At 35.9% G+C, this 72089-nt stretch overlaps 3 protein-coding genes across 5 annotated transcripts in view; 1 reads left to right on the top strand and 2 right to left on the bottom strand.

Moving 5' to 3' along the window:
• The window catches only part of LOC109184182 (synaptotagmin-5-like), an 8621-nt gene extending 5964 nt beyond the window's left edge, over positions 1 to 2657 (bottom strand). For 2 of the 3 annotated variants that reach the window (XR_002054732.1, XM_019334231.1), the window contains exons 1-6: positions 1985 to 2656; positions 1102 to 1176; positions 895 to 1002; positions 516 to 548; positions 326 to 415; positions 86 to 211 (exon numbers count right to left, since the gene is read on the bottom strand). Coding sequence is in view for 2 of the 3 variants with exons in the window: in XM_019334231.1 (XP_019189776.1) it covers positions 86 to 211; positions 326 to 415; positions 516 to 548; positions 895 to 1002; positions 1102 to 1176; positions 1985 to 2170 (618 nt within the window). In the remaining variant the exon portion in view is untranslated. Of the gene's footprint in view, positions 1 to 85; positions 212 to 325; positions 416 to 515; positions 549 to 894; positions 1003 to 1101; positions 1177 to 1984 lie in introns of all 3 variants that reach the window. The other variant, XM_019334232.1, reaches the window with a different exon arrangement.
• A 25754-nt stretch (positions 2658 to 28411) lies between these two features.
• Positions 28412 to 29556, bottom strand: LOC109184139 (VQ motif-containing protein 20-like). The gene has a single exon (XM_019334181.1). The coding sequence runs from the start codon at positions 29306 to 29308 to the stop codon at positions 28520 to 28522; it is 789 nt and encodes a 262-aa protein (XP_019189726.1). The 5' UTR covers positions 29309 to 29556; the 3' UTR covers positions 28412 to 28519.
• A 6294-nt stretch (positions 29557 to 35850) lies between these two features.
• Positions 35851 to 38046, top strand: LOC109184146 (replication protein A 70 kDa DNA-binding subunit B-like). Its single transcript, XM_019334190.1, has 9 exons — positions 35851 to 36000; positions 36095 to 36362; positions 36449 to 36545; positions 36657 to 36784; positions 36889 to 36982; positions 37080 to 37197; positions 37283 to 37567; positions 37665 to 37865; positions 37948 to 38046. The coding sequence occupies exons 1-9, from the start codon at positions 35851 to 35853 to the stop codon at positions 38044 to 38046; spliced, it is 1440 nt and encodes a 479-aa protein (XP_019189735.1).
• Positions 38047 to 72089: the final 34043 nt, after the last annotated feature.

The raw sequence follows: 72089 nt of genomic DNA, 5'->3' as shown, positions 1-72089 counted from the left end.
GTTTTCAAATATTTTTTTTATCTCAGGAACTTTAGTTTCGAAGTTAATTTCTTGTAAAAGGGTAGAAAGCGAGAATGTCACATACATCACCCTTGATGTGTAGGCTGTTAATCACTATCCGTGCAGTTCCCATCAATGGCTTTCCCAGCTTAGCCAGCAACAATACACTAATATCATCAGTGTCCCAATCAAAGCCCATATGCAAGATTCGCTGTTGAAAGAGGGAAGTGTCAGTATTCTTATCTATTCCCTATTTCCGAAATATAAAGATAAACGAAAGAAAAGTATAAAATATAATTTCCAAGGAAATAATGAAAAATCAAACCTGATCACCTGATGTTGACCACCTGATTCCGTGAATCCCCAGGATTGGAGGACGAGAACCAAGTGAAAATTCTTGTAATTCAATCTTTTCCTACACGCATGAATAAAGCTAATGATTCGTGGCAAACTCTAATGGTTCTAGTAATTCATGGTCATTACCCATTTCACATGGGGCACAGAATGAAACTTACAATGATCCTCGGTTTCCGATGCTTCAAACGTCTCTGCAACACAGGGAAAAAAATAAAAATAAAAATAAAAAGACAGCTCTTTTAGTTAATGCCCATAAATATCAGAACCAGAGGTGAATCAAGTTATTATGAATGTTTCATTTTATTATACATAATATATAGAGTGAAGGAGAATATACTTATGTGGTGAGAAAATAAAAATAAAAAGTAAAACATGGCAAAAGGCATCTACATAGTCAAAGGTAGCAAACAAACAGGAAGAAGATTTAATTTTGGGACTGAAAATAGATATTTTCTTGCTCATATATGGGTCACCGGAAGTTAAGAATCTTATTTTATGAAACAATTATATATACTGAAAATAGATTGCAGAATTCACCTCAATCATGTAAGAGAACCTCAAAGACATCCTTTTGCCGATGTAGTTCTGCCAAATTTCCAATAGTAGCTTGTTTAGCCACTCACATTGTTCCAAAGGTGTAGCTTGCTGTAATTGTATGAAAATAAAGCGAAAAAAGAAGATTACTGATCCTCATTCCAAGATGATATTTCAAAAATGAAAGGAAGAAATTGAGATGAAATTTACTGAATTTTGCAGCAATGTTTGCATCCATTTCTTATTCAAGTCTTCTGTAAGGATGTGGCGTTGATAACGTGTGTACTGCAAATACATAATGTGGGCATCTTATGTTATCACGGGAAAATAATAATTTTTGTGAGGACCTAACGTACTTTGGTTTCCTTACATGTGGCACTGCATTATGAACTCCTAGAGAATGACCAAGCCACTTATACCAATTCTAGAAAATTTGTTGTTCATAATATATTATACAGATTTTTGATCGGTGCCAGTTTAAGAGGTAGCAAGAACATAGTACAAGGGAAGTGATAATTTTTCTGCCTGAGAAACTCGACACTAAACAACCTAAACTGGCAAACTGCTGCTGCAACTTTCTGAATAACGAAAGTAAATTTTGAGAATATTTTTATTCCTTTTTTCAGCAGGTGGAGGGAAGGTAAGACAAACAAAAAGAACCATAATAGAATATAAATATTGGCCTATTAACTAAAATTAGAGTTTTACTCAGAAAATTCCTCGCTTACTCTTCATTACAACATTTATGTGATACAGCACATTAGTGTCTAATGGGAGCTTGGGGGCCAGAGGATCAAGAAAGAATCAAATTACAGACAAGCCAACTGAGAGAGAGTCAGATGGTTAAAGAATGAACTCTCATTGAAAACAGACAGTTTCAATGGATTTATGAGCAATCTCTAGAATGCCATATTTGAAAAACAAATCACTCACCAGAATGGTAAAATCATATTGATTGAACTCTATGCAGTAAACCAAAGATTGAAGCTTTGTATGATATATGAAATATAAAGGTGAGAATAAAGTACATAGAAACCTATATGCAGTTCCATGATCTACTTCATATAAAATTTGACTGGAAAATAAATCATACCTGAAAAGCAGCCCAGACAGCAAAAGCAAGAGGAACCCAATTTGAGAGGTTGAAAAACCACTTCTCAATTCCCCAAACCATTAAGAACAACAGAACCAGGACAGGAAGAAGAGGCTTTTCTGCCATCAAATTATTCAAGGACTCCATAGCTTCACTCACACTAAAACTCTTCCTTCTCTTCCCCATTTCTAATTAATTTTAAGCCCCACTAATTCAATTCAGAAGATACTCAATGAACCCAAATTTCTCAACGCTCACACTTCGTTTCAATCCTCCGTTTCATAAAAACAAGAACACCCAATTCCCAAAGACTCGAACTTTTTCAAAATTTCAAATGATCAAGCATCATCCGTAGACCCACAACTCAAAACGGAATTACAATACGCTTTGCAGCCATTCCCATTGACGGCGAGATTGGAGAGAGGGTACGAGAAAAGACGGAGTCAACAAAACAAGACAAATCCGTAGGAGTTAGTACATTTTTCAAATTTTCAGGTTACGGAAATGGACACAACAATTGTTAGTTATAGTTATGCGCTGTCGGAGGGATACCTTTCAAAAAGTATACACGCTTACAGGGCAGGCGCCACTGCAAATTTACTTTTCCAACATTTAGGTTTAGGGATAAAACTTGATTGGCATGAAGCCATTGATTATCGAGAAGAAGGAAAGCACCCTTATTTTGAACATGTTGTCTTACTTGTCTACTCCGTATTTTTTTAAGACTTTGAACACGTTTTCTACTTTCCTTTATTTATAAATTAATTTCAAGTTTTTTTTTTTAATATGTGTTGCCTTTTTGTAATTTTATGCATTTTAATTGTATTAATTAATTTCAAATTTTTATTTTTTTAATTTGGTTTGCCATTTTGTAATTTTCTGCACTTTAATTGCCATCTCAAACCCAATTTACACTAAAATATCAAAACTCTCCCCCAAATGTCACATAAAAAAGAATATTGTTACACCAAATTTTACTTATCACCAACCCAGCACACCATATTCCTATACCAAATGTTACTCTATTACTAAAATAATTTGGTTTCTCAAAATTTAAAACTTTATTAGTTCGAATTTAATTAGTTTAATATAAAATATAATTTGTGATGTAAATAGTAATATTTTAGTACAATTTAACATTAATTTTTAAAAAAAAAAAACTAATTTAACATTATTTTTAAAATTCATTTTATTCTGCAATAATAATATAGCATAAAACATATATTACATTTAATTATCAAAATTACTATATCGTTCTCACAAATGCTCAATCAATACATTGCGGAGTGCATAATGAGCTTCTTTATATTTAATTTGTTAATGCCAAGTAAAAATTCTTGAAATGAGTTAACTTCAACAATGATCCTCTAATTATGTTGATTTTCTACAATTGGTCCCCGACTTTTAATTTGGATAATTTAGACACTTGACTTTCGAATTCTTTCCAATGTTGGTCATTCCGTCAAATGAAAGTTAAGTGGACGTTAAATTAAGGGGTAAAGTAGTCCTTTCAAGTACTTAATGTCTTTCTCCCTTCCTTGTATACTTGACATACATCAGAATAACAAAATCCCAAAATCCATTATGTATACACTTTGTTCTTTGACCAAGGCGCCGAAATATCTCAACGGCTCCCTTGTCGGCGACTATGTGTTCCACCCGTTCGACAAAAGCGAGGAGCCGGAGAAGGGTCATGCGCTAGCGGCCCAGAAAACAGGGGAATTGGTGACGGTGGATGGCGAGAAAGAGTTGGAATTAGAGACTCTGCTCAAAGCGTCGGCGTACATTCTAGGTGATAGCGGCTCCAACATAATGTACAAGATGGTGTTGGACGATAGCACCTTGGCCGTCCGCCGCATAGACGAGAGCGACCTGCATCAGTTTTGGGAATTCGAGAACCAGATCCAGTTTATCGGCAAGCTGATTCACTAGAATCTGGTTCGAATTTGTTGTTGTTCGACTAAATTCATATCCAGGCCATTTCGTGTTCGTGAATATGCATTTTCGAAAGCTGCTAACATTGCCTAAGTTACCGTCCGACATTCCTAGGTCGAGATGGTGCGACAGCGGAAGAGGGCCTTTGCCGCCGTGGAAATCGAGGCTCGCCAAGATATTGAAGCACGACGTGAACTGTAAGTGGGACTGGAGAGTTTGGTTTGAATTATTGTTAGAAAACGGCCACATACATTTGGGTCTCTGATGGGGCGTCGTCGAAAGTGCTCTCCGTTGCGGCGGGGAGGGCTTTGCCACTCTCGCCATTGTCGCCGGAGGTGAATGACAGCATCCAGAATGTGTTGTTGCTACTCGGTGCCAGAGAATCCGCCCACATGGTGGTTGCCGGCATGGGGGCAGTGGTTTGTCGAAAAATACTAGGTGGGGAAGTTTGGAGATTTTGATTTATTTGACGTATAAAGAGGATAATTATACATTTAGTATGTTAAAGGACTGTTTTGCCCCTCTATTTGACGTCCACTTAACCAGCTTGTGACGGAAGGACCAACATTGGAAAGAATTTGAAAGTCAAGTGTCTAAATTGTCCAAATTAAAAGTCGAGGACCAATTGTGGAAATTCAACGTAGTTGGAGGACCATTGCTAGAATTAACTCTTCTTGAAATAGAGTTTTATCATCTCTAGCTATACCAACTTCAGAAGTTGGTGCTTCCCTCCCCTTTGTTTGCTCATCACGTTCATCCTCAATGATCATATTGTGCATTATAATGCACGATGACAGTATAGCATGCAATGCATGTTTATCCCAAAAACTTGCCAGTCCTTTAACTATTGCAAATTGTTATTGGAGAATCCCAAATGCATGTTCTACATTTTTTCTACATGATTCTTGCATCATTGCAAATAACTTTATTTTTCTTTGGCCCTCGAGATTCATGAATAGTTTGTACCAATGTTGACCATTTCGAATATATATCATTAGCAAAATAATATCATGTATTGTACTCTTGTCATTGAATAACGTAATGATAAGGTGGTGTTATACCGTTTGCAAGGTTTGCAAACAAATGAGATACATCCAACACATTAATATCATTATTCGACCTTGACAAACCAAAATGTGCATGATAAATCCATAAATCATAATCAGCTACAGCCTCATTAGCTTTCTATTACACCCAAAATATTGTCCAGCCCAAGTAGTTGGGTAATTTTTCTAGGTCCAATTAGAATTGTCGAAACGGGCTGGCAGGGTGGGCCTGCCAAAGCCCACCATATGGCGGGGCAGGCTAAAAAGCCTACAAATCATACGGCGCCCCGCCCCGCCTTGGGCCCACCAAATTTTAAATTTTTAAAATTTAAATACAAATTAATATAAAAATTTTAATAAGTGTGTACTAAAATAATTTGGATAGTTTAAACATATATTAATGCATTTGTAATTTATTAAATACAATAATAACTAATGTAATATTAAGTCCTAATAAATAATCAAATACATAATATGTTCATCCATAAGTCAATAACAAATAATTTATACAATATAATTTACTAATTACTAATACACTTTTTTCAGTATAAATAAATAAACAAACATATATCTATATAGATAAATGTGACTCCTGAATTGTTTCACTTTTAAAAATTTGGTCATTGTAAGTTAATTAAACAAATTTAGCCCCTCAATTATTTATAATATTGCAGTTTTAGTCCCTAGTGTTATATAATTGTCAAAATACATTAACATATGAAGTTATTTTTATTATTTAGAATTAATATTCACTATTAAAAATAATATTTTCATGAAGAGAGTGAAACTTTAACCATGTATATTGATTTTAAATGACAAAAATAACCTCATAAAAAAGAGTTTGCTAGTGAAATTTGATAACTATATAACAAGAGGGACTAAAAGTGCAAAATAATGAAAAATTAAGGGACTAAATCTGTTCAAATCAATTAACAAGGACCAAATTTCTAAAAGTGCAATAATTCAGTGGCTAAAAGTGTTATTTTCCCTATATATATATATATATATATATATATATATATATATATATATATATATATATATATATATATATATATATATATATATATATATATATATATATATACACTTATTATATAAAATGGTGTATGCATATACACTAAAATTAATAATGTATACATACTAGGCGGGCTTGGCAGGCCCCGTCGACCCACAAAGCCTGCTATTTGGCGAGGCGGACTTTTAATACGTGCTATAAAATTTAAAGCAACGGGCTATGCCCATTTTGACGACTCTAGGTCTAGTGCATACAATCTAAACTCCCGAGCATCATTGAAAAACCATGTTTTTTTTTGCCAATTTGAAGCAGTCTTGCAACATCATTAGCATCATATGCTCTTAGATAACGCTCCCAAAGACCTCTACAATTGCTCAACAGAATCTCTTCAAACTTTCAATTGCAGTTGATTATCCAATTTGAATATATTCATCTATTGCATATGCTGGTACTTCATACGCCAAAATTTAAAATGGTGTTTTTTTACTTTTTGTAAAGTAGACAAGCCTAATATATCAACTATATCCTTCCATTGCACAAATTAGTTGCCGTGACCTTCAACAACGTTGGCAATTTGTAAGAACAAATTTTGACTCATTCGAAATCGTCTACGAAATATTGTTTCAGAATAGTTTGGATACTCTGAAAAATAATCACTTCATAATCTTCTATCTGCTTCTTCACGATCACGGTGAATTTGTGACACCCCGAAAACTTACCCCTTAAACAGAATTAATTATTTAATTAATTCTAAACTTGCTTTGCAAAATCCCTTCCTAATTTCTTAATTAAATAATCGGAGGACTTAAATTGACCAAATTCAATGGTCAATTGAGTTACTGAAAGAGAAAGACATCGAGCTTTATGTCTTGTACCTAACCTTTGATGTCTTCCTAACCTTTTTGAGAATATAAGGGAGGTTATTCTAGTCCTTTCAATTCTTACTTGGTACCCAAGATTTTACCCTAACACCACTACCCTTACATATTCCACATTAAGAAAGAAATGCATACTCTCTACCTTCTCTCTAAAGTCTTAGTTTCTTCTCGAAGCTAAACCAAAACCTCTCCCCAATCTTGCAAGAAATCCTCCAAGATCCCAACTTTCCTCCACCAAGACCCTAGGAAGGGTAAGGCTTGAGCTTAAATAGTGTTTTTAGTTGGTTTTTCCTTATCTTTATCTAAGTTTTGGTTGTTTGTGTGGTTTTTGGTTTGTGTTGGAAAGACCTTGTGGTAGAAGAGTTCAAAGAGGAAGGTTAGAGGTTGAAGAAAGTGCCCTTAGGCTACAAGAGGTAACACATGCTCTACAAAACCTATTTTATACTTGCCGTGATGATTCTTGATGTTCTATTGATGTTTTTGACATTCATGAGTGAAATGATGCATATTCTTGTGTTTATGCATGTTTAGAGCTTGTATCTAGGGTTCATAAATGCTATTCTTTGAGCTATTCTTGTTGTTCAAGTTCCTTTGATGATTGATGTGAGATTTTGGGTGTTTTGGACTTGAACTTAGTCTTGTTGGCAATTTCCCCCGAAGGGGAATGATTTTCGCAGGTATGTACCCGCGAGAGGAACAACGAGGGGTTATCCACCCGTCGTTCCACCCGCGGGGAACGTGGTGGTTTGTGGCGGGGGGACCGCGGGTGGTTGTCCACCCGTGGTTCCACCCGCTGGTACAGGTGGGTAGGGGTGGCGGGAGGTTGTCCACCCACTGGTACGTTGTGCTTTGACCTTCGTTTTGTTGAACCGTTATGTAATTGTGTGTCTCCTTTGATGTTTCATACGTCTAGAACAGTGTCCTAAGTATCTATGATAGGATTATGAGTCTTGAATCATGATTAAGGTCCAACTTTGTGATTCATTGGATTAATGTGAAGTCTTTGATGTTCGTTTGAACCGTTATGCCTATTCTATTAATTTGCATGCTAGCTACGATGTTGTTGGTACTAGTATGTGCTTGCCCATTCATTCTCGATGAAGATTGGTACTTCTGTTCACCAATCATTGTAATCTTTGGATTAAAGCCTATTGTTATTGTGTTATTGCCTTGAATGTTCCTTTCGTATCTCTTCGTAAAGTCTTTCGATTGAATCCCTTGTTGTGATCGCGTACATATGTTGTACACGTTTGATTGATCTTGATTGGGCTTTGATGAGCCTCAATCCTCTATGTCAATGACTATGTGATTGTTATATATGAGATTGGTGGTATTGATATTGAGCTTTGCTCACTTGATTGGTGGGATACTATCACGTGATAAATATTATTATGATATTAATGACATTGCGTATGTCTATGAGATCGGTGGTCTTTGTTTGGCGGGATGATTGGTGGGGAGCAATGGCTCCAGGAGGGAGAAGGTTGGACTTGGTGTACAGGGTGGCACTTGGAGATACAAGTTGGAACTGGGATAAGGTTGGCCTGGTGTTATAAGGTTGGAACCGGACATAAGGTTGGAACTTGTCATTGATTGCGATTCTTGACTTTCTATTACTTATGAGCATGCTTTAATGTTATCTTTCATGTTATGATGTTACCTTGATTGATATTGATGATCATATGTTGTTGATGATCCCATTGTTCCTATCGATGTGTTGATCTCTTGATTTATCGTGTGATGGTCGATTGATTGAGAGTTTTCCATGATGAATCTTATGATGTTTTTATTCCTCGTTTTAAAAGACTATATATTATGTATTTCATGTCTCAAAGTGATTTCTCTATATCTATACTATATGTACTCAACGAGTATTGGTGGGTTACTTAGCATTATTCGCTAACAGGTGCTACCCCTTATGTTTTTCAGGTGTTGAGTAGACCGTTGAGAGCGCGCTAGATGAAGACATAGTTAGCGTAGCTTTCCTTATCTTTAGTTTAGACTTGTGGCCTGTGAGCCTTAGACTTGTGGATTGTTAACTTATGATTGGATTTTGGATATTTGGTATTTGGTTCTAGCCTGTGCATCTATAGATTAGATAGATGTGGCATAACACTCCCGTACTTATCTGTTAGCTTTCGCTCAATTTTAATTTAATGGTTAGATTGCCTTACTTCTTAAGCTTTAAATTGTTGCCTAAAATTGGGGGTATTACAGAATCACTTTATGAACAAAAGTCGATCCTCTATGCCTTGGTTGATTATCCATATTTTTCATATGGGAAGCTATGACAATGTTGCGGTTAATTAGTATATGTATTGGTTAATAATTGTGTTTGTGCTCGTATTACACTTTCAAGATCAAACTCATTCCTTGTTGATGATAATGATGGTGAAGCGAATGAGGATGAAGAAAATGGCATAAGACATTTACTAGTGTTGGAATTCATATTTTAGTTCATATGTTTAGGGATGCATAAGAACATGGTGAAGGGATGAATGATAAATTGGTTGGAGATGCATTGGTTTTTATAATCTTTAATAGAATTGCTTAAAATCGTTGGATTAAATCATAATGACCTTAACCATTAATTGGTATATATGCATATCTTTTGCTCACACATTCCAATAAAAAAATCACATCTTTCAATAAGTTTTAACAGAATTGTTTACAATTGTTGAATTAGATCACAATGATCTTATCCGTTAATTGGTATGCATATCTTTGGCACATCTAAAAACATTATAAGTCTCAACCAAAGTTATATCCTTCATTTATGTCCATGTTTTTAATGCTAATAACCATTTTGTACATTGTGCTTTGGAGTTGTACTATACAATTTTTTGGACAAAAATACCCTTACCGTTATAACTTTCGTTATCTTTTCCATTACTTTTATCGTACACATGCATCTACCATATCTTTTCTTATATTCTTTAATTATAAGAATATTTGTAAAACATTATATATTCATTATATATTAGATTAATATAATAAATAAATTTTAATTCACTTAGATATTAACTAGTAAAAATTTATTAATTATTTTTAAAAATATAAATATTGGGCATATGTTTTTGCGCATCGTGCATAGAAAAGACTAGTATTCCAATAAAAGATATCACATCTTTAAATAAGTCTTAACAGAATTTGTTTACAACCATTGGATTAGACCACAATGATCTTAATCGTTAATTGGTATCCTTATATATCTCTATAAATACTACAATTGGATTTCAGAAGTAATATCATCACTCTTTTGAATCTCAAAATCACTTTACGTCTCTTTCTAATTTAACACTCTTTGAAATATGTCAAACCCATCACGTTCAATCCGAACTGCCTCATACTCAAATGAGTAAGATAAACTACTTTCTAGTGTGTGTGTGTGTGTATAGATCTATTTTCAGTTGAGAACATCTCTTTACGTGAGAACATGCAGAATTCTTCAGTAATGCACGGTAAGTTAATCCACAATAACTACTCCAGCTCAGTGACTGTTACATGAATGCACAGTGCATCCATGTAGTAATTTTCGTGCATTCATGTAGTAGTTTTGATGCATTCATATAGTAGATGAGGTGCATTCATGTAGTAGTCATGGAACTGGAGTAGTTATTGTGCATTCATGAAGAACTCATCGTGCATTACTAAAGAAGTCCGCATGTTCTCACGTTAAGAGGTATTCTCACCTTAATGAAACCCTATATATATAATTCAAATAGCAGATGCTCAGGTTTTCATACATACATACATATATATATATATATATACATATATATATACATATACATATATATATATATATATATATATATATATATATATATATATAGATAAAATCAATAATATCACCACCACAATAATTCCAGAATATGTATTTAATATCCATGAAAATTTCACAAATACCATGAGCATCAATTTGGGGTTTACTAAAGTGGTGAACATAAACCTTACCTCAAGATCAAGATTCCAAAAATTCTACCGCACACCAACCACATAGAATTGATAATTCTTGACCGTTAGTTCTGTTCTTGAATCAATGATGACGAGAGAAGAGACTAGACCAATAATAAATATTAAGAAGTAGAGCTGTCAATACGGGCTGACGGGCCAGGCCAAAAAAGTCCGCTCCTTGGCGGGCCAGGTTTTACTGGCCCAGCCCGCCTTGCGAGCTAGGCGGGCCCCTGCCACCCTTTGTTTTTTTTTTTTCTTAACTCTTAACTTGTTAATTTGATACTTTGTTAATTTTTATCATTTGTACACTCTAAAAATAATTAAAATAACTTGTTACATAACTAACATAGGACATAGTTCATTATACATTAGTCATTCCATAATACATAACAATAATTATAAAGTCTATAGTCTAAAATTGTAAAACATTAAACTAGGGTTATGGTTATTACTTATTAGGTTATAGTTAGATTTTATAAAATATTATATATATATATATATATATATATATATATATATATATATATATATATATATATATATACAAGAAATTGGAACTGGCAGAAAATTCAGAAATTTTTGACCTAGATTGTGAAATTTTATGTGAGTATTTTGTAACGAATTTTGATACAAAATTTTCCAGATATGAAGTTCAGCAAGACTAGAACATACACAAAACTTTTCAGATCAATCCAAGGTCTAGAAGTAATTTTCTCGAATTTTTCCCTTAAACTGTGTTAGACAGAATTTTTCTGGATACCACACTGTTAAGAACTTAACAGAATTTTCTGTGATTACTGGAACATTTTTTCAATCCAAAATTTTTATGGATATCAAGTTATATAAGTTTAGGTTCTCCAAAAAAAAAAAAAAATTTCAAGCAAAAAGGAGTTCAGGAAGTAGTTTTTGCAAATTTATTTTTCCGACTGCGCCAGACAGAATTTTGTCGGACAGTAAAATATTATATATATATATATAAATATATATATATATATATATATATATATATATATATATATATATATATATATATATATTATTTTTAAAATATGTGGCGGGCAACCCGTGACTTGCCAAACCTACGAGCCTAAGTGGGGCGGGCCAAAAAAGCCCGCTCCTTGGCGGTTTGCTATTTTCAAAATCCACCCCCTACCTAAGTGTGGGGCGGGACGGCCCAGCCCGACGGGCAAATCCCTTTTTGACGGCCCTAAGTTGAGGATTGACTCGATGATTATTAATTTTATTTTCTTGAAGTTGTATTTTATTTTCTAATATAAATATTATGTCGTATGTATTTTAATTTTTTTTTATTATGTTGTAGTTATGTTTGATGTATTTTAATTTTTAATTAATATATATATATACAATATTAGTCTTGTTTCAATCTTCTCAATGAGATCTTTAAAATGGTTTAATTTATATTTAATAATACAAATTTTAAATAAGTATTTACCAACTAAGCATCTTGTGCTCGGATGACATGTAGTGACATCTTCCACGTGGGAGGTCATAAGATTGAGCCTTAGTGGAGGCGTTGTTGACTCTTTATGCTTTATTAGGTTGAGAAAATCAAATATTACAATGTTCAACTGAACATGCATTTTCTCACTGCGCACAAGGAGCGCCCCTCACTTTGAGAGGTTGCTCACTGGTCATCATCTTCCACGTGGGAGGTCATAAGATCGAGCCTTAGTGGATGCGTTGTTGACTCTTTATGCTTTATTAGGTTGAGAAAGTCGGTCATCATCTTCCACGTGGGAGGTCATAAGATCGAGCCTTAGTGGAGGCGTTGTTGACTCTTTATGCTTTATTAGGTTGAGAAAGTCAAATATTACAATGGGAGGTCATAAGATCGAGCCTTAGTGGAGGCGTTGTTGACTCTTTATGCTTTATTAGGTTGAGAAAGTCAAATATTACAATGTTGAACTGAACATGCATGCGTCCTGGTCATTCTTCCAAAGTTTCACCTCTCTTTATGCTTTATTAGGTTGAGAAAGTCAAATATTACAAACTGGACCTCTGCGACCGGTGCACACTGTGCACAAGGAACCCCCCTCACTTTGAAAGGTAACTCTCACACTGCCGCTGGTGAGACTTGATCCCTGGTCATTCTTCCAAAGTTTCACCTCTGTGACCAGTTGAGCTGCCCATGCAAATATACTAATTGTATTCTAACCTGGCCATGCTTACAAAGCAAGCTTTGAGATTGGTCAATAATCCTTCCTCTCTTGCTGCTACAATTATGAAAGCAAAGTACTATCCAAACTCTAATTTTGTCGAGGCCAGAAAAAGGCGGTAACCCGTCCTTCGTGTGGTCAAGTCTGTTAGAGACAAAAGGCATCATCCAACGCAACACCCAATGGAGAATTGGAAATGGTCTTTCAGTTCGCATATGATGCGTAGTATATTTGCAAACAAATAATTCTCGGAGTACGAGTTATCGATCCACAGGGAAGTGGTTGTATCAAGCACTAGTTACTAATTTATTCATTAGAGCTAATCCTAACAATTGTTTAGATGATGGATTTGCATGAAATAAATAAAATAAAACAGAGATTCAGGATTTTGAAAACAATTAGAGAGTAGATAAGATTCCTGGGATTCTAGTATTTAATCACCTAGTGCCAAATCTTAAAGACAATATTAAAATCTGGGTTTAACAAGTGTGAGGATGCAAGGTGGTATAGAGCTACTCTCGTAGTCACTAACACTAGTGAATTTCAACTCTCGTGGCTTAAACACCCAATAAAACAAAATCAAGCATCATAAATTCCTAACTACTACCATCTCTCGATGCGCAATAATCAAGAATTAAATCTCCCTAATAAATTACCCTTTCTCAAGGTACAACAGTTAGGTGCAATTGTGTGTGCCCAAAATTATGCCCAACTCTCGTTGTGACACAAACAAAGCAAACAAAACAAGTAACTATGGTCATTAATTACAAGCATCAAACAATATTATCACGATTGCAACACGAGTATTAAACCCAAATAATAATATATTAAAGAAACTGAGAGCTCGGGCACATATGTCGATAAACACTTTTACCCAAGAATCTCTAAAGAATTTAGCCAAGCATGGCTAAATTATACATAGAAAATAATAATAAAGATAATAAAAATTATCAAAAGAATACAAGAATAAACCAGACGATTCTCTCAAATCTCCCTAGTCTTCTTCTTGAACCCCAAGACAACTTCAAATCTCCCTAGTCTTCTTCTTGAACCCCAAGACAACTTGTGACTCCTGACTTCTCTCTTTCTTGTCTCCAAAGATCTTGAATTCTGAATCTAAATTCTAAATTGTCTATTCTGATTATTGTCTAAAAATTGTCTTCATTAGAGTTGAGGAATGTGAGATTTTATAGTAGATATAAAATTGGGGCGGAATTGAAATTTTCCTAAATTAATTAGGAAATTGCCGTCCCTTAAGAAATAAATTGCAAATATAACATCTTGATTTTCTTTAAAATCCACGCTTCTTGGAATTTGGAATGTTTTTGCATTCAATTTGTTATGAAATTGAAGTCAGCGCTGCTTTCTTTCTTTCGCATTTCATCGCCGCTCGCTCGACGCGTCGAGTCTTATGGGCTCCGAATTTGTCCAAAATTGCTCCAAACTCATCCTTGAACTCCACTTGCTCATATCTTTGATCTAAAATAGTTCAAAAACGCTAACAAACACCGTAAAACATTCAAAACAAGTAGTGTAAAATCATATCCTAATGAGAATAGCAAGGAAAACATGTATTAAATAAGAAAAATTAAAGAACTTAGTTACTGAGATGATTCAAAATAACTACAAAAACAAGCACAAATGTGATAACATCACCCCCTCACACTTAAGCATTTGCTTGTCCTCAAGCAAAACCAAGAAATAAAATCACAAGTTAAAACATACAAATTACTCGTGCTCTCTCTTGCACAACCTTTCAAACCACCAACCAACTTGCTACAAAACAACAAGCTTCAAGAATCAAATTAGTTTGGCACATAAGAGACCCATTTCCAAGCCAATAACCAAGCACCAAGAATTTAAAGTATGTGAGGATCAAGTGTGCACAAGTACTCAGTTGAGATTATGCAAGACACGGTTCATGAATGAGATCCCATAAGCTTGCCTTTCATACTCCCCTAGATCAAATCTAAGAATGCATGCTAAGATCAAATAGGACTTTATTTAGCTTGTAATGGGGCTACGGGTGATATATGGCTAACAAAAAAGTGGTATGGAAAAATTAATCAAAAAGAGAGAATATCACAATTTATCTAAACTTTTCAAATTTTGGAAGAGATCAGATAATCATAATTTCAAGGAGCAAATTTTCTTTTAAGAACTTAGCAACTCTTTGGGAAAGTGGGGATCCAAACTCAAAAACTTTCGAGGAGCAAATTTCTTTTAAGAATTTAACTTAGCAACTCTTTGGTAAAGTGGGGATCCAAACTCAAAAACTTTCGAGGAGCAATTTTTTTTTTTTTTTTTTTTTTTTTTTTTAAGAACTTAGCAACTCTTTGGTAAAGTGGGGATCCAAACTCAAAAACTTTCAATCTTTTTTCCTTTTTCATTCTTTTCTTTTCTTTTCTCTTTTTTTTTTCGATTCTTTTCTTTAGATTTCTTTTGAATACTGCAAGACAATTTTAATCCAATCTTTCAATTCCCTCACACTTGAACATTTGTTATATCAGCTGCTTTTTGGCACAACTCCATAAAACTCTTTTTACAGAAATAATAAAGATAAAAGTTTCATTCTCTCAAAGGGTGGAAGGGAAATATTTGGCCAAGGGCTAAGAGTTATAATAATGGTGGTAAATCAAAGAAAAACAATCACAATGAGGGGATAAGTGCTTAGCACTTATTTAAACAAACAAAAGGCACAATGGGGACACAAAGGATAAAAATATATATAGGGACATGTTTAAAGGCTATGGCTAAACAAAAATGGCCTAAATCACTTCAAAATATGCAAAACTTAGACATCACTTAGGGAGTAATGAGGCAAGTTCTAGCAAAACACCCATGACCGAAATCTCACATAAGCCTTCACTAGCAATGCATAACACACAAGATCAAGAATTAATCCAATTATTAAGTGGTTAACAAAGCTATTGGCAAGGGAATATATCAATTATGTGTTACACCTCAAATCATCAATCGCAAATTGAGATGCAGCAAGCACCACTAAAACAAACCACAAACCGACAAGAGAGAGTAATTGCAATTGCATGCTAAGACAAGTAACTTATTCACCAAAAATAGCATATGAGTCATTCAAGCCAAAGCAAAAATTTTAAAATTTTTAAAAATATCCCCGAATTAATGGCTCCTCCCCCACACTTAAAAATTTGCATCGTCCCTGATGCAAAACAAAAGAAAGGAGAACAAAAGAAAAGAGAAAACTGAAAAGCATTAAATTAATCACGAACTAGAAAGCAATAAAACTAAAATAAAATGAATCTAGAAAGCAATAAATAAATAGGGAAAGCAATAAAAGATAACATGGGGTGCCTCCCATGAAGCGCTAAATTTAACCTCGCTAGCTCGACGTTACCTCTCTAGCCATCAAGGGATTGGAGAAGAAAAATCCCCTTCTTTCCATCACTTTTCTCTTTCAAATATTTCTTCAAGTGGTGTCCATTTATAAACTCTCTTAAGCTCGAACCCTTCATGTCATCATGTAAGGAACCATATTCGCCCGAATCAAGAATTATGCCTCCATTCTCTTTTCCTTTTTTTTTTTTTTTCAACACTCTCTTGTTAAACAAGTAATGAGAGTCTCGGATCATACACATGAACCAGCAAGTATTGGGAGTCATTGGATATATAGATAGGCAAATGTGTGTCATCATTCTTAAGAACTCCAATGCCTCCCTGACGGTAATTATGTTACCCAAAATATAATATAAGAGTAACGAATAAGAAAGTAACAATAGTTGTATTGCCTTAGTTTCAGTATGGAAAGTACAGTTTCTTTGTCCAGAGTATTGAACGTCCCCCTCCAAGCTGAGGGGAGTCCCTACTTATACAAAAGCTGCTAACGGTAACAACATGAAGCATAAATGGGGAGCTAAGCCTTTAATTCTCTCTCATCAATGGTGGCTTCAATGGCAGTAAAGGTGACAGCCGTTGCAATTCTGCCCGTTGGAGTTTTGCCTGTTGGGTTTCCATGTGGTGTCGAGTCAGATGCTGCTTATGATCCGGGTCGGGTGCCAGCACCATTCCACGTGGTGTCGGGTCAGATGCTGCTTATGATCCGGGTCGGGTGCCAGGACCATTATCCTGTCACCAGTCCCCCCTACTCCTGAGTCTACGGATGTGTTTGAGTTGACTAGGGAGTAAGACTGAATTTGCTTGATATCGTGCAGAATCCCGGTTGATCCCGAGTATGTGATTTTATTTTCCAAATCACACATGAATTTTTTTTTTATGCTGGACGAGGTGCGTGCCTCCGGCCGATCACGGCCGAGGCGTCGCCTCAACCGATCGTGGCTGAGGCGTGCACCCCGGCCGATCGTTCGTGGCCGAGGCGTCGCCTCGACCGCTCATGGCCGAGGCGTGCGCCTCGGTCGATCGTGGCCGAGGCGTCGCCTTGGCCGATCATGGTTGACGCGTCGCCTCGACCAACCGTGGCCGAGGCGTGCGCCTTGGCCGATCGTGGTCGAGGCGTCGCCTCGACCGATCGTGGCCGAGACGAGCTCCGACCCCTCCTTTTTTTTTTTTACGGACAGGCTGAGACGCCGCCTCAGCCAGTGGCCGAGACGTGCGCCTCAGGCCCTAGGCAGAGGTACTGCGCCTCGGCCTGGCCGAGGCATGCGCCTCAGGCCCTAGGCCGACGTGCTGCGCCTCGGGGCCGAGGCGTGCGCCTCAGGCCCTAGGCCGAGGTGCTGCGGTTGGGCCAATGGCCGAGACGCGTGCCTCGTCCGGCCGAGGCGTGCGCCTCAGGCCCCGGCTGAGGCGTGTGCCTCAGGCTCTAGGCCGAGGTGCTGCGCCTCGGCCTGGCCGAGGCGTGCGCTTGGCGGCCTTTTTTTTTTTTTTTTTCGCTGGCCGAGACGGGCTACGGCTTAGGCTGGCTGAGGTGCGTGCCTCCGGCCGATCACGGCCGAGGCGTCGCCTCGACCGATCGTGGCAGAGGCGTGCACCCCGGCTGATCGTTCGTGGTCGAGGCGTTGCCTCGACCGATCGTGGCCGAGGCGTGCGCCTCGGTCGATCGTGGCCGAGGCTTCGCCTTAGCCGATCATGGTTGAGGCGTCGTCTCGACCAACCGTGGCCGATGCGTGTGCCTTGGCCGATCGTGGTCGAGGCGTCGCCTCGATCGATCGTGGCCGAGGCGTGCGCCTCGGCCGATCGTGGCCGAGGCGAGCTCCGGCCCCTCCTTTTTTTTTTTTTTTTTTTTTTCTTTCTTTCTTTCTTTTTTTTTTTTCTTTTTTTTTTTACGGACAGGCTGAGACGCCGCCTCGGCCAGTGGCCGAGACGCGTGCCTCGGCCTGGCCGAGGCGTGCGCCTCAGGCCCTAGGCCGAGGCGTTCAGGCCCCCGGCCGAGGCATGCGCCTCAGGCCCTAGGCCAAGGTGCTGTGCCTCGGACAATGGCCGAGGTGCTGCGCCTCGGCAAATGGCCGAGACGTGTGCCTTGGCTTGGCCGAGGCGTGCGCCTCATGCCCCGGCCGAGGCGTGCGCCTCAGGCTCTAGGTTGAGGTGCTGCGCCTCGGACAATGGCCGAGACGCGTGCCTCAGGCCCTAGGCCGCGGTTCTGTGCCTCGGCCAATGGCCGAGACGCGTGCCTCAGGCCCTAGGCCGAGGTGCTACGCCTCGGCCTGGCCGAGGCGTGCGCCTGGCGGTTTTTTTTTTTTTTTTGTTTTTTTTTTTTTCGGCTGAGGCGTCGCCTTTGCCGTGTTTGGCCGAGGCGTCGCCTCAGCCGTGGGCGCTGGCTGAGACGCGTGCCTCGGCCAATGACCGAGGCGCGCGCCTCAGGCCTTTTTGCGGCTCGGCTTGAGGTGCTGCCTCAGTCGTGCCTTGGGCCGAGGCGTGCGCCTCGACCTTGGTTTTTTTTTTTTTTTTTTCTTTTTTTACAATGTGGCGTCGGCCGACTTTTGGTTGATCGAAGGTGGTGCTGAGAACCTTTTATTTGAGCAAATTAACCTGGGCAGACCATGATTACAAAATATTGTTTACAGATCTGGGCGGACCACGACTACAAAATATTACTTATAATATCTAATTAAATGTTATGAGTTCCATACCCGATCAATCGTCCTTGCAGATGGTGTGGACTTGAAGGTCCTTTCCGCCAATCTTTTTGCATGCTTTTTCGTAACAACTGCGTGCTGCTCGCTGGTCTCCTCTGACAACACCTATCCCACTCGGAGTAGGGAACTTCATACACAAGTGTTCCACCGACACTATGGCCTTGAGGTCCTCCAGTGCCGGTCTCCCCAAAATGATGTTGTGCATACAAGTGAGTCTTACCACGATGAATTCCACATCAAGTTTGCGAATGTTAGGGCTCGTGCCTATCTCCACTGGTAAGACCACTAACCCCTCCGTCTCCACTGAATCACCCGTAAATCCAGAGAGTGGGGTACGTACTTCTTTGAGCTGGTTCCTAGGTATCCCTAATTTGGTGAAGGCATCGTAATACATCACATTGACTGAGCTTCCCTTGTCGACTAAGATGCGGCGGACAATGACATTGTTGACGTCCATCTCAATCACCAGGGCGTCATAATGGGGTAACGGGCCCTCTGGGAGGTCATCATTAGAGAAGGTGATGGCCTCCTGTCTTTGTTTCTCTTCTCTAGGAAGACTCACCACTTCTCCCACGTATAGCTGCCGGCTCCACTTCTTTCTTTCCGCAGGCGTGTCACTCCTTTCGGGTCCACCATAGATAAAGTGTATGGTGTGCTTCTTTTGTCGTCTGGGCGCCACCTCGATTTCTTTCTCGCTATCATTCTGCTCAGATATTTGGTCGTGTTCTCTTTTTTTTGGCTTTCGAGGTGGACGGCTCTGTGCCATCCTCATTCCTCCAGACATTTTTTGGTGGATTGTGTTGCGGCTGTTGCTGCTGCTTGGATCGCTTGACGAAATGTCGGAAGTAGCCCTGCTGGATGAGTTCTTCTTTTTGTCTCTTCAAAACGTGACACTCATCTGTATCGTGGCCGGTTTGCCTATGAAACCTGCAGTACTTTGTTTTGTCCGCCTTCGGGGAGACCTTCATGCACTCCTCGGGGAATTCTACCATTCCCATCTCCTCAGCTTGCTTTAGAATGACACTGACGGGATGGGTAAGAGGAGTTAGATTACGCAAGGGGACCAGGCGAGGTTGTTCGTGGTCTCGGCCTTTCCCTGCGGTCGGGTGGTTCGAGAGTGGTGCCTGGCTGGGCGGATCCGCTTTCCCAAGCTTCCCACCTTTCCTACCATCCTCTTCGTCCTTCTTCTTCCTGTCGACGTCCTCTGCTTCGGCATAGCAGCTAGCTGTCCTTATCAGCTCTTCGTAAGAGCGGGGGTGGTGGGCGTTCAACTGCTTGTGGAAATACCCTGATCTTAAGGCATGGATAAATATCGGGATCGCCGCCTTGGAGTCGAAGTCGTAGACATTATTGACTTCCTTTTTCCATTTTATCAGGAAGTCTTTGAGGCTCTCGCCTCTATCTTGCTTCACTACACAGAGGTGAGAGAAGGGTTTCTTACGCTGTATGCTACCAGAGAAGTATGTCAGGAAGCTCTTGGACAACTCCCCAAAGTTTTGGATCGACCCATTAGGGATGGTGTTGAACCAGTCTTGGGCCGCTCCATCCAGGGTGGACAAGAACGCTCGGCACATGATGGCGTCCCCTGCCCCGATCATTACCATAGCAGCCTTGTACCTTGTCATGTGGACACGTAGGTCCGTGACCCCCGTGTACTCCTTGATGGCGGGCAACCTAAAGTCCATCGGCAAAGGTACGTCCATGATGCTTGGGGAGAATGGTGCTGTCATCCGTACCTCGGGTTCCGGCGACTGCTCTCGTGCCTCCACCCTTCTTGCTAACTCCTCGATTCTTCTCTGCAGCCTCTCGACCAGGGCCGACTCATCAGGGTGCCAGCGCGGGGCCGGCTGCCGCTCCTCCAAGTGTCGGTGTGGAAGCCGCTCATCAACGCGTCGCTTCCCCGCCGAGTGCCGACGCGGAGCCGGCTCTTCGACGCGTCGCTCCTCCAAGTGTCGACGTAAGGCCGACTCATCAACGTGTTGGCGTGGGGTCGGCTCACGAGACTCGCCTACCTCCTCTGTGGGTGATCTCTCGGCTTCTCCGTTTTCGTGTTGGCGAGGACCTCTGGTAGAGGATCCCTCGGGCCGTGATCCTAATCTTTGCCTCACGGGCGCCCTCTGTCCCAATCGTTCTGGTGCAGATTGGGAAGGGCCTGGTTGTCGTCTGGCCGGTCCACTTCTTTGGGTCTCCACCCCTATTTCCTGGGGCCGCGGCGGGGGCACTTGTCCTTGCAGTCCCACCGCCACTTGGTTTAGCGCCGCTGTCACTGCTCGTTGAATGGTCGCCTGGAGGTTCACGACTTGGTTCGCCCCTCCATTGTTGAGTTGGTCTCGAAGGTCCCCTCCATTGTTGAGTTGGTCTCGAAGGTCCCCTCCATTGTTGAGTTGGTCTCGAAGGTCCCCGGGCCTCCCGTTGTTGAGCTGTTCTCGGAGGTCCCCTCCGCGATTGTTGGTGAGTTGGTCCCGGAGGTCACCTGAGGCATTGCCATTGTTCACGTTGCGGGAACTGTGGGAGCTGCGGGACACCATTCTTTCAAGCTTTCTGTTGAAAGTGGAAAAGAGTTGTGTGTGTTGTCGCCTGCTTGAGTGTTGGACTCAGGCTCTCAATGAAAGCACCAATGATAGTAATTATGTTGCCGGAAATATAATATAAGAGTAACGAATAAGAAAGTAACAATAGTTGTATTGCCTTAGTTTCAGTATGGAAAGTACAGTTTCTTTGTCCAGAGTATTGAACGTCCCCCTCCAAGCTGAGGGGAGTCCCTACTTATACAAAAGCTATTAACGGTAACAACATGAAGCATAAATGGGGAGCTAAGCCTTTAATTCTCTCTCATCAATGGTGACATCAATGGTGGCTTCAATGGCAGTAAAGGTGACAGCCGTTGCAATTCTGCCCGTTGGAGTTTTGCCTGTTGGGTTTCCATGTGGTGTCGAGTCAGATGCTGCTTATGATCCGGGTCGGGTGCCAGCACCATTCCATGTGGTGTCGGGTCAGATGCTGCTTATGATCCGGGTCGGGTGCCAGCACCATTATCCTGTCACTCCCAAATTCAAAACTTCTCTAAAGTTCTCTCCAAGGGAAGTGTTCTCCATTGGTGAGACATCTTCGTTCAAATCATGTACTCCATCAAAAACTTCCTCGTCTAACGGGAAAGTCTCCATGTGTTCCTTGCCACCATTACCTTGCAACTCTACACTTTCGTCCCAACTTGATGTCTCCATCTCAACGCATTCATCCATAACCTCATCATCATCATTTTCAAGGTTTTCGCCATCCTTCTTATTTCTCTCAACCTCATGACCTTCATTTGGCCAGAGCAACTCTTCTAGAACCTCTCCATTAAATGAATCTTGAAGTGGCTCTTGAATTATCAAACCTTGCTATCGAGCCATCATGTGATCAAGTTGAGCCATCATGTGATCACTTTGAGCTTGTAGCTCTAGAAGTTGAGAGTACATTTGCATTAACTTGTTAGTCTGTATGGGCTTCATATCAATTGTTGGGTCACTAAATGAATCTTGAACTGACTTTTGAATTGTCAAATCTTGACATTGAGCCATCTCATGATCATTTCGAGCTTGTTGTTCCAGAAATTGAGAGTACAATTGCTTTAACTTTATGGACTTAATCTCAGTTGTTGGGGCATGTGGTTGGTATTCTTGTTGAAACTCTTGGTAAGGCAACTCTTGAGCTTGCCCTTGATACTGGTAGTTGGGATCCAAGATGAAGCAATTTTCTGCCTCATGAGGTCCACCACATATCATGCACCATAAGGGTTGTGCAGTAGGTGGTGTGCATCTTTGATAAGTGGCTTGACTCATGTTGGCACAAAATCCTTGAGTAGGTTGTTGAGGAACATGGTTGGTGGGGTGGAGTATGTCATGGAATATGTCGTGGATCATATAGCAATTCTCCACCACGTGATTCCCACCACAAAAGGAACACCATTGGGGTTGTGATATGGATGCATGAGATGAGCTATCTTGAATATATTCTTGACTTGAGTTGGTGAAATTTGAGAAAGGGAATTGTTGTTCCATTCCCCCATATTCTTGATTCATATTCTAACTCATCTCATAACCCTGAGAAGGAGGATAAAACGGTGGCATGGTTCCTTGGAATTTATATCCATCCATAAACAAAAAAAAAAAAAATTGTTAATGAAGATAAAAAAAAAAAAGGATTACGCTCCTAGAATAAAATTTTACTAACTTCAATACTGAACGCCACTTCCCCGACAACGGTGCCAATTTGATGCGTAGTATAATTGCAAACAAATAATTCTCGGAGTACGAGTTATCGATCCACAGGAAAGTGGTTGTATCAAGCACTAGTTACTAATTTATTCATTAGAGCTAATCCTAACAATTGTTTAGATGATGGATTTGCATGAAATAAATAAAATAAAACAGAGATTCAGGATTTTGAAAACAATTAGAGAGTAGATGAGGTTCCTGGGATTCAAGTATTTAATCACCTAGTGCCAAATCTTAAGGACAATATTAAAATCTGGGTTTAACAAGTGTGAGGATGCAAGGTGGTATAGTGCTACTCTCGTAGTCACTAACACAAGTGAATTTCCACTCTCGTGGCTTAAACACCCAATAAAACAAAATCAAGCATCATAAATTCCTAACTACTACCATCTCTCGATGCACAATAATCAAGAATTAAATCTCCCTAATAAATTACCCTTTCTCAAGGTACAACAGTTAAGTGCAATTGTGTGTGCCCAAAGTTATGCCCAACTCTCGTTGTGACACAAACAAAGCAAACGAAACAAGTAACTTTGGCCATTAATTACAAGCATCAAACAATATTATCACGATTGCAACACGAGTATTAAACCCAAATAATAATATATTAAAGAAGCTGAGAGCTCGGGCACATAGGTTCATAAACACTTTTACCCAAGAATCTCTAAAGAATTTAGCCAAGCATGGCTAAATTATACATAGCAAATAATAATAAAGATAATACAAATTATCAAAAGAGTACAAGAATAAACCAGACGATTCTCTCAAATCTCCCTAGTCTTCTTCTTGATCCCCTAGACAACTTGTGGCTCTTGACTTCTCTCTTTCTTTTCTCCAAAGATCTCTGAATTCTGAATCTAAATTTTAAATTGTCTATTCTGATTATTGTCTAAAAATTGTCTTCATTAGGATTGAGGAAGGTGGGATTTTATAGTAGGTACAAAGTTGGGGCGGAATTGGAATTTTCCTAAATTAATTAGGAAATTGTCGTCCCTTAAGAAATAAATTGCAAATATAACATCTTGATTTTCTTTAAAATCCACGCCTCTTGGAATTTGGAATGTTTTTGCATTCAATTTGTTATGAAATTGAAGTTAGCGCTGCTTTCTTTCTTTCGCATTTGATCGTCGCTCGCTCAACGCGTCAAGACCTGCTGGTCTTGATCACAATACTTTCTAGAAATTTTCGATGCGTCGAATTCTTTGGGCCCCGAACTTGTCCAAAATTGCTCAAAACTCATCCTTGAACTCCCCTTGCTCATATCTTTGACCTAAAATGATTCAAAAACACTAACAAACACCGTAAAACATTCAAAACAAGTGTAAAACCATATCCTAATGAGAATAGCAAGGAAAACATGTATAAATAAGCAAAATTGAAGAACTTAGTTACTGAAATGATTCAAACTAACTATAAAAACAAACACAAATGTGATAACATTAGCATATGGCACGACAAGTGGTTACCAGACATAGCAAATCCCATGGTCACCACTCCTCCTTTTCCTCATCTCCATAATGCAATTGTTAATTCCCTCATGAATACTCAAGGCACAGATTGGGATGTGGATGTGGTCAGGGATATTTTCAACACCAGGGATGCTCAGCTTATTCTAAGTGTCCCTATCCCCCAAGGAAACAGATATGATAAGGTCATATGGAACAAGGATGAGAAGGGGATCTTCACTGTGAGGAGCTGTTACAAAGCCATCTCAAATGATTTGAACACCGTGCCTCCCCCAAAATGGTCAGCAGTCTAGAATATGCAACTCCCCCCTAGAGCTAAGACTTTCTTATGGCAAGTTTGTACAGGTTGCCTTCCAACGATGGATAAGCTGCGCCATAGAAGAATTGATTGCAATGCTCTGTGCCCTTTATGCAATGAAGCCGACGAATCTGCTTTTCACCTCCTAGCCCACTACAGGTTGGCGTCTCGTTGATCAGCTGCCGGATAAGGACCTGTTCTAAAACTGCACAGAGTGGATTGATAACATCTTTTGTTCTATGCAGCCCCCTCAAATCTGTTTATTTGTTATTATTTGTTGGAATATCTGGCGCGCAAGGAATGACAAAGTTTGGAGGGACTTATCAACACCAGCCAGGGCCATTTGTAATGCTTTTTCCTATGACTTAATATAAGTTCGTTGTTTGCTTTCAAAAAAAAAAAGATGACGAATTCACTATTGCTAATTCAATTATATTCGAAAGGTACTGATCTGAGTCACCAATCGATCAGGTTCAAAATACAAGTCAATTCTACCAGGGAGTCAGCTGATCTCAATCTCCAATCGATCATAATTTTTTTTAATTTTTTTTAATTTTTGGTGAACTTGCCCCACACCGAGAAGACAAATTACCAAACTCTAATGGAGCCGGCACCAAAAGCGTCAGCAGCGAGGAACGTGTCTAAGCTAGTGGGTGGCAAATCCAAAGAGGTCATCCACTCGTCTGCCCAATATTAGCAAGAAGATTGCTCGCATGGGGAGCTCAGTTAGTTATATGGGTGAAGTTTGGGAAGAATGACCAAGGATTGAGTCTCAACAGTAGTAGTGTGGGAGCAACCTCTCAAAGTGAGGGGGGCTCCATGTGCGCAGTAAGCAAATGTCTAGCCTCTGTGGTCCAACATTCAAATATGTGAAAATGTTATTTAATTTTATTTTATATAGACTATAGTTTCATTAAAACACAACTACATGATCATTTCGATATAACTACAACTTCATTGCACAATATACACTCACATATATGAAATGTTATTCAGTTTCATTTTATATACACTGCAGTTTCATTTCAACACAACTACAGTATCATTTTGATATAACTACAGTTTCGCTGGGTAATATACACTCAAATATATGAAATTGTTATTCAGTTTCAACACAACTACAATTTCACTGTGGTTTCAGTTGGTAAGGCGCATTTCAATCGCAGATTCACTTGAAAATATAAAAATAAATAATACATGAGAGAATGTCAGTTTAGATACACTGTAATAATACGTGAGGTAATGTCAGTTTAGATACAATGTAGCGCGCATTTCAATTGCAATTTCACTTGATAATATAAAAATAATACGTGATAATACGTAAGACAATGTCAGTACACTGTAGTTTAACTGTAACAGTGCGTGCAATACACTGTAGTTTAACGGTAACAGCGCGCACTATACATTGTATTTTAACGGTAACGGCGCGCGATACACTGTAGTTTAATGGTAATGGCGCGCGATACACTGTAGTTTAACGATAACGGCGCGCGCGATACACTGTAGTTTAACGGTAACGAGGCACGCGATACACTGTAGTTTAACCGTAACGGGGCGGGGCGCGCGATACACTGTAGTTTAACGGTAATGGCGCGCGATACACTGTAATTTAACAATAGCAGTGCGCGATACACTGTAGTTTAACAGTAACAGCGCGCGATACACTGTAGTTTAACAGTAACAGCGCGCGATACACTGTAGTTTAACCGTAACAGCGCGCAATACACTGTAGTTTTAACCATAAAAGCGTGCGATACACTATAGTTTAACCATAACAGCGCTCGATACACTGTAGTTTAACCATAACAGCACGCAATACACTGTAGTTTAACCATAACAGCGCGCAATACACTGTTGTTTAACCGTAACGGCGCGCGATACACTACTACAAGTTCATTAAGTCATTTATGCTCGTCCATCAAAACATTATTACAAGTTCATTAAATTACTATTGCATACTCATTAAGCCACTATTGTAGGTATAGTAAGTCATCGGTCATCTATATTATTAATATATCACACATTTATTGTAAGAATATATTGAAAAAATATATCAATATGAGTGAATTTATTGTAACCATAATAACGCACAATACACTGTAGTTTAACCGTAACGGCGCGCGATACACTGTAGTTTAATCGTAACTGCGAGCGATACGCTACGGCACCTTTTTGGACCGCGGTCGCGCGATACACGGTAGTTTAACCGTAATGGCGCACGATAGTTTAACCGTTTAACCGTAATGGCGCACGATACACTGTAGTTTAATGGTAACAGCGATGGTAACGACGCGCGATACACTACGGAGCCTTTTTGGACCGCGAACGCGCGATACACTACGGAGCCTTTTTGGACCGTGGTCGCGCAATACACGGTAGTTTAACCGTTTAACCGTAATGGCGCACGGTAGTTTAACCGTTTAACCGTAATGGCGCACGGTAGTTTAACCGTTTAACCGTAATGGCGCACGGTACACTGTAGTTTAATGGTAACGGCGATGGTAACGGCACGCGATACACTACGGAGCCTTTTTGGACCGCGGTCGCGCGATACACTACGGAGCCTTTTTGTACCGCGGTCGCGCGATACACGGTAATTTAACCGTAATGGCGCACGACACTGTAGTTTAATGGTAACAGCGCGTGATACACTACGGAGCCTTTTTGGACCACGGTGCACAAATGGGGGGTCTTGGGGTTGGGGATTCAACCTTTATGGGAAGAATATTAGCAAGATGATAGGTGTGAGGGGCCCTTGGGGTTGGAGATTCAACCTTTGTAGGCAAAATATTAGCAAGATGATAGGTGTGGGGGGCCTTGGGATTGGGAATTCAACCTTTTTATAGGAAGAATATTAGCAAGATGATAGGTGTGGGGCCCTTGGGGTGGGGATTCAACCTTTATGGGAAGAATATTAGCAAGATGATCGGCGTGGGTGGCAAATCTAAGGAGGCCATCCACTCACCTGCCCATCGGCACATTGATTAACATACACCCTCCCGGGCCGGTGTGGGAACCTTGGAGGTTGGAGATTTAACCTTTATGGGAAGAATATTCTTCTCCCAAATATGGGAAGAATATTAGCAAGATGATTGGCGTGGGTGGCAAATCCAAAGAGGTAGTCCCCCATCCATCCCACCCACCTTGCCCAATATTAATCCATCCCACTCCCCCATCTGCCCAATAAACAAGATGATCCGCACATTAAAACCATATATAACACCCCCCTCACAATTAGATCGAAAGACTCAGCTCAAAAAATCAAATATATATATATATAACACCCCTCACAACTAGAAAGACTCAGCATTCAAATCTTATTTTTCAAATGCAATATTATTGACAAAGCAACACCTCTAATTCATTAAAAAAAAATCAGAAAAAAAGCCTGAAAATCCTAAGAATAATTTTATGTATAAACCCTCACCCCAAAAAATCAGGACGGAAAATCCATCACACTCTCCGGGGAACCTACACCGGTGGAGCTACCTTTCGTGGCCAATGAAGAAGGGGGAGAAGAAATGGAGCTTCCATTCAAAACCAATGAATCTCCAAAATTATCAAATGGTGGACTTGGAAACCGGAAATCCATGGAGGTTGGATCAAAATATGACATATTATTGATAAATTCATTATTATTATCAAAATGAAATTTACTATTGTTTTTTGGATCAAAATCATGGCCTATACTACAGGTCCCTACCTTCTCATCCATCACAGCTGACGTCGTCGAGTCCTTATCTTCCATCATCAACCAATTATATCTTCCACTGATGACGTCATCACGGCTGCTCTTATTGCTGCTGCTGTGATCACTGTTATTATTATTATTCGTATCTATTTCAGTGATTAAATATTCGTCGCAAGGCACCGGCAAAGGCTGTGGAGGAGACGGCGGAGATGGCGGAGACGGCGGAGATGAGGGAGGGGCGGAATAGCCGGTGAGCTTCTGCACGAGAGCCATGAAATCCTTGGGGTGGGCCCGGATGACCTTGGGAGAATGCGTGTAGATAATCACCGGGTGGCGAGGCCCGCCACCGGGAATGGTGGCCGTGGGACCATCTAAAACAGACGGCGGCGGCGGCGGCGGCTGCAACGGCGGTGAGGGCGGCGGCGGTGACGATTTCTTGATGAAACGAGAGCCCGGATTGATCTTCAATGCCGGGTTGGTTGTTCTGCTCATCATAATCTGATGATTATAGCCTTGAAAAGGCGATGGGCTCATGATGACGATCAATATAATAAAATAAGGAGGAATCCAGAATTCACAACAAGATTGGAGGTGAGTGTGTGTAATCGAAGCTTGCGATGTTAGTTGATCGAGATTGGAGATGGAAGAACTATGGTAGGGAGGAGGAGTCTAAGCGGTTTGAGTTAAGTTATGGAATGATATTTATAGGGAATTAATAACAGTGTGAAATCGATCGATATGGATTGCAGCACATTAATCGGCGCATTATAGTTTTTTGTGTAATTAACAACAACAAGATTGGAGGTGATTATACACCTTTGTACAATAGTACTCTTTGAAGTGTGGTGCAATCTTTTCTTTCTTTCTTTCTTTCTTTCTTTTTTAAAACTATATGCTCTATACGACTATCACTTTTAATTTAAATTAAAATATGTAAATGAAAAGAGTTCAATTATTTTGTATCAATTAAAGCAATTGGTGATAAAAGTTCAAAATTTAAATATTTAGATATTATTATCAACATATTGGGGGAAGAAGTGTTATGCATCATTCATATTTGAATTAAAATTTGAAATTTGAAATTTGAAATAAAATTTAGATTTGGAGTGAACACCATATGTTATTGGTTTAGATATCTATTGTTTTATATAGTAAAATTGAGTTTGAATTAAAAAGCTTATATGTCAAGTTTTTATATATTGATTAATATTAATATAATTTTTTATTTAATTTTAAAAATAAAAGTGTTTTAATGATATGTTTATTAATGTTTAAAATTAATTATGATTATAATATAATTCTAAAAAAAAGATAATTAAATTAATTCATAATGATTTAAAATTAATTTATATATTTATAGTAATATTTTTTATAATATATATTCAAAATATATAATTCTCACATAAAATTTTCAAAATCATTAAAAAAAAAGTTATGTTTTAATTATATATTTGTTACAAACCATGGGATAATTCCCAAGTATTTTACACCAACTCAAAGTCTACTTCTAAAAAACTTATTTACAACAAGAAAAATCAAATTTGCCAATACAAATATATTGAAATCTATTGATAGTTATATGTGGTTGATAGTTATGTGGGTATATAATCTATGGATAAATCCATTGATATTTTGTTATATTCTTGCATTGGTTCATGTTTTTCTTTTTAAGTTTTCACTCTATATAAATATTTCATCCCAACCCAACTCTATGTCAATTTCTTCAAACATATTCTTTCAAAAACTTTTGCAAAATGCTAACTACCATGTAGTGTGATGGCATCGCAGTTACCAATTCAAATTTTAGTGGTCATAAGTTCGAACCCCGGTGGTGGGAACTTAATTAGATTGGATTAACTAACAAGAACAAACAAGATACAAACAAGATCCAAGTGTGCATATCTATGGCCTTGTTTGTACCAAGGACCTGACCAGATACGACACCTTGAGGTGGGGTTCAATTCCCGACCTGAATTGATCAGGGTGTAGTGCTCACCCGACCCGACCTAAAGGAGTAGCGGCCCTGTGGCGTGATGAGTCTATACCTTATGCCTTCCCGACTTGAATCGATCGGGGTGTAGTGCCCACCCGACTCGGCCTAAAGAATCGATCGATCACCCGACCTAAAGGAGTAGCGGCCCTGTGGCGTGATGAGTCTATACCTTATGCCTTCCCGACTTGAATCGATCAGGGTCGATCGGGGTGTAGTGCCCACCCGACTCGGCCTAAAGAATCGATCGATCAGGGTGTAGTGCCCACTCGACCTGGCCTACCTAAAGGAGTAGCGGACATTCCTGTGTTATGCTTGGCTCCGGCCTACTTGCTCGTCTGGGGGATTTAGACTCAAAACTACCTAAAGGAGCAGCGGCCTTATGCCTTCCCGACCTGAATCGATCGGGGTGTAGTGCTCACCCTGTGGCATTCCTGTGTTATGCTTGGCTCCGGCTTACTTGCTCGTCTGGGGGCTTTACACTCAAAACTACCTAAAGGTGTTATGCTTGGCTCCGGCCTACTTGCTCGTCTGGGGGCTTTACACTCAAAACTACCTAAAGGAGTAGCGGCCCTGTGGCGTGATGAGTCTATGCCTTATGCTTTCCCGACCTGAATCGATCGAGGTGTAGTGCTCACCCGACCCGACCTAAAGGAGTAGCGGCCCTGTGGCGTGATGAGTCTATACCTTATGCCTTCCCGACTTGAATCGATCGGGGTGTAGTGCCCACCCGACCCGGCCTAAAGGAGTAGTGGCCCTGTAGCGTGAAACGACCTGAATCGATCGATTGGGGTGTAGTTCCCACTCGACCCGGCCTAAAGGAGTAGCGGCCCTACGACCTGAATCGATCGATTGGGGTGTAGTGCCCACCCGACCCGGCCTAAAGGAGTAGCGGCCCTTCCTGTGTTATGCTTGGCCCCGGCCTACTTGCTCGTCTGGGGGCTTTACACTCAAAACTACCTAAAGGAGTAGCGGCCCTGTGGCGTGATGAGTCTATGCCACGCATACTTTACACTCAAACTAATCCCCATGAGCAATTAGCTAGTTTGGTAATTTCGTGCACGCTTCTCCTCAGTCGACCGGATTACCGAGTACATGACTCAAACTAATCCCCATGAGCAATTAGCTAATTTGGTAATTTCTTACACGTGCACGCTTCTCCTCAGTCGACCAGATTACCGAGTACATGGAGGGCACGTTGCGCACATGCCGGCTTCTTGGCATGTGTCTTCTCGAATTCCCTATAAATACCCATTGAGACAGCTATAGAAGGGACTTTTGGCATGCAATTCCTTTACCACCTAACTCAGTGGTTGCAATGTATTTCTAAAACAAATAATACCCGAAGTATCAGGCCGGGTTATCGATCCACAGGGAAGTGAGGTATTAAGCACTAGCTACTGATTTATTTACGAGAAGCTAATCCTAACGAAAGACATGATTTAGCAATGGCAAAAACTAAATAAAAGAACAAGTATGCAAGTTTGTGGAAACAATTAAGAAAGAGTGAGATTCATGAGATTCAAGTATTTAATCACCTAGTGCCAATCTTAAGGACAATATTAAAATATGGGTTTAACAAGTGTGAGAATGCAAGGTGGTATAGAGCTACTCCCGTATTTCCTAACACTAGTGAATATCCACTCCCGTGATATAAACACCCAATAAAACAATAACAAACATTTATAATAAATTCATAACTATTACCATCTCCCGATGTGCAATAATCAATAATCAAACTCCCTAACAAAATTACCATCTCCCAAGGTGCAACAGTTAAGTGCTATTGTGTGTGCCCTAGATTATGCCTAACTCCCGTTATGACACAAAGATGGCTATGAAGCAAGTAATTTGGGTCCTAAACTACTAGCAACAACGATAAGAAGCACAATTGCAACACAGGTTAAAACCCAAATCATAATATATTAAAGCATTAAAGAACTAGGCACATAGGTTCATAAATATTTTTACTCAAGAATCTCTAAAGAAAACTTAGCCACACATGGCTAAGATGCAATACATAACAATAATTAAGAGTTTACAAATAATTTAAAAGGGTACAAGGATTAAAGCAAGCGATTCTGCCAAATCTCCTTAGCTTGCTCTGGCTTTCAATTCTCTTCTTTCTTGTCTCCAAAACTGAGCATAAGTCTCTAGGGTTGAGGGAAAAGGGTCCTTTTATAGTTGATGTCAGCCAATTTGTACATGTTTTTAGTTTTAGTTTGAGCATATTTGTTGGTTTAAGTTTATGAAAATGTCACTTTAATTGCATATTCCATTGTTTTATCATTTATATATGGTTGTAACACTTGTTTTGAATGTTTTACGGTGTTTGTTGGTGTTTTGGAACCATTGTAGATCAATTGCAAAAGCAAGGGAAGTTCTAGGACGAGTTTTGGAGCCAAAACAAAGTCAATGTGAGGCTAAGGAGGTGGCTTAAATACTTCAAAAGGGAGCCAAAGAATGGTGTTTTCAATGGTCTTGATCACTTGGGCAAACCGGGGCAAAAGTGGAGCAAAAGAACAATAAGTGAAAATTCTCCCACAGATTAGCGACAGTTTGGTTTTTGGACCATATCTCAGCCTAGGAATATCCAAATGAAGTGATTTTTGCTCCATTAGAAAGAAGACTCGAAGGGCTACAACTCTTATGAAGAAATCAAAGTCGAGATATGAAGGGAAAATAGTCAAAATCAGCCTGAAAGACGGACCTACGACACTAGAAATTCTCGACGCGTCAAAAATTTCCAGTGTGCATTCTGAAATTTGAGGATTAAGACTCGACGCATCGAAAATGTCGGCCCAGACGCGATTTCGGCCCAGTTTTGCACGGAAAATTCCTATTTCCTCCAGGATGGATTCCTACTATAAAATTCCCTATTCCTCAACCCTAATATTGATTCAAAGATTTTTGGAGACAAGAAGGAGAGAAATCAAGAGCCACAAGTTGTCTTGGAAAACAAGAAGAATGCTAGGGAGATTTGGGAAAATTTCCTGGTTCAATCTTCTACTCTTTTTGATAACTTGTATTTTCTTTATTATCTTTAGCTATGTATAATTTAACCATGTGTGGCTAAATTAATCCATTAGGGATTCTTGGGTAAAAAGTGTTTATGAACCTATGTGTCTGTGCTCTTAGATTCTTTAATTTATTATTATTTGGGTTTTAAACTTGTATTGCAATTGTGTTTATTATTGTCGTTGCGAGTAGTTCAGGGCCCGGATTACTTGTTTCATTGCTTTGTTTATGTCATAACGGGAGTTAGGCATAATTGAGAGTTCACACAATTGCATAACTTTTCACCTTGGGAAAGAGCATATTTATTAGGGAGTTTAATTCTTGATTATTGCACATCGGGAGATGGTAGTGGTTATGGATTATTTATGAATGCTTGTTCTTGTTCTTATTGGGTGTTTATACCACGGGAGTGGATATTCATTAGTGTTAGTGACTACGGGAGTAGCTTTATACCACCTTGCATCCTCACACTCGTTTAAACTTAGATTTAATATTACATTAGGTTAGGCACTAGGGGATTAAACACTTGAATCCCATGAATCTCAATCTCCCTATATTGTTTTCATTACCCCGAATCATTGCTTTATTTTATTTATTTAATACAACCATCCAAGTCAATTATTAGTTAACGGATGTCTAACGGCAAAACAAACGGAGAATCAAATTGGTTAAAATTTTTAAAGTTGAGGAACATAATTGGTCAACAAAAATAGTCAAGGAACAAATTGGTAATTTCGTTATAGTCAAAAGACCATTTTGGTAATTAACTGTTATCTTTATTATTATAACATATGTTTATGTTTTGTTAAAGAATTGTATATCTTGATTTCAATTTTAAATGTGTTGATTGTTATTATTGTGTTGATAGTATAAGTATATTGTGGTGATTTATTGTGCATGTTGGTTATTAATTGTGAAGTATATATAGTTTACAAACTATATTGTGATGATGTTTGTGTTCATAGTTATTAGTATTGGTTTGAAAATTATTGTGAATAGATAGTTTAATTTGTTGTTTTTTTAGTTTTGTAAATTTTTGTGTGGATTTGGTGGTTTTAGAAAATTTTGTACAGGTTTTGAATAAATAAAATTAGGTAGTTTTCAAAATTTAAATAAAATATTTAAAAAAAAAATCCGCGAGTGTCTTGAAAAGCTATTATTGAAAAAAAAGGGTGTTCGCGACACCCTCCTACGATTGGGTGTCGAGGAAGATTAAAATAAATAATACTTTCTGCGAGACCCGATGTGAAGCTGGGTGTTGCGGGAAGTCTTTATTAATAAAATAAAAAACAATTCGTATGTTTTTCGCAACACACTGTACGGGTGTCGCGGAAAACCTACACTTTTTCAATCACCATCATCCGCTACACCTGTACAGGTGTAGCGGAAACACTTGTATAGGTGTAGCAGATGTGCTTCTTTGTGTTTTAAAAAGTTGTCAACTAAACACTAACTATGATTTTGATTTTCATTCCTAGTGTGTAAACCCATGAACCAAACACACCCTTATATATTCGCAATTACTTGATGAAAAAGTTGATTACAAATCACTGTTGTGAAAATCTTTGTACCAATATAGCCAGGAGATTTTGGCTCTCATTCTCCCGCCCAACAACTAAAGATTTTGCATATATTTTTACCTTTTCTTTTTTACCTTATATCCTTGCATTAGTAGGCATGAGTGTTTTTATTGGTTTTGGAATCCTATTTTATAGGATAATAATTCATTTGATTGGTTTTGGGGATGGGTTTCGTTTCCCGATTCATGTCATAGAGGAAAGGTGTTATATTTGAATTACAAATCTAGGTTTTATCTACTAAGCTAATCCTCTAATCTTCTAATTTTTCTCTTTCTATAAGTATACTACTGCTGCGACTCTGCGTTATCTCCCTCAGCCGGCTACCATGTCTTGGAACTATCAGCTCTTCTTCTTTTTCACTCAGTTGTGATGATTACTTACACAACATAAGTGATGGCTTTCAGTATAAATACACCTGTTTATACAAGCAATTGCACATTACAACCTCTCAATATTAGTCTATTCGAATCACAAGCTCTTCTTCTTTGATGTCTGGTCAGTTTGTTCTTGCTTCTCAGCTCACTCCACTGTGCAATAGGAAGGCCATTCGAGTTAGGCTGGTGCGAACATATGTTGTTTATGAAAATAGAGAAAACAAGGGGATTAGCAGTCTGGAATGCGTTTTCCATGGTGTAGAGGTGTAGTATTTTCGATTTTATTAACATAAAATTTCTTTATATTTACTTATGTTCACTACTTTCCAGTTTAATACCTTTGAATGTGTTCATCTAGGGTGTGTTTGTTCATTGTACTATACCTAAGGATCAAGTGCAAAAATGGACCAAATTCAAGGAAGGTTGTGTTTATGGGATAAAGAACTTCCTTTGCATTACTAACTACTTGAAGTTCAAGACAAGTAATCATCATTATATGCTTAAATTTAAGCATGATATTATGGTTAAGGAGTACAAGAAAGTCAGTTTTCCTAACAAGATTTTTCGTTTAAAATCGAAATCTTCCTTGGTTAGGAAGGAAGATATTGATGAGAAGATGCTCATAGGTATATTCTTATCCTTAAATACAGCCTCTTTTACTTTTAAATCTATCCTTATTTAATACCTAACTATTTCTATTTGTTTTTTCTAGATGTGATTGGAAGGGTCACTGAAATCTATTCTCCAGTGGAGAGGGTTGTAGCAGGACAGAGAGCTAGGCTTATTGATTTTGTTCTGGAAGATATCAAGTGAGTGTACATGTTTATATTACATTTCTGTTTTTTCTTTTTTTAAGTTTTAATGGAATAACTTCAATAAACTATTCTTTTTAAAATAAACTTTTCTTTTATTTCTTTTAGTCAAGATCAGATTCAATGTACTCTTTGGGGGGATCATGTGAACAGTTTGCTGCCTATTTATAGCTCAACAGTCACTGAAGAACCAGTGATTGTTTTGCTACAGTTCTGTAGGGCAAAGATCTTTGATAGTATGTGTTCTTTTATTCTTCTACTCCATTGCTTCAAGTTTTATTAATTTATTCTTTTATCTTTTAGTGGCATTATCCTGAAATTGCATATTCTTTATTTCTAGATGTAGATGTGCACATATCAACTTCATTTAATGCAACAAAAATTTGGATCAATCAGAAAATGCCAGATTTTGAGGAGTTTAAGAAAAGTTTAAGGTATAAATCCTACATTCTGTTTCTATTTTTAAATTCCACCGTTCTTAATTGAATCTGTTTACTTTTATTCCTTCTATTCCTGTCTATCATCTGACAGAACTCCTTTAAGAAAGTTGGACTCAAGCTCTAGACTACCTGGATTTAGGCCAAATCGTAACACTCTGAGTGATGATATTGTCGTAACTTCTCTAAGTGAGATTTACAACAGGAAGGAGGTAATAAATTATTTTTTCTCTCTTTTTATTTTTTTTATTTTTATTTCCATATTGGCTTACTAACTTCTTTTTTGCTATGACACAGCTATGTGAGTATTGGGTTGCTGTTAGGATTATGGATGTTGACAGTTCAGATGGTTGGTATTACATGTCCTGTAAGGGAACTAACTGTGGGAAAAAGCTAACTCCAAGAGAAGGTATGATGTACTGCTCTAAGTGTGACTGTAGCTGGCATGAGGGGGCTGTCAAGTATAAGGTGGTTGTTCGTGTAACGGACAGTACATGTGAAGCACCTATGCTCATTTGGGATAAGGAATGTTATGATTTGGTTAGTGTTTCAGCTTCATCCCTAAGAGAGAAGTATGCTGAGGTGAGAATGGTTTTTCTACTCTAATTTGGGATTGGTAATGCTATAGATGTTCCTATGTTTATTTCCTAAAAAAAATTATGTTTTTTTTTTTTTTCAGAATGCAAAAGGTTGGATCCCACCTGAGTTGCAGTCTATTTGTGGGATGCCTATACTATTTAGGATTTCTATGAAGAAAGATCAAGTGGACAGTTTGAGCTCTGCATTTGGGGTGTTAGGGTTCTGTAGACAAGCTGACATTGTTTCAAAACACTGTGGGATTATAGACTGTGATTTAGATGCAACAGAACAAACTCATGAGGTTTAACTATTTTCCTATTTAGACTGTTTTCTTCTTTATAAAATTGAATAACACTATGTGTATTATTCAAATTTTTTTTCAGGATTCATTTGGCCTGGATGACTTTGGTGATTTTGAAATGGTTGGATTTAATGAAAGGGTTCTTCTGGAAATGTTGCAAGCACACTTAAGAGGTCTCTAATGGATGAATTCAATCAGTTTGATGACTCTAAGAGACTTAAGACTTTGGTGATTAAGTTGGAAAAAATGTAATGCGATTGCGGTTTCTATTCTATTTAGCACACTGAAGAGGTCTCTAATGGATGAAGTCAATCAGCCTCACTACTCTAATAGACTTAATACTTCAGTCTATAAGTTGGAAAAAATGTAATGCTTTTGCGGTTTCTTATGCTATGTTTTGTAATGTTTCCCTAATGGGGTCAGTCTATGTACTACTTTTCAATTCTGTCTTATGTTTTGGGACTCTATGGACAATATGAATATTATGTCTACTTATTTTTTGTTTGGTATTTGTATCCTCAAGTTTATTTTATTTATGTTTCCAGTTTAAATAGTACTAACTAGTGAGATGGTTTTAGTTGTACATGCCTTTTCATGTTATGATGCATTAGGAATTCTATCTTCATTTGATAACTTTATCTGGAATGAGATAATTAAATACATATTAATGAAGTTATAACATCATAAGTAAATGTAAAATCTTTTGGATTATTTGAAAATAAACTTACCTATTGGATCTTGCCTACTATTTGATGCCAACTGTTTTGTTATATTCAGATCCAGATCCAGGTCTCTTTGTATCTGAAAACAACTGCAAAGATAAACTATCAATGTCTGACTACTTATATAAAAAAAAAGTTGTTTATCTGTGTACTAAATTACAACTTATCAAGTAAAAATAGAAGTATTTAATAAGTTAAGTTGGCATGAACTTATCAAATAAGAATACAAGTTAAATTTACTCAATTAGTAAATAGATTTCAGTCAAAAAATGACAAAAGGTTACAGATCTAAGCTGGAGTGATGACATAGAGTATTTCAGGTTTGACAAAAGGTTCTCGATTAGTTTTTTAGTACACTAATAACCATGAGTTACAAATCTAAGCTGGAGTGATGAATTTCTAACGTAGTGTTGTATTAAAAGTATCTATGGAACCTTTAATCCTATTTATTTAACCAAACTTAGTACATGTGTTATACATTCAAAGTCAATAATTTATGTAAAAACAGTTTTAAGCTATAAGTAAAAAGAAAAAAAAAACATATTTTAGGGTGAAAGAATAGTACTAGGTTAGAATGATGGTATGCAAGGATTTAGTTAGGGATTTACAGTTGAAGCCTAATAGTTTGACAACAGGGATTATATAAAACCTTGGAAATTTGCATTAGATTAAGACACTTTTATTTGTGGAAATCAAAGTGCCTTTATCTAATGCAAATTTCACTACTTGCATTAGAATGATAGTATGAAAGGATTTAGGTAGGGATTTACAGTTGAAACCAAATAGTTTGACAATAGGGATTATATAATTTTTAGGCTCATTTGCCTAATACAAAAAAAAAAAAAATGCTTTGATCAATGTTATCAATAATGAAGTAAAATTTTGAAATTAAAAATTAATAACTAATTAACCATTATGGATAAATCCAAATCAGATACGACTGCACTTTGTATTCGTAATAAAAATCAATGAGTTTATAGATGAACAAATGTATAATGTATGGCAGATGTCATGAGTTTGATACTCAATTTGTAAACTCATTTAAAAATGTGATATTACTACTCTGTAAACTCATTTAAAAATGATAAATGCAGAAAACCATGTATGAAGATCAAGCCAAAATTTGATCTTATAAAGTAATAACCAATTAAACAATATTGGGAAAATAAAATCAAGTATCAGTACTGTTACATTCCCAATAAAAATGAAATTCAAATCTAACAAGAGGCTATAAAATAGTAATCATTTACAAGTATTCATCAGTGTTGTGCTAGGGTAATCAAATGTTATTGCCACTATAAATAAAGATCCAACACTTGGAAGATACTTTCAGAAAATTACACCGTGACACTTGAAAAATAAAAACAATGTGTTTTTACTCGTTAATTAAGTTATACACCAGTTTTGTTAATTAATTGGACTTGTTTAAGAAAGTGTAAATAATGAAAGCAGAAAGCATAAAAGAATGTAAAAACACAAAGGAATTGTTACGCAGTTCGGAGCTCCTTCTCCTACGTCTGCGGGGCAACCCACGTCTGCCAATCCACTATAGATGTTCACCAAAAGGAGTATTACAAGAGGTAAATACAGATGGCTTCCAGCCTTTACCACTACTACTCTTTCTAACACCTATCCAGGATTGACACACGAATACCCGAACAATCTTCACCAGATGCTTCAGCAGTACCACGTACTGATCATGTAGTACAGATTAAATATTCTTAAGAATTAAATAATAAAACACATTAAAATGATAGCTTTGTAAATCAGTATAGCTTTCGTCAATGATAATCTCAAGATTGGCAGTGTCTTCATTCGAGCAGCACTCTTTTATAGCACTTCATGAGCTCCTTTATTTGATCCTCAATTGTAGCCTCTTTCCTTGCTTTCCACTGTTCGAATAAGCCACAGCCACACATCTATTTCTTTGAAAGCTTCATCATAGACTTTCTTCACCAATGCATGCTATCCACTTATTTTGTAATCACATGGTCCAAAATAGAATTAACACTAATAACTCTAATTAAATTCTTTAATTAAAAACTAATAAAGCTACTACTAAATAAAATAACCAATAAGTTTAATGTGTAAATAATTTTACACTTACAATCTCCCCCTTTGGCATTTTATTTGGTAAAACTTGAGTATCAAATACTTTTGGCAAGAATCAATTTAATTTTATTTATAGCCCTTAGTATAGGTACTGAACAAGACACCCTTAGTATAGGTACTGAACAAGACACAACAGTATAATAACAAAAAATAACAAATTAAGTTCTTTTTGGACCATTTGTGAATAGTGTACCTGATTAGAAGTCTTCAAGCCTTGGATCCATAGCGAATTCATAGCATACCACATCATAAATCAACTTGTTAATGTGAGTAGAGCATAAAACGAAACATCCATTCAACTTGTTAGGTGCACCAAACAAAACTGTACTACTACTCCCCCTAACAAATATAGTCTAATTATTTCCATAATGATTTAAGAGAAAAACCTTTCCAAAAAATATAACCACTGCCAAAAACTTCATCATAGTCCTATGACTTCCATAATAATCCAACACTTTCAAAAGATCCAAAAGTATCCAAAAATATAACCACTGCCACAAACTTCATCATAGTCCTATGACTTCCATAATAATCCAACACTTTCAAAAGATTCAAAAGATCCAAAAGTATCCAAAAATACCCCCCCTTACTTCAAAAACTCCCCCTTTTTGCCAAATAAATGACAAAGGAAGGTGAACATCATAATAGTGGATTAGTTTTACCGTGCAGACGGGGTGCCCGAAACTGAGCCGTCAGCAGCATCATCAGTATCAGATATCATAGACCAAGAGGATAAAGCCTTGTAAGCAATCCCATTCAAAATATTCCTCATAAATAATCTCATCAAGTAGATAAACCAAGAAGAACCCAAATAAGGTGATGATTATAGAATGAGACCCTAGAGATTATGATAAGACAAATAAAACGATAACCCAACGAGATAATCCAAAAACTGATAGAGTCCAGTAAGAGAATCCATATATACCCAAGAAATCCAATATAACCGAATACCCAATAAATACACAAATTGAATTTGTTCATAAGAGATTAAGAAGAACTCCCCCTCAAAATGTACATCGTGATTGTTTCCTTTGCCAAGAATTTCACATTAGCTTGAAGCTGTAATTGGGACTCCATAAAAAGTTATTTGCTTTGTTTGAACCTGCAGAAGATTTTAAAAACAAAGAGAGCCCTAGAGCCATGCACACGCAACTTGCAAACAACTCAGCAAAACACATAAAAAAAATCAGGAATTTTCAATTCTCAATTCGAGTCAAACAGATTAGCAAATAAAACAGTAAGCACATTCATGTAAAGCAAGCCAAAGATTCAAAATAAATCAAATTCAGACACAGACACATATGAACCAAATTTAGGCACAGATTCAGACCAGATATCACGGAAAACACACAAATAAACAATTGAGGCACATATAGCGCGGGAAACACATGAATAAACACAAATACGGTCATGACCGGACCAAACAAACCACAATCACATAAACATAAAGTAACACAAGAGAATAAACACATTAATCAATTTGCACCAAATTAAACAAATCAAAAGGAACACTTTAATCCATGCAAATTAAACGAGCACTTTAAAGAGTAACCCAGACAAATTAAATGTAAAAAGGACATGTAATGAACATACAGAAACAACTAATAACCAAACATAAAGAGTAACTCAGGCAAATTAAACGAACACTTTAAAGATAAAAATTAAACGAACAGAGAATGAATCCAGAATGATCAAATGTACCTGATGTGTGAATAAATTCAGAGATACACACATGTAGAAGTGGGAATGAATAATTCATGTTCAATTTTAAAGACACTCACATAAAATAAAAGACAAAATTCATCTTAGGCACATTTAAAACAGAGAAAAAAATATATATATATAAATGGCAAACGAAGACTGCGAAAGAAGATTGCCAGTAAAAAATTGTAACACATTAGGATTCTCAAACTCGGGTATTGAGGTAATACCAATTAAAGGAGGAGTGTTAGAGTGTGTACCAACTTCCTGAGTGTTTGTAGCCTTCAAAGTACTAAGGAATTGTTCTTCGTTAAAGTCTTCTTCCTTCGTAAGTTTTGTGGGACCCCTTTGATTTCGAGCCGGATGGAACTGGTACAGTTGGTGATTCAGTGAGGGCTCGTGACTGAGTTAGTCTGGATGGAAGAGTGTAACCCCTCCTTTGATGCTTACGGTCAGATTGAGTTTCCACATCATCTAAATGAGACACCTTCCTCTTTTCTGCAGTACCTGAAACAGACAGTTTCTCCTTTCCCACTGGATGAGGAGAGGCGAGAGACACTGGTTCTGAGACAGCGGCTGTCACAGGAGGAATTGTCCAGGGTGCAACGGAGATAAGGCGAGCCAAAGCAAGCATTTGTCTCTGTTCTTTATCTGTTAGCCCTTCAAGTAGAAAGACATCCGATTTGATTGTGGCAAGAACCATATCAGTAGCTTCAGGAGATAAGGGAGACTCGGCATCTATTATTTTGCAAAAAGGATGCGCTCTTTCAGATCGAGAGACGAAGGAGAGGAATGGGTTCTCCATTAATGGAAGCTTCGAAAAAAAATGGTGTGACGGGTAGAGGATGAAGAAGACGAAGGAGTGTGTCTCGGCTAGGCTTAGTGGAGGTACGGGAGGAGACAAAAACTTAAATGTTGAGTTGATAGCTTCTTAAAAGTTGTGAGGGATGGGATGGCTAGAGATGTAGTTGTAGATGAGAAGATTTATGTTATGGAGAAAAAGTAGGAGTCTAAGAAGGAGAGTAATTTGAATTGGTCTTCTAGGAGTAACACACAAAATAATAATAATAAAAACTTAAGATGGGAGTATGAGAAAAAGATTAAATTCGAAATGTTGAGGACACGAGCCAATGGTCGAACCACCCTGTTAACGCTGCATTAACACTTACGTAGAGAAAGAAACAAAATTTAAACTGTTAGATTAAAAAAAAAAATTTCAAAAAATACCTGCTTGAGGGAATTAGACAGTAAGAGTGCCTACGCCAGTCACCTGACCTTTGACACCGTCACCAAAGGTAACTTCACCTTTACTGGTATTTATGTTGTTCAGGAATTTGACATTTACTATCATGTGACGGGAACACCCGCTGTCAAAATACCATTTCTCTTCCCTTCCTGCACTTTTAGTGTGAAACGAAACAAAAGAAATATAATCAGTCTTTTTAACCCAAATTTGTTTTGTGAAGGGTTGTATGTTCTTGTGCCTGAACTTCTCTATTCTTTGATCCTTGTAGAAATAGTAGCATTCAGGTCTGGTATGATCTCGTAACCTGCAATAGTGGCAAACAGGGTTATATAGTTTATAATGGAGCTTATTTGCGCTTACTTTACCATAGGAGCGTTTCATTGTGCTGGATTCAGGGATGTCCTCTGGATCAGGTCCAGACGCTTTGACAAATACCGTTTTATCTTTTGAGTTGTTTCCGGTGAAGCCCAAACCAAATTTTGTAGAAGATTTTCTTCCGGAATCAAGGATTTTATCAAGGGTTGAAGTGGTGTCCATCATTTGGATTTGTTGTTTGTAGGTGCTTAGCTCCTGCTTCAAAGTCTATACTTCTTGTTGTAGTTTCTGTTCTTGGTCTGCTGCCTCATTAAGCAGTACATTCCCAGACTGTACTTCGTTTTGTAATTTTTCTTCTCGGTCAGCTGCTTCTTTAAGCAATACATTCCTATCAGCTATTTGAGTTTGATATACTTTACTAGCATTTGTTACAATCTCTATTTCACTAGCTAGTTTGCAGTTCATTTTTCTTAATGCTTCCCATTTTGGGTACAATTTGTTAAACTCAGCTTCAAAAGATAAAGTATTTAGTTCCACATCTTATGCAGAAACATATTCACCACCTTTTGAGTCTTCAACCGGTTCTGAACTGCTAGTAACTCGTGCCGTAAAAGCAACAAAATTACCCAAGATTTCTTCGACATCCGATCCAGTTGGTTCAACGTCAGGCTCGTCATCACTCCAGGTAACGGCTGACATAGATTTTTTGCGTCGAAGATAGGTGGTACACTCAGCTTGTACATGTCCAAAGCCCTCGCACTCATAACACTTGATTCCTTTATTGTTGGACTTTTCTTTGGACTGTCCTGGACGTGAGACAGACTGTTTGAAGTTTGACGCCCCTGTCCTAGGCGCAGTTTTGAACGATGTTGCTCCCTTTTGTGAATTCCTGTCGCGTGTGTTTTTGGATACCTGTTTCAAAATTTTGGAAAACTGTTAAGTTAAGAATGCAACTGTATCATCACTAGTTTCATCTGTATCAGATACAACATTATTTTCTTCAGCGGAAAAAGCTATATTTTTTTGTTTTTTTCATTTTCGTGTGATCAGTTAAAATTTCCATTTCATATGTTTTAAGATTTCCCATTAACTGAGTAACCGATTTATTCTCCCAGCCATCATGCTCTTGGATGGCTGTGACTTTCATTCGAAACCTGGGAGGTAGAGATCTCAGTATTTTCTTAACAAGCTTTGATTGCGAGAATGGTTCACCAAGAACCGTTGCACGATTCGCCAGATCCTGTACGCGTGTGTGAAAGTCGATGATTGTCTCATCCTCATTCATGCGAAGCTCTTCGAATTCTGACTGGACCAGTTGCAGTTTTGACTGTTTTACAGATGTTGTTCCTTCGTAAGTAGACTCAAGAGCCTCCCAAACACCTTTAGCTGAAGGAATACCAGCAACAATTGAGAACTGGCTTTCATGCATAAGAGAATAAATTGTGTCTAAAGCCTTATCATTGTTTCCAGCGTTGGTTATCTCTGTTTGAGTCCACTCAGTCTCAGGCTTAGCTATTTCTGTTCGGTCAGTGCTGGAACTGGGTTTGGTGGGATGTGTCCAACCTGCCACCACAGACCGCCACACAGCTTCACCTTGAGCTTTTAGATGCGTACGGGTGCGAGCCTTCCAATATGCGTAGTTATCGCCGGTCAACTGGGGAATGCCTTTAGTAAGATCCATTCTGTAACACTTAACACCCCGTGAGATCAAACAAATAAGCAATAAACAAATAAATAAAAATAGCCGCTGAAGAAATGAATTCAAGATGCACGGATTCGCCAGATCGATAGACTAATAGATTAAGTCTACAGGCTCTGATACCAATTGAATATTGCACCGTGACACTTGAAAAATAAAAGCAATGTGTTTTTACTCGTTAATTAAGTTATACACCAGTTTTGTTAATTAATTAGACTTGTTTAAGCAAGTGTAAATAATGAAAGCAGAAAGCATAAAAGAATGTAAAAACACAAAGGAATTGTTACGCAGTTCGGAGCTCCTTCTCCTACGTCTGCGGGGCAACCCACGTCTGCCCAATCCACTATAGATGTTCACCAAAAGGAGTATTACAAGAGGTAAATACAGATGGCCTCCAGCCTTTACCACTACCACTCTTTCTAACACCTATCCAGGATTGACACACGAATACCCGAACAATCTTCACCAGATGCTTCAGCAGTACCACGTACTGATCATGTAGTACAGATTAAATATTCTTAAGAATTAAATAATAAAACACATTAAAATGATAGCTTTGTAAATCAGTATAGCTTTCGTCAATGATAATCTCAAGATTGGCAGTGTCTTCGTTCGAGCAACACTCTTTTATAGCACTTCATGAGCTCCTTTATTTGATCCTCAATTGTAGCCTCTTTCCTTGCTTTCCACTGTTCGAATAAGCCACAGCCACACATCTATTTCTTTAAAAGCTTCATCATAGACTTTCTTCACCAATGCATGCTATCCACTTATTTTGTAACCACATGGTCCAAAATAGAATTAACTAATAACTCTAATTAAATTCTTTAATTAAAAACTAATAAAGCTACTACTAAATAAAATAGCCAATAAGTTTAATGTGTAAATAATTTTACACTTACACTTTCAAACTGCAATTTCTCTGTAATTGTTCATGCAAAGCATCAGCTTAAACAAACATGAGAAAGTTAGAAAAATCTTACTATGATTAGTTGCAAGAGAAAGTATGGGATTTCAAACAAAGGTATGAAAGCATTTTATATTACACTATAGTTTATTAATACAAGTTTCATATAAATACTCAAAATCACATCAATTAATGCCTAAACAAGTAAAGGAATTAATAATTATATTGCTAAAGGAAAAAAAAAATAGTCCAAGAATTGTACTATATGCAAATTAGACTTATCTGTTGACGATGTGTAGTTTCGTTCTGTTTTCCAAGAGTACTGCCAACTTGGTTTTCTTCACTCGCATAATTTTTTCTTCTCAGGCTTAGTTTCGTTTATCTACAATAAATCAGGTAGGGTTCATATCACTAATATATAAGAAATAAATCAACACTTAGTCAAAGATTTTTGTAACAATAATTTATAAAACAGAAGAAAAAATATATATGAGAAGTATAAAAAATTAAAATAAACTTATCTTTTTCGTAGATGTTCTCTGCATATAATTTTTTTTGGAATTTTTAGGCTTCGATACTGTTGATTAATGTATATTTGTTCCTTTCTGTGCTTAGCTACGTACATCTGCATACATAGAAATTAGGATTTTAGGAGTATATAAATAAATCAATAGATTTTAGAGCAAATAGAAATTAAAACTTACTGCATGTGGGGAAATTGTTTCCTGAAAGATCCGATCCAGTTTAAGCTTCAAAAGTGGACGATTTCCTTGAAGTTCTTCCGATTTATGGTTTCGATTTTTGGAGTATTTCATCTAGGACGAGGGGTTTTCATGGTTTAGAGGATGAAGCTTGAAGGATTGAAGAGAATAGAGGTAGTTGGCTGCTATTTCGTGAATCATTTAGGGTTCGTGAATAGCGAATGGTACTGGTGTCGCGAAGGAGACGGTGAATCGCGAAGGACGAGACAGAGCGAGGCAGAGGGAAGTAGAGCGAGGGAGTTCTAGGGTTATGTTTTGGGTTGGGTAAGAAGGGTTAGATATGTGGGTTTGGGTAGGTTTTGGGTTGGGTAGTTTAGTTGGGTTTCAGCCCATTGTTGTTGTTATTATTATTATTATTATTATTATTATTATTATTATTATTATTATTATTATTGTTATTGTTATTGTTATTGTTATTGTTATTGTTATTGTTATTGTTATTGTTATTGTTATTGTTATTGTTATTGTTATTGTTATTGTTATTGTTATTGTTATTGTTATTGTTATTATTATTATTATTATTATTATTATTATTATTATTATTATTAGACTTCTTATTCCTGAATTTGTTGTTATGATTAATAGTATTGCATTATTATTATTCATTATTATTTATTAATTATTAATATTATTATTCATAATATTGTTATTGTTAATGGAAATATTCTAATTATTTTTATCAATATTAATATTGCTTTTTTTTTTTGTTATTCTTATGTTCTAATGTGTGAATTCTTTTTTATTTTTTTGTTAATATATTTATTAAATAGGTGATTTTTTTATTGAGTTGTCTTCAATATATTTGTATTTATAAATTGTTCATCTCGAAATTTGCATTGACTTTATCATAATAATATATTTTAAAGCATTTTGACACTTTTTCCCTTTTTGTCCAATTAAATATTACGTTAAATAATGTTACAAGTAAGGATTTTGTCTATTTGATATAATAAATTTGAAAATATTTTTAAATTTTCCATTTTGGGAATCAATAAATTGTTAACAATTTCATCTTGAATTTTTGTTAGAGAATGTGGATAGTGTAACTCCCGAGCAGCCTAGAACGCGAAGGATCAATCGGATTGGGATTCAGGCACAGAAATCATGCTTTGTGGGGGTGTTTGAAAATTCTCTTTATACGACTTTGAGTGTATTAACAAATTGTAAGTTCTACACTAATTTTATCACATTTTAAATTAAATGTTGTGTTTTTAAATTTTTTAAAATGTATTTTCTTTAATGTAGGCAATCAAATCAATACTACGATATCTTCTAATGTTGAATGTTTGAATAGGCATATTGGTAGTACTAGCACCGAAGCGGGTAATTTATTTTTTTCTTTAAAAATGTTATATTAAATGTTAGGTAAATTTATATTGTGACTTGATTTGTTTGGTGTGTAATCATACAGTCGACATTGCTGATAATTCTAAAATCGTATTGAATATTGCTTGTGGTTCAAGCCGAAGGAAAACAAATTTAACTGATGCAGCTATTTTTTGCATTTTTTTTCCTAATTCTACGTTATAATATAATGCTTTATTTTATTCTTATAGTAATAGATTCAACTAACAATAGGACCATCAATTGAATGTAGACAACCTATCCAAAATAAGCGAAAAGCTATTGTAGGATCATCAATTGGATAGAAATTGTTAAAGCTATTATATTGTATACCTTTGGTAGCTTAAAGTTCTAAAAAAGTTCATGTATTTATATAAGTACATTTTTTGTGAACATTTTTTTTTGTAGGCGTGTATTTAGACAATGGGGATCCGACTTTTAAGTGTCAACATTGTGATGCATTGTTTTGGTATGATGAGAGATTAAAGACTGTAAAGGTGAATATTTTGCCTAAATATTCCATATGTTGTGGTAACGCAAAAATTAAGTTGGCGCCTATCATTCCTCCGCCCAAGTTGATATCTGATTTGCTTTATAGTGGCGATCGTAGAAGTAAAAATTTCTTGCAGAATATACGATCTTACAATAATATGTTCAGTTTTACATCAATGGGTGGTCGAATTGATAAACAAGTAAATTCTGGATCATCTCCACCAATCTTTCGCTTGAACGGTCAGAATTTTCGTTTGATGGGGAGTTTATTACCCATTGAAGGTAATTCAGCCAAATTCGCACAGCTATACATTCATGACTTTGAAAATGAAGTTATGAATAGAATTAGTGCTGTCAGGTATGTATACTAATTGTTTCCTATGTTTTTATAATATATTTGTTTAATCAACTTTTCAAATTCATTTTACTTTGCAAATTTTATAATTTTGAAGGAATGAAAGTGATGTACAAAACTTACACCCTCAAATTGTTGCTGATATTCAAGCTGTTTTAGATGATTGCAATGTTTTGGTTAAGTCATTTCGAATGGCGAAAGAAGCAATCCAGTCAAATCCAAGAGTAGAAATTAAAATGAAGTTGATTGGGAAGCGTAGCACAGATGCCTGTACATATAATTTGCCCACAGTTTCTGAAGTTGCTGCACTTATTGTTGGGGACTTGGATGCGCATCTCGGTGAGCGAGATATATTAGTGGAAACAAATTGTTGAAGAGGATTAGTGAACTCAATCCAGCTTATCTTCCATTACAGTATCCATTGTTGTTTCCGTATGGTGAAGATGGTTATAGGGAGGATATTGGCTTCAACATTGTTCGAGTAGTTGAAAATGGATTTAGACATCGTATTTCACCTCGCGAGTATCTTGCTTTTCGTATTCATGACCGTTCATCAGAAGTTTCAACAATTTTATATGCTCGAAGATTATTTCAACAATTTTTGGTCGATGGTTACACCATGGTTGAAGCTGGTCGATTATTGTATATTCGCACCAATCAGAAATCTTTAAGGTGTGGAGCTTATCAGGGATTGTCTGATGCATTAACACGAGGTGATGTTGAGCCCGGTCGTCATGGTAAATAAGTTATCTTCCTTCTAGCTTTACTGGAGGTGTTAGGTATATGATTCAGAACTATCAAGATGCCTTGGAGATTTGTGGATGGATTGGTTATCCTAATTTATTTATTACATTTACATGTAATCCAAAGTGGCCTGAAATAGAGAGGTATTTGGGAGAGCGACATTTGAGTGCTGTTGATCGGCCTGATATCATATGTCGGTTATTTAAAATGAAATTGGATGCGTTGATTAGGGAGATCCATTCTGGATTAGTTTTTGGTAATGTAACTGCAGGTACGTATTTTACTTTTTCTACATATACATGAGAATCATTCTTATCTTATTTTTAATTTGTGTTTTAATACTTCTTTATGTAGTTATTTATACTGTTGAGTTCCAAAAAAAAAGGACTTCCGCATGCCCATATATTGATATTTCTGAGCCAAGAAGATGGTCAAGCTTTATGTCAAAATATTGATACTATCATTTCAGCTGAAATTCCAAATAAATAAGGAAGTAGATAGTGTGTATTATAAGGTTGTTGAGGAGTTTTTGATTCACGGTCCTTGTGGTCATCTTAGGAAGAATTCTCCGTGTATGGTCAATGGTCGTTGTTCTAAACATTTTCCAAAGAAGTTTGTAGACTCTTTAAATTTTGATCAAGATGGTTATCCCATTTATAGACGAAGAGGTGATGGAAGGTTTGTTAAGAAAAATGGAATTGAGCTGGATAACAGATTTTTTGTACCACATAACAAATATTTGTTGCTTAAATATAGAGCACATATCAATATTGAGTGGTGTAACCAGTCCCGTTCTATCAAGTACTTATTTAAGTATGTCAACAAGGGGTATGATCGAGTTACAGCTCATTTCTACAAAAGTTTTGATGATTTAGAGAAAGGTCAAATTGTAGATGAGATATCTATGTTCTATGATTGTCGTTACATATCTGCTTGCGAAGGAACATGGCGTTTATTCAGATTTGACATTCAATTCAGAGTTCCTGCAGTTGAGAGGTTGAGTTTCCATTTGCATAATCAACAATTAGTTGTTTATGGCGATGATGATTGTGTTGATAATATTTTGAGTCGCCCAAGTGTTGGAGAAAGTATGTTTTTAGCTTGGTTTGAAGCTAATAAAAAGTTTGCAGAAGCTAAAGAGTTAACTTATGGTCAGATGCCCAACAAATTTGTTTGGAAAAAGGATGTTAGAGAGTAGCATCTTAGACGTAAGGGGTTTGCTATTGGATGTATGTTTTTTGTTCCGCCAGGTTCTGGTGAAATTTATTATCTAAGGTGTTTGTTGAACTTGGTTCGTGGTGCAACATGTTATGAAGATCTTCGTATTGTTGAGGGGGTGCAGTATAGTTCGTTTCGAGATGCATGCTATGCTCGTGGTTTATTAGCAGATGACAAGGAATATGTTGATGCGATTAACGAAGCAAGTAAATGGGCATCTGCAACTTCTATGAGGAGACTATTTGTTACTATGCTTACTTCAAACGTTCTTTTTCGACCAGAAGTTGTTTGGGAGGCAGTATGGATATTCTTAGCTGAAGATGCGGAGTTTAACCAACGGAAACTACTAGATAAACCAGGTTTTTTTATTTATTTATATTCTTTTGTAACTTAAATACATACATTTTATTAACATGATTGTGCTATATTGGATCGTCAGATGTAAGTATCATTTCGATCTTATTTTCTTTTTTAGGTTTAATCCTAACAGATGAAGAAAAGGCTAACTATGCTTTGGTGGAAATTGAAAAGCTTTTACGTGTATTGGGAAAAAGTATGTCTTGCTTTCCATCTATGCATGTGCCAAATATGAGTTCCTCATGATTGACAGATGAACAGAGACATTTCTATGACATAGTTCTAATTAAAGCATGTGCTCCATCTCAACTAAAAGCCTAAGCTAATAGTTGGATTGCACATTAATGGATATATGCTCACACGCCCCTCACGTGTGCGATGGATTCCAAACAACACGTGGATCGAGTAAATCGTAGTCGCTTACGAGTGGCGTTGAGATTCGAACCCATGACCTCTGGTCTGGCTCTGATACCAAATTGAAGCATGTGCTCCATCTCAACTAAAAACCTAAGCTGATAGTTGGATTGCACATTAATGGCTATATGCTCACAGTTCTTAGTGATGTTGCGAATGCTGGGGGTGGTTTATTTTTTGTTTATGGGTACGGAGGAACTGGTAAAACCTTTGTTTGGAAAACACTATCAGCTGCTCTGCGTTCTGAGGGTCACATCATCTTAACTGTCGCCTCGAGTGGTATTGCTTCTCTACTTTTGCCAGGTGGTCGAACTGCTTATTCCCGATTTGCTATACGTATTAATATAACTGAAGATTCTACATGTAACATCTCTCAAGGGAGTGACTTGGCTAATCTAATTATAAAATCCAAACTTATTATTTGGGATGAAGCTCCGATGATGCATAAACATTGCTTTGAGGCTTTAGACCGAACCATGAGAGATTTATTACGGTTTGTGAATCCTTTGAGTACAGAAATGACATTTGCAGGAAAAACAGTGGTTCTTGGTGGTGATTTTCGACAAATACTGCCTGTGATTCCTAAGGGAACAAGACAAGATATTGTTGGAGCAAGCATCAATTCATCTTATCTCAGGCAAAATTGTAAGGTTCTAAGATTGACTAAGAATTTGAGACTACAAAGATTGGCAAATGATGACAGTGCTGAAGATATCAATTCATTTTTGAAGTGGATAGCTGGTATAGGTGATGGTTTGATTGGTGGGCCAAATGATGGGTGTGCAGTAATAAATATTCCGGAACAAAATGTATTGTGGCCACATGGAGATTCGATATCAGCTATAGTAAATAGTACATTCCCGGAATTTTGCCCAGGTAATTTTGATATGGAATCTCTTAATGGTCGAGCTATTTTGGCTTCAACTTTGGATTTAGTGCATGAAATCAATGATTACATGAGTGGCTTGAATCCGACAGCTATTAGAACTTATTTCAGTTCTGATTCTGCTTGTCAATCAGATTCTGGTGTCGACACTTTAGCTGGTTTACATACTACAGAGTTTCTTAACACGTTGAAATGCTTGGGTATTCCAAATCATTGTCTTATGTTGCAAGTTGGATCTCCAGTTATGTTGTTGCGAAACATTGACTACACTCTTGGCTTGTGTAATGGTAGGAGATTAGTCATTACTAAATTGGGAGATCATGTTGTTGAAGCGAAAGTGATGTCAGGAAGTAGTATGGGTACACGAGTTTTAATTCCAAGACTGTCATTGACACCGTTTGATCCTCGATTGCCATTTAAGTTCCAAAGGAGGCAATTCCATTTAATGTTGCCATATGCAATGACAATAAATAAGAGTCAAGGACAAAGTCTTAGAAATGTTGGCTTACTTCTGAAAAAACCTGTTTTTGTGCATGGACAATTGTATGTGGCTTTGTCTAGAGTTAACAATCCAAATGGTTAAAGTGGTTGTTTTAAGTGAGAATAGGGAGTATTCTTCTTCAACTGTAAATGTTGTGTATCACGAGGTTTTTAAAAATTTGTAATTTAGTATATATAATTATTCCAATGTTTATGACTTTGTTATATTTACTATTGTTTTGAACCTTTTTGTACTGCATATTTCACATTTTTATACTGCAAAATTTTATGTGTGTTATTATTTCAAATATTATTTATATTTACTAATTTTTTAAAATATCAACATTAAAAAATATAACATATTCCAACATTATGTTTTAAAAAATATATATTTATTATAAAATTTTTTATTAGCAATTAAAAAGAAGCACAAGGCAATGCCGTAGACGTACACTAATCTATACTATATATAAAAACAAAATCCTCCATTTTAACTTCCCGCCCAAAAGATTCCTATACTAAGTTTTGTGTAATACTGTAAAAATATGGTAATAAAATTCCTATTCGTACTACAATTTTACATTAAAATAGGGTAATACAATTCCTAAACAATATATTATTTCCTACTTTCCTATTCTTAATACAATCTATCTATACTATCTATATTTCTATACTATATATAAAACAAAATCCTCCACTTTAACTTCCTGCCTAAAACAGTCCTATTATATAATATTAAGATTTGCGTAGTATTGTAAAATAGTGTAATACAATTCCTAATAGAATATATTGTTTCCTACTTTCCAATTTGTACTATAATTCTACATTAAAATTCCTGTTATAATATTATAAAATAGTGTAATACAATTCCTAATAGAATATATTATTTCATACTCCGTACTATTCTATATTCTCTATTATCTACTATACTAATAAGAGCCTAAGAGATTTAGGCCTATAATGGGTAGAAAAAATGACGGTCAAATTTTTTAATCAAATGAATGACTCAGATTGATCAGATTTTAATTTTTCCTTAAGATTTCCTCATTTATCCTTAATGAATATGATTATCCGTTAACTTTTCCGTTAAATATTATCTTTTCCGTTGATTTCTGTTAGTTCACCGTTAACTTACTCATATCAAAGTTGGCATAATTAGTACTCTATTTTACTCTTATTAAATTAAATAATAATTCAGTAGCTACAACAAAAAAAAAAATACATATGCATTTCTTTAATTTAGAATTATGTGTCTACAATGTCTTTATTAAAAAAAAATAAATTATTCATTATCAATAAATTAAATAAGAGAAATAATTTCATTAGTTATATTGTATTTATTTTTCTCCAATATAAAAATTCTTTACATTCAAATTCATCAATTGATTATATTCGCTACATTGTCCCTACAATGTCTTTATTAAAAAAAATTATTCATTATCAATAAATTAATTAAGAGAAATAATTTTATTAGTTATATTGTCTTTATTTACTAAATTTCAAACTAGCTCCCATTAAAATTCAATTGGCTGGCTGAATTATTAAGATTTAAATAAAAAATCCTTAAAAACATGCACGCTTAATTTCCGGCCTGATCTTCTGGCAATCACGTAGAATAAACCTAATTCCATGCAACACTTATAAACCCAGTTAAAATCAAACTCAATCTCCCAACTCCATGTTGTACTCAAACGCTCCTAAATCACCTATAAATATAGCTCAAAACCCAGCACTCTATCACCGACCAAACATAAACAGAAGATTGAGGAAGAGAGCAATTTGGAGCTTGACTTTTTAATCAGGTAAAATTTATATTCTCACGTTTTTTCTTTATCAGACAAGCCTTTATTTGCATGGGTAAGACAAAGGACTTGCAAAGAACAATACAACTGCAACGAACAATACAATTCTAAATATTAATGCTCCATTCAGGAACCATATTGGCGATAGCTTTATATAGTCAATTATTAAACATTTTCGTTTTATATAATATAATTTAAATAAATTTGAATTATTAAATTAAGTATTTGCATTTTTCTAAAATTAAATAATTGGATTTTTGGATTTTTTTTTTGGGGTTAAATGTGATGTTTGAAAAATTATTGTTATTTTAATTTGATTTTCAAATGCTTGAATTTTTCATATTATAATTTATTTGTTGTATGTTTTTGGTTGTGCTCATTGACCCGTTAGCTCCGGTGAATTGCAGATAGCTTCAAAGTATAATCAGTATAATCAAAAACATCTAAAACAATATTATAGAAAGTACAATGAGATTGGGAGAAGAGTCCAGGAACCATTTCATTACTTCATCTTCACAATATATATATATATATATATATATATATATATATATATATATATATATTACAAGGATATAGCTGTTACAAATAGGATAATGAATACTAATAAACACAATAATAATGTCCACTAAATAAGACTTTATAACATTATTTTATTTTTTTAAACTTATGATCCATCAAAGGATTTCCATCCAATGATCCATATCCATTATTGATAAATCAGATTGGATTAGATCCACACTCTTAGCTAGTTCAGATTTTATTTTTGTAAACTTGTGATCTAACGGTTGAAATGGACTCCAGTGTTGCGGAATATCAAAGAATATCAAGGAAGCAGAAACGAAGAAAGAGATTTAAAAGGGATATTTTCTCATGTTGGAGGGAGATGAAGTGTTTATATACGAAAGCAGTACAGAGGCAGTAAAGAGAAGATAACAAAATAACAGAATAACTGTCAAGGAAGAAGGGATGATGCCAAGTGTCATCATCTTAAGCTCCTATACACATAAAACCCCCCTCAAGCTGGATTATAGAGATCTAATAATCCAAGCTTGGAAGTGTAACTAAGAAAAGAACCAGGGCAATGTGTCTTAGTAAAAATGTCTGCAAGCTGGTTTGAGGAAGATATGTGAAGCAATTTGATGAGGCCACTGCTGAGCTTCTCTCTTACAAGATGGAAGTCGAGCTCTATATGTTTGGTGCGTTCATGGAATACAGAATTTTCTGCAATAGCAATAGCATATTTGCTATCACAATATACAACAACTGGTCCAGTTTGATCGATTCCAAGCTCAGCTAACAGAAAACATAGCCATTGGACTTCACAAGTGGTGGCTGCTAGGGCTCTATATTCTGCCTCCGAAGATGACTTAGAAACGGTGGCTTGCTTCTTGGACTTCCAAGAGATCAGGGCATTCTCCAAGAAGGTGCAAAAGCGAGTAACAGACTTCCTTGTATCAATGCAGGCTCCCCAGTCAGAATCAGAGAAAGCTTTCAACTACAAATCAGAGGAGGATGGGAAAAACAACCCCTGGCCAGGAGCAGCCTTTATGTACCTCAACACTCTATGTGCAGCTTGTAGATGAAGATTAGTAGGTTTGTCAAGAAATTGAGAGAGTTGTTGTATGGTAAAACTGATTTCTGGCCTGGTGATAGTCAGGTATAAAAGTTTTCCAATGATCCTTCTGTATTGAGTGTTGTCCCCAAGAAGTTCTCCTTCATCCTTGCTCAACTTATGAGATGGAACAGTAGGACTATGAACAGGCCTTCAATCTGTAAAATCTGTATCTTTTAACAATTCAATAGCATACTTTCTTTGGCAAATCACAATGCCCTTTTGCTGTCTGGCCACTTCCAAACCAAGGAAGTATTTCAAGGGCCCTAGATCTTTTATTTGAAACTTTGCATTAAGCTGCTGCTTCACTTTCTGTATAACTTTCAGATTACTGCTAGCAGCAACTATGTCATCCACATATACTAGTAAAACGACAAAATAACTCCCCTCACCTCTGGTGAACAAAGAGTTATCAGGTATTGACTGTTTGAATCCCATCTCTTGTAAGGCAGTATTCAACTTAGCATTCCACTGCCTACTGGCTTGTTTCAAGCCATATAATGATTTATTTAGCTTGCATACCTGTCCAGTACTTGCTCCTGAGAGACCAAGGGGTAACTGCATATAGACTTCCTCTTTTAATTCTCCATGTAAAAAGGCATTATTCACATCCATTTGATGAAGATGCCAATCCTTTGCTGCTGCTACTGCTAGGATGGTCCTTATGGTAGTTATTTTAGCAACTGGACTGAATGTGTCAAGATAATCAATACCAAGAATCTGGTTGTACCCTTTGGCTACTAGCCTTGCCTTGTGCCTATCTATAGTACCATCAGCATTGTACTTGATTTTATATACCCATCTACAACCAATTGGCTTTGTAGAAGGAGGTAACTCTACCAACCTCCAAGTGTCATTCCTTTCCAAGGCACTAATTTCCTCCTGCATGGCTTTCTTCCAAACATCATGTTGTGCTGCTTCCTGATAATTCCTTGGCTCAGAGTGGCTAACAATGTTCATAGCAAAAGACTGAAAAGGGGGTGTGAGCCTGGTATAACTCATAACATTGCCAATTGCATGGGGAGATGTTTTTAAAACTGAATTCTGGCAGATATAATCCTGTAAGTAATTAGGAGTATGCTTCTGTCTTGTTGACCTTCTAGTAGCTTCTGGGGGATCAATTCGTGTCACTCCATATGTGGAATCAGGAGCTTCTAAACCAATACTGTTGTCCTGGCTTTGACTAGACACCTCATTTGGTTGGGAGGTCTCATATGTAGAATGAGAGTGTGTCTGTTCATGGTTGTTGTACAACTGATTTTGATCCTGAGGAGTTTCCATGACTTCCATAGAGGCATTCCCCATTGTAGGCAGTATGATCTGAGGAACATCTTTCTTTGGATTGTCTGTCTGCTGAAAGGGAAAAACATGCTCATAATAAAAAACCACATCTCTGGATACAAAGAATTCTTTGGTCATGATATCATACAGTTTATAGCCTTTTGTGCCACTGACATAGCCAAGGAAAACACATTTCTTTGCCCTTGCATCCAGCTTTGATTTAGGCCCTAAAGTGGTAGCATAGGCTAGGCAACCAAAAACTTTCAGATGTTGATATTGGGGTGCCTTCTTAATCAAGACTTGAAAAGGGATTTGATTATTGATGGCAGCAGATGGGAGTCTGTTGATTATGTAAGCAGCATGCAAAACACATTCACCCCAAAATGGTTCTGGCAGATTGGCCTGAAATCTAAGTGCTCTGGCAGTAGACAATAAGTGAGCATGTTTCCTCTCAACTCTACTATTCTGCTGGGGTGTATAAGTGCATGATGTCTGATGTATAATCTCCTTCTGAGCAAAGAAATCATCCATCTTGAACTCTAGTCCATTGTCTGATCTTATGCACTTAACAGTAGTGCCAAACTGATTCTCAACTAGGCTGCAAAAGTTTGTTATTAGACTTCTGACTTCTGACTTCATTTTCATCAGATATATCCAAACTACTCTACTATGATCATCTAGAATGGTGAGGAAATAATGATGACCATGAGTAGTAGCTATTCTGTAAGGCCCCCATATGTCAACATGAAGTAAGTCAAAACAATTGATAGCTAAAGAAGTACTATGTTGAAAAGAAATTCTTCTTTGTTTGGCAAAATGACAATTGTCACATATCAACTCTTTATTTATTTGAATGGTAGGTTCCAAATCCCTCAAGGACTGCAATTTTGAATATGAGGCATGTCCTAGTCTGATATGCCACAGACTACACTTATTAAGAGCTGATACAGAATTTACATACAAAAGAAGATCTAGCAGGAAAAACTAAGTAGTATAGGCCATTTTCCAGCTTAGCTCTTCCAATCACTCTCCCATGGATGGCATCCTGTATAACACACTGATCAGAATGTATTTTGATGACAGAGTTGGAATTTTTAATGAAGGCTCCTACTGAGATTAGATTATAATGGAAGCCAGGTACATATAGAGCATTTTGCAGAACAAACTCATCAGACAGGAAGACTGATCCAGTGTAGCTAATAGCAGATTGTTGACCATTAGGCAGATTAATATGCATGTTATAGGCCTCCTTTTTATTGTTCAACGGCCCCAAGTCACAGACTATGTGGTGAGTAGCCCCACTATCCACAATCCACTCATTCTTACCAATCTTAACAAAATTGAGTGAAGGAGCCATACCTTCATTGTGAAAGCCAGCAGATAAGGTATTGGCAAAAACTTGTGGAGACTGATCAACAGGTGTGCCTTCTGTTGATTTCTTGATTTGTATGAATTCAAGGAATCTTTTGAAATCATCTTGGGTAAATGACATTCCAGAACTGCCAGATTCTTGCATTGCTGGGCCTTGTGTATAATTTGCAGACCCTTGGCTTCTTGATTTTGGCTTCCAACCGAGTGGGTAGCCATGCTTCTTATAGCACTTATCATGTGTATGCCCTGTGTATCCACAATATGTGCACACAGGTTTTTGTTAGCTGAATACTTCTTGAACCCTTGCTGAGAGTTACTCTCTGTCTTGGCCATAAAAACATTCCCTGTAACATTGCTTTCACCTGTTTGGCATAACTGACTACCAAATCCAGTGTTAACTAGCTCAAACTGCCTTTCTTGCTGTGCAATCATTGAGTATGCCTCATTTACATCCGGCAAGGGCCTCATGAGCATGATTTGGTTTCTAGCACCTGTGTACTTATCATGTAAGCCAATCAAGAAGATGGACAGCTTATCCATCTCAAATTGCTCATTCAGATTATCAATCTTCTTACCACAATCACATGTAGTAGCACAACAGCACTGCATAGTTGGCCTAAGAATACTTAGTCCATCCCATAGCAGTTTTTGCCAAGTGAAGTACTCGTTCAATGAGTTGTCTGCCTGTTTAGTTTGGTAGATTTCACACTTTATTTCAGCAATCCTGAACAAATCTTGTTTACTAAATATTCTCCTCAGATCCTCCCAGATTCCATAGGCCGTATCAATCCACAATACACTACGTCCAATAGTAGGAGACAAAGAACGAACGATCCAGGAAGCAACAATATTGTTGCACCTTTCCCAGGCCATACACTTTTCTAGGTCATCTGTGGAAGGCTTCTTAATTACTCCATTAATGAAGGCCACCTTGTTCTTACAAGACAGGGCCATGGTCATGGCCCTAGCCCAAGTGTGATAGTTTGATCCATCCAACGGGAACGAAACTAGTTCTAAAGCAGGATTCTCGTTTATATGCAAGTAGTAGGGGCTCGACTGATTTAACGGATTGAATGTTACCTCAGAGGTGTTTGCTCCGGTCGCCGCTGTGGAGAGAAACGGCGCCGTGTTTGCGTTCGCCTGATTCTCTGCCGTAGCTGAAATTCCAGCTAGATTCTCAGATGTGCTCGGACGATTTCCAATCGTAGGCCAAGCTGTCGCCATGGAAGCTTCACTTGAAGATACTCCTTAAGCAGATCACTCTGATACCATGTTGCGGAATATCAAAGAATATCAAGGAAGCAGAAACGAAGAAAGGGATTAAAAAGGGATATTTTCTCATTAACATGTAAAGGAGGGAGATGAAGTGTTTATATACGGAAGCAGTACAGAGGCAGTAAAGAGAAGATAACAAAATAACAGAATAACTGTCAAGGAAGAAGGGATGATGCCAAGTGTCATCATCTTAAGCTCCTATACACATAAAATCCAGCAAAACCTTCAATTGACAGAAAATAGATCAATGTTCAAACTTGGAGATGAGTTTTTATTTATTAATACGAGCAATTCAACTCATTTTTATTTATATCTAATCTAAGAATCTAATAAGTGTGAATGAAGGTTGGTACCCTTCATTTATGTCCGTTTTTCTGTTATCTTTTTTGATACATTAAGCTATAAATGTTGTACTATATAATTTTTTTGACAACAATGCCCCTACTGTTATAACTTCTGTTATCTATTTCCATTGTTGTTACCATGTACTTGCATTCACCATATATTTTCTTACATTCTTTAATTTTTTTTTGAAAAGGACATTCTTTAATTGTTTTAATTGTAATAATATATATATGTAGATATTATATTAGAATATGTAATAAGTAAATTATTAATCATACCATAATTATTAATATAATTTTTAATATATAATATGAATTCTCTACAACTATAAATTTTATGAATTTTTTATAAAAAATTATAAAATTTTATTTTTAAAAAAATTATAACCATAATTTTAACATTGAATATTAATGTTGGGCACTTAGTTTTGCGCATCGCGCATAGAAAAGACTAGTATTTATTAATACGAGCACATAATAAAAGTCGTCTCCCTTTCTCTAAAGAGTCGTCTCGCTTTCTCTCTCTATATATTTGGAGCTGACACATATACATGACTAAATCAAAGATGAAGTTGCTGGACATCTCCCAAAAGCTTACGAGGAGGATCTGATCTGCAACGAGTGATGGGACTACAACCTCTGCGGTAGGGGTTGGTCGGGTCTGGCGGCGAACAACCTTCGCCACTGCATGTTGGCGGAGAAGGGGGCCGGGAAATGGTTTAAGGAATTTAATTGGCCTCTACTACTGCCACCTCTGCGAAACATGCGAATGCGATAAAAGTAAAATCCTCATCTTCAAATTTTCCGCTCAAACTAATATAAATATTAATTAATTGGTATCAAATTTTATATGGAAATTAATTAATATCTAATGAATTGTTACCACAAATTAAAGGCAATATATACTAAAAAATGGAAAATGGTTACCAAATTCTAAGAAATAATTAAACCATTATAATTGTGAGAATAATCGAAACAAATTTTGCGTAATAAATGAAAAAATTCCTTGGAAATTCTGTGTAATTTTATAAGGAAATAATCATTTATTAATTATTATTTACACAAATAATAGTAATTTGAATATTGATTTTACACCAAAAATAATAATAATAATTTGAATTCTACACACGCAGAATACTGATTTTGCGTAATAGTAATTTTTGAAAATTTATTTTTCAATTTATTTGCGTAAATATGGATTCCTAAATTTATTTGCTTAAAGATGGATTCCTTTTCCTATTTATACACTTCGGCTTTGTTTGGTAATCCACGGTTAGTGATTAGCGATTAGCGGATTGTGTTAGTGAGTTTGACCAGCGGATTGCATTAGCGGTTTGTAAAAAGATGCTTGGTAAAATTAGTTTTTTAGTATTAGTGATTAAATGTAAAAAGATATATAAGGACATTCATAATAATATTATTATTATTGTTGTTGTTGTTTTTGTTGTTTTGTTGTTGTTATTATTATTATTATTATTATTATTATTATTATTATTATTATTATTATTATTATGCAATAATGAAATATAATTTTTATAATAATACTAATAAGAATAACAATAACAATAATAAAAAATGAATAATAATAAGAATAATAATAATACAAAGTAATTGGAAAAAGAATCTATTATTAATAATTGACTGAAAATATTAAAAAAAAAATCTGTTATTAATAATTAATAAATGAGCAAATACCAATTTTGATCCCACGAGTATTAGCAAAATGACGGTTTTGGTCCACATGTTTAATTTCTACCAATTTTCATCCACGACTATTGTTTTAGTACCAATTTTAATCCACAACTATTATTTTAGTACCAAAATTCATCATGTCGATCACCCATCTATTTAAGACATCTCGAAATCTAAAACTTTTAAGGACATTTTTGTCCATTTCAACTTAAGATTTCAATTTGAGCATAAACAATTGAATTTAAACCCTAAGATCGATCTCAATTCGCAGTTCTCCTCCTCATCCTGCCTTAATTTGAGAAGAAAAACTGCGGATTGGGATAGATCTTAGGTTTTAAATCTCTTTATTAATACTCAAATAGAGATCCTAATTTGAAAAGCACGAAACTACCCTTAATAATTTCATATTTCGGCATGTCTTAAATGAAGGGGTGACTAACGTGATGAATTTTGGCACTAAAACAATAGTTGTGGATGAAAATTGGTACTAAAACAATAGTCGTGGATGAAAATTGGTAGGAATTAAACATGTAGACCAAAACTGTCATTTTGCTAATACTTATGTGACCAAAATTGGTATTTTCTCATTAATAATTGATATATGTATTAAAAAAACAATTGATTATGTTTAAAAATAGCACATTAATTAGGCCAGTTGAAAAAAAGGAAATAAATATTACTATTTGAAATTCTAAATGATCCACGATTAACTATTTCAAAAAGAAAACGGATTAACTATTAGTGATCCTTTTATTTTTCAGTAAATTAGTAATATTAGATTCATTTTCAGCAAATTATTCTTTTTTATTTTCAGTCAATTAGTCAATTAGAATATCAAATGCAGTGATATTTTTACCTAATTTTCGTTCCATTTTTAATTGATGATGTAGATATTATTACTGAAATATTTTCGTTCCATTTTTAATTTAATTTTACTATTATTTATATACGCTTTTACTATTGATGATGTAGAATATTATTATTGAAATATTTTCTTTCAATTTTTAATTTTCGTTCCATTTTTAATTAAAATGCAATGATCTGACCATTTCTTCTTCTTTTTTTAGTCAATTATGAATCATTTTTTTATTTGCAGTCAATTATTAATATTCATTTCCTTTTATATTTTTAGTCAATTAGTAATATTAGATTCATTTCCAATCAATTATTCTTTTTTATTTTCAGTCAATTAGTCAATTAGAATATAAATGCAGTGATATTTTTACCTAATTTTTGTTCCATTTTTAATTTACCTTTACTATTTTTTTAAATATGCATTTACTATTGATGATGTAGAATATTATTATTGAAATATTTTTGTTCCATTTTTAATTTCCGTTCCATTGTTTGAAATTGTGAAAGATTTATGATATAATTGTGATTTGATTTATTCTACTGTATATATTATTGTGAAAAATTAAAATGCAATAATTTGACCATTTCCTTTTCTATTTTAGTTAATTATGGATCTTTTTTTAGTCAATTATTAATATTCATTTCCTTTTCCAATTAACCTAATTTCCAATTTACATAATTCTCGTTCCGTTTTTAATTGATGATTTAGAATATTATTGTGACATATTTCTATTTCTTTTTTAGTTTACGTTCCTTTTTTAATTTACCTTTACTATTGTTTGGTCGGGAAATCAAGTAAATAGAATTTTGTTTTTATTAAATAAGAGCCTTTTGGCTTCTCAATACTTGCCCACGTTGATGACAAGCAATTAAGTTTGGAAGAGGAGCATTGCTCCTCTTATATAGAGGAGCTCAAGAGCTCCTCTTCTAAACATTTTCGATGTGGGATGAAAATGATCCCACATCATTTACAAAGGGGAGCCCGTGGCTCCCCGTTGTCTTTTTTTTTTTTTTTAAATTTTAATTTTATTTTGTATATAGTTTTGTTTTGATTATTATTATTATTATAGTAATTATTATAATAATATAATAACTAGTATTTTCACCCGTGCAATGCACGGAATAGATTTGTTATAATATTTTAAGAATATTTGGATGGATATACAGTTATATAAATTATAACATCGAATGTTATATAATACAATTGAAGAATTGAGTTGTATTGGTTGTATTTTTTGATGTTATCATTTCTTAAATTCGAGCAAATAATTTCCCAATTATAGCCAATGTGTAGATGTACGCATCCGGTACTAAAACTTTAGATATTTTATATATCAGTATTTATGATTTGTATTAAGTGGCAAATTTGCTCGTTGTCTAGCAACCCAATTATATAAATCATTTGCTATCCTAATTTATTTGTATGGAAGATAAATTTCTGTGTAGATATATACCAATTTTGTCATCTTCGCATAAAAAGAAAACATAATATCACTGGTTGGAATTACACATTATTGAAAACCTCTTTGTAGACGATATTGGTAGTAGCAACAGAATCTTGTCCACCCTCGTCTAGAGTTAACACCTTCAGGCCATCAGGATGGGTGACTCGGAAAAAAGCCACATAAAATTGACCATTGCCTATTGCATTACTATTTTCTCTGGGAAATAAATGAGCTCGGATCCAAATGTATCCCATATAATACATATACTATAGTTAATTCGTTTTCTTTTTGAAATAGTTAATTGGAGATCATTTAGAATTTTGAGTCAAATGTAAACAATACTGCACCTCATTAAAGAAATCATCATCTTCTTCGTCACAAATATGCCTAAGAAAAACTGCATCCTTGAATTCTCTTACAACTGTGTTAAAATAAAACTTCAAAAAATTAGCAATCACCAAAAAAATCTTTATACAAAAAACTCAGCCTTCTTTAAATCTCTTCGAATACTTTTGAACATAATCTTTAGGAATATGTGCATGAAGAAAATTTCCTTGAAATTGAAGTATTACAAAAATATAGTAAAAAACCATATGCATAAACAAAACATTTTGAATTAAAAAAATTCAAACGATAGTACAAAAATACAATGCCTCATTATCATGGAAATACGGACTCTATATACTTCACTGTTTCAGCACCTCTTCACTGGATCCGCCATTTTAACATTTTGATCGGAGACAAAATGCCAAAAAAGTCGTTTGGTCCTTCAGCAGTTTGGAGCAATGTTCCTCTTATATAGAGGAGCTCTTCATTCAGTAACGATGTGGGATCAAAGTTGATTCCACATTAGTAACGTTTTGTTTTGTTTTTTTTTTTTTATATTTTATTTTATATACTTCGTATTATTTTGCTTTGTATTATTATTATTTTTATTATTATTCTTATTATTATTATTCATTTTTTATTATTGTTATTGTTATTATTATTAGTATTTTAGTATTATTATTATTATTATAAATTATTATAAATTTTATTTTATTATTGCATAATAATAATAATAATATCATTATTATTATTATTATTATTATTATGAATGTCCTTAAATGTCTTTTTACATTTAACTGCTAATAGTAAAAAGCTAATTTTACCAACCATTTTGACCAGAGACAAAATGCCAAAAAATTTGTTTAGTTCTTCAGCAATTTGGAGCAACGATTTGTTCCAAACTGCTAAAAATTGAAATGCTACATTTTGTAGCATTTTAATTTGGCGTTTTGGGAAAAGAACTTTTCCCAAAACGCACTTGTATTATTATTATATTATATTTTTTTAAAAAAAAAAAACTTATAACTGATTCCATTAAAGGCTCCTTAAATGAAGGAGCTTTTTAAGCTATCAATGCTTGCCCAGCACTGATAGGCAAGCAAATCATTTCTTAAGTCATTAAGGGAGCAATGCTCCTCTTATATAGAGGAGCTCTTTAAGCTCCTCTTTATTCAGTAACGATGTGGGATCAAAGTTGATTCCACATCAGTTACGTTTTGTTTTGTTTTTTTTTTTTGTTTTTATTATTTATATTATTTTGCTTTGTATTATTATTATTCTTATTCTTATTATTGTTATTGTTATTATTATTAATATTATTACAAATTATTATAAACTTTATTTTATTATTGCATAATAACAACAACAACAATAACAACAACGACAACAACAACAACAACAATAATAATAATAATAATAATAATAATAATAATAATAATAATAATATTATTATTATTATTATTATTATTATTATTATTATTATTATTATTATTATTATTATTATTATTATTATATGTCCTTTTACATTTAACCGCTAATAGTAAAAAGTTAATTTTACCAAAACATTTTGACCGGAGACAAAATGCCAAAGAAGTCCTAAACCATGAATCATAGAAAAACTCTTTAATGCCCAAACACATAAATGTCTACGATATCAACAGGAAATTATGTTATTAATTATTTCAGTCCAGCTTTTCAACAGTCACAACACTTAACAAATCTACCATCCTTTGCATTGTATTGCTTGTTAGGCTCCAATGTTTGAATAAGACTTTCAGACACCAGTCCATCCAGAAATCTGTGAAAGGAAAACAATGCTAGTGACAAATAAGTAACATCATCAAACAAATCATAATCTTCTATGTATGCACCACTCTAAAATTAATTGCATTTAGTCTGTTTCTAGGAGAAATTTCATGTCCAACAATATCGATTGAAGTTGAAACCACACATAATTTGGCGTAAATATAGGAGTCAGACTTAATTTTATTAAAAATTTACAGCTATATGCAAATATAATGATTGGCTTGTTTATAAAATGGCAAGTCCGTCAAAATTTTTACAGATCCACCATTTTAACATTTCGACCAGAGACAAAATGCCAAAAAAGTCATTTGTTTCTTCAGCAGTTTGGAGCAACGATTTGATCCAAACCGCTGAAAACTAAAATGCTGCATTTTGCAGCATTTCGATTTGGCGTTTTGGAAAAAGAATAACATTTTTCCAGAACGCCCTTGTATTATATATTTAAAAAAAAAAAAAAAAAAAAAACTTATAACTGATGCCATTAAAGACTCCTTAAATGAAGATTGAAACAATTACTATTTTTTTCCATTTTTAACCTAGTATAGGGAAAAAAAAAAAAAAAAACTATTTTCCCCAAGTAAAAGAAAAAAGATAGTGAAAATTCATAAAAATAGTGAAAATTCATAAATTCTCTTTTCTAATTCATAACATTCCACCTATTTCATAATTATATTCTCAGTTAAACAAATACTTTTCTAATTTGAATTTAGTTTGTCTACATAATTTGTCTATGTTTTTTTTCTTCTTTTGACAATCTATATACTGTGATGCAAATGCCTGCAGGAGAACAACAATATTACAATCACTTGGAATTGAGAAGTAACTCAATGCATAAAACAGAAAAAAAAAAAAAAAAAAAAAAAAAAAAAAACGCCAAACTCATTGTTATACCCAATTAGCTAACAACTATTTACCAAACACGCCAAAATAGAATTGAAAATTAGAGAAACAAGAGATTAGTAAAAATAAAATCAAAACTATCGACGTTTATTACAAATCATAGAACTATAATGAATAACATTCACCTGGGAGTCATGAAGTACGCGCTCCAATATCTATTGGTTGACTATGGAACGTGGATATTCCCTTGACAAATAACAACGCATGAGTCGGAGCCTTATACAACGTTTTCTCGTCTTGGGAGATAGGTCGGAAGCAGAGAAAAAAATAGACTCCATTAGTAAAAAACAATATTATTGGAATGCACGGATTATAAAATTTCATATCGTCAAAACTACAATATTGTTGTATTTTTCATTTCTTGTATTTGTAGTGCGAGATTTTTTTGTGCGTTCAAAGAGTTACTCATCGAGTATTTATAGTGCCAGATAGAATATATTTGTGTATGGAGTATTTGTAGTGCCGGATAGAATATATTGTCCTATTGTATTACGAATAGGAATTTTAGTGTAGAATTATTGTACGAATAGAAAAGTAGGAAACAATATATTCTATTAGGAATTGTATTACACTATTTTATAATATTAGAATAGGAATTTTAACCAAGAATTATAGTACGAATAAGAAAGTAGAAAACAATATATTTTATTACTAGGAATTGTATTACACTATTTTATAATATTAGAATAGGTATTTTGACCTAGAATTATAGTACGAATAGGAAAGTAGAAAACAATATATTTTATTAGAAAGCGAGATTTTTCAGGAATTGGGCGGGAAGTTAAAGTTCAGGATTTTGTTTCTATATATACTAGTATTTTCACCCGTGCGTTGCACAGAATGGATTTGTAATAATATTTTAAGAATATTTGGATCGATATACAATTGTATAAATTATAACGGCGAATATTATATAATGCAATTGAAGAATTGAGTTGGATCGATTATATTTTTTGATGTTATCATTGCTTAAATTCAAGCAAATAATTGTCCAATTAATAGCTAACGTGTAGATATACTCATCCGGTGCTAAAACTTTAGAGATATTATATATCAGTGTTTAAGATTTGTATCAATTGGGCTAATTAGCTCGTTGTCTAGCAACTCAGTTATATAAATTATTTGTATGGAAGATATATATTTTTTATGTAGATATATAGCAATTTTGTCATCTTTGTATAAAAAGAAAACATAATACCACTAGTTTGAATTACACTTTATTGAAAACCTCTTTATAGACGACATCGGTAGTAGTAACAGAATTTTGTACATCCCCGTCTAGAGTTAAAACATTCAGGCCATCAGGATGCGTGACTCGGGAAAAAGCCACGTACACCTGAAGGGAAATCTCGTATCAGAAGGGGTGAGAGACATTCGGGGGATAAGAACTTTGGTTCCTTGATGTGTCTCATTAACTATTCTTGCTTCAACAATGTAATCTGCCAATCTTGTGATGATGAGGCGCGTACCGTTGCAAAAGACCAACAGAGTGGTATATGTTCCGCAATAACATAATAGCTACACCAAGAGTCACACCTTAAATATGTTCGATCTTTTGCAGTGTTCATGTCGCACATGTACTGATTAATTTGATCAACAACATCTAAAGTCGGTGAGAGGATTACTCGGCCTTCTAGGTGCGACTCATCAAGGTGCCAATTTGTTACGAAAATGTCGAGTTCTGTATCGAATCCTATACTATTTTAATTTTCAAAGTCGAGTGTTAAATCAAATTGTATAATATTTTAATTTTTGAATGCTTTTTTTTCTTTCTAAATTATAGTTATTTAATAAAGTATTTTTCATTATGGGGATGTAGCTCATATGGTAGAGCGCTTGCTTTGCATGCGAGAGGTATGGGGATTGATACCCCACATCTCCAATTTCAATGTGCTTTGTAAGCTAGTGTTGAATCAAATCGTATAATATTTTAATTTTAAAACGATTTTTGTTTTCTAAATTATAGAAATTTAATGGGGCATTTATCATTATGGGGATGTAGCTCAGGTGATAGAGTGCTCGCTTAGCATGCGAGAGGTACGAGGATTGATACCACGCAACTCTAATCCCAATTAAATCTCTAAGCTTTACATGTTACAAAATGTTGAATCAAATCCTATAATAATTTAAATTTCAAAGTCGAGTGTTGGATCAAATCGTATACTATTTTAATTGGAAAATGCTTTTCGTTTTCTAAATTATAGATATTTAATGAAACATTTTCAATTATGGGGATGTAGCTCAAATTGTAGAGTGCTCGCTTAGCATGCGAGAGGTACGGGGATTGTTACCCCGCATCTCCAATTCCTATGTAATCTGCATGCTTTACACGGTGTAAATTCGTTACAAAAATGCTTTTTGTTTTCTAAATTATAGATATTTAATGAAGCATTTTTCATTATGGGGATGTAGCTCATATGGTAGAGCGCTCGCTTAGCATGTGAGAGGTACAGGGAGCGCTTGCTTAGCATGTGAGACGGGGATACCAATATGTCCAATTATTACTACATGTAGTGTGCAAGCTTTACACGGTGTAAATTCGTTACAAAAGTGTCGAGTGTTGAATTGAATTGTATAATATTTTAATTTTCAAATGCTTTTTGTTTTGTAAATTATAGATATTTAATGAAGTATTTTTAATTATGGGGATGTAGCTTAGATGGTAGAGTGTTTGCTTATTAAGTGGGAGGTATCGGGATTGATACCTAATAGCTCTAATTCGTATGCAATTTGCATGCTTTTGAATTGTATAATATTTTAATTTTTAAATACTTTTTGTTTTCTAAATTATAGATATTTAATGAAGCATTTTTCATTATGGGGATGTAGCTCATATGGTAGAGTACTTGCCTTGCATGTAAAAAGGTATGGGGATCGATACTTTACATCTATAGTCCAAATATAATTTGTAAATTTTACACGGTGCAAATTTGTTCAGAAAATCTCGAGTTCTGAATCGAATTGTATACTATTTTAATAGATATTTAACGACGCTTAGCATGTGAGAGGTACGGGGAGCGCTCGCTTAGCATGTGAGAGGTACGGGGATACCCGTATGTCCAATTATTACTACATGTAGTGTGCAATCTTTACACGGTGTAAATTCGTTACAAAAATGTAGAGTTTTGAATCGAATTGTATAATATTTTAATTTTCAAATGTTTTTTATTTTCTAAATTATAGATATTAAATGAAGCATTTTTCATTATGGGGATGTAGCTCATATGGTAGCTTGCTTGCTTTGCATGCGAGAGGTATGGGGATTGATACCTTACATCTCTAATTCAATTCGAATATAATCTTCAAGCTTTATATGGTGCAAATTTGCTCCAAAAATCTTGAGTTTTGAATGGAATCTTATACTATTTTTGACGGTAATAACGTTACCGGTAATAATAATATAATAATGCTATAAGAGAGTAACAATAGTTGTATTGCTTTTTGTCTCAGTATGGAAAGTACAGTGTGTCCTCTGCTCAGCTGAGGGAAGTTCTATTTATGCTAGGTCCTAACGGTAACAACATGAAGAGACATCCTTGGGGAGCTGAGCTAACGGCAAGAATATGAAGAGTCATGAATGAGGCATTGAGGCTTTAACTCTCTCTCATCAATGGTGGCATCAAAGGTGGCTTCAATGACAATAAAGGTGACAGCTGTTGGAATTCTAACCATTGGAGTTCTGCCAGTTGGGTTCCCATGTGATGCTGAGTCAGATGCTCATTTGTGATCCGGGTCGGGTGCCAGCCCTATAATCCTGT

The sequence above is a fragment of the Ipomoea nil genome, unplaced genomic scaffold (assembly GCF_001879475.1).
Source record: "Ipomoea nil cultivar Tokyo-kokei standard unplaced genomic scaffold, Asagao_1.1 scaffold1250, whole genome shotgun sequence".
Classification (NCBI taxonomy): Eukaryota; Viridiplantae; Streptophyta; class Magnoliopsida; order Solanales; family Convolvulaceae; genus Ipomoea; species Ipomoea nil.
Note: the sequence above shows the minus strand (reverse complement) of the source record. Positions and strands in the feature narration are given on the sequence as shown.

Coding starts and splice junctions, on each gene's coding strand:
- LOC109184146 (XM_019334190.1), top strand. CDS start 35,851: ATGTCTGGTCAGTTTGTTCTTGCTTCTCAGCTCACTCCACTGTGCAAT. Junction 36,546..36,656: donor TTTGTTCTGGAAGATATCAA/GTGAGTGTACAT, acceptor TATTTCTTTTAG/TCAAGATCAGATTCAATGTA. Junction 37,198..37,282: donor AGATTTACAACAGGAAGGAG/GTAATAAATTAT, acceptor GCTATGACACAG/CTATGTGAGTATTGGGTTGC.
- LOC109184139 (XM_019334181.1), bottom strand. CDS start 29,308: ATGAGCCCATCGCCTTTTCAAGGCTATAATCATCAGATTATGATGAGC.